Source organism: Syzygium oleosum, unplaced genomic scaffold (assembly GCF_021117445.2).
Source record: "Syzygium oleosum isolate NSW1041296 unplaced genomic scaffold, Sole_v2.1 Sole_v2.02, whole genome shotgun sequence".
Lineage (NCBI taxonomy): Eukaryota > Viridiplantae > Streptophyta > Magnoliopsida > Myrtales > Myrtaceae > Syzygium > Syzygium oleosum.
This window is the reverse complement of record NW_026607486.1, coordinates 10,041,682-10,113,770: the sequence shown is the minus strand read 5'-3', so window position 1 is coordinate 10,113,770 and position 72,089 is coordinate 10,041,682. Positions and strand designations below refer to the sequence as shown.

General features: G+C 39.2%; 4 protein-coding genes and 1 long non-coding RNA gene across 5 annotated transcripts; 3 read left to right on the top strand and 2 right to left on the bottom strand.

Moving 5' to 3' along the window:
• Positions 1-2,478: 2,478 nt before the first annotated feature.
• Positions 2,479-3,055, bottom strand: LOC115688607 (major strawberry allergen Fra a 1.07-like). Its single transcript, XM_030614486.1, has 2 exons — positions 2,872-3,055; positions 2,479-2,768 (listed from the first exon to the last, which is right to left on the bottom strand). The coding sequence occupies exons 1-2, from the start codon at positions 3,053-3,055 to the stop codon at positions 2,479-2,481; spliced, it is 474 nt and encodes a 157-aa protein (XP_030470346.1).
• A 19,389-nt stretch (positions 3,056-22,444) lies between these two features.
• On the top strand, positions 22,445-24,396 carry LOC130135578 (uncharacterized). Its single transcript, XR_008814878.1, has 2 exons — positions 22,445-23,283; positions 24,058-24,396. It is a non-coding gene; the product is annotated as an uncharacterized LOC130135578 (long non-coding RNA).
• Positions 24,397-32,961: 8,565 nt separating this feature from the next.
• LOC115689200 (uncharacterized mitochondrial protein AtMg00310-like) lies at positions 32,962-33,558 on the bottom strand. Its single transcript, XM_030615196.1, has one exon. The coding sequence runs from the start codon at positions 33,556-33,558 to the stop codon at positions 32,962-32,964; it is 597 nt and encodes a 198-aa protein (XP_030471056.1).
• Positions 33,559-49,900: 16,342 nt separating this feature from the next.
• Positions 49,901-50,179, top strand: LOC115689999 (auxin-responsive protein SAUR50-like). The gene has a single exon (XM_030616219.2). The coding sequence runs from the start codon at positions 49,901-49,903 to the stop codon at positions 50,177-50,179; it is 279 nt and encodes a 92-aa protein (XP_030472079.1).
• Positions 50,180-70,195: 20,016 nt separating this feature from the next.
• Positions 70,196-70,839, top strand: LOC115689927 (auxin-responsive protein SAUR50-like). The gene has a single exon (XM_030616119.2). It carries the CDS (start codon positions 70,229-70,231, stop codon positions 70,547-70,549), a length of 321 nt encoding a protein of 106 aa, XP_030471979.1. The 5' UTR covers positions 70,196-70,228; the 3' UTR covers positions 70,550-70,839.
• The last annotated feature ends 1,250 nt before the right edge of the window (positions 70,840-72,089 follow it).

Genomic DNA, 72,089 nt, shown 5'->3' with positions numbered 1-72,089 from the left:
GGTCCTTAATTGAAATTTTCCCTTACAAATATGAGAGAGGAGTACTTGAATTTTAACTAATTTTTACTCAAGCACGTTAATCCATGATCTTTATCTCAATTAAAGTTGTGCATGAAAATTCAACATCATTATTGCTTGTTATGGTTTCCCTTTCTGTAAATCAAGTAACATAAGTTCAAATTTAGTAACGTGTTGTTTGCAATTAACAAGTTGATAACGAGAAATTAATCTTTTAATTGTTATGCACAATTTAGTGTATAACAAGTAACTTAATTACTTAGTTATATGAAACTTAGTAACTATATATCTATTTTGTTACATAGTTATATACTATTCATGATATAACAAATGACATAATTACTAACATTAACGTATTACAGAGTAACAGGTCTTTATATATTGATGCCACATTCCTTTGCCGGGGGAAGAACAGCAAAAGTGCTAAAAGCTGTGTACGGAGCTCACTTTGGTGCCAAAAGTTTCAAACGGACACTTAAGTGCCAAAAGTTTACGCCAGCGATCACTTAAGTGCCAAATCGGAGAAAAAACGATCACTTAAGTGCCAACGGCGAGAAATTCCGACCAAATTTAATACGTAGTTTTTATATTTAAATTTTAATGACATGTGGCATTTCCACGTGTATAATTCAATTTTTTAAAAAAATTTCTGATTTTTTTTCTTTCTTTTCTGATTTTTTTTCTTTTTTCTTTTCTTTCTTCTTCTTCTTCTTCTACCATGGCCGGTGGCCGAAGGCCAGCCACCGGCCAGGGTCGGCCTCGCCGTGCGTCGCCTTCCTCCGGGCGAGGCAGTCGTGACCTCGGCGAGGGCCGGCCTCGCCGGATCTGTCGAGGCGAGCCCTCGCCAAGGCCACGGCGGCCTCGCCGAGGCGTCGCCTTCCTCCGGGCGAGGCCCGGCGAGGCCGCCGTGGCCTTGGCGAGGCCGGCCTCGCCGGATCTGCGAGGGAGCCCTCGCCAAGGCCACGGCGGCCTCGCCGAGGCGTCCCTTCCTCCGGGCGAGGCATGGCGAGGCCGTCGTGGCCTCGGCGAGGGCCGACCTTGCCGGATCGGCGAGGCGAGCCCTCGCCGAGGGCCACCGCGGCCTCGCCGAGGCGTCGCCTTCCTATGGGTGAGGGCCGGCAAGGCCGCCATGGCCTCGGCAGCGGCGAGGGCTCGCCTCGCCCAGATCCGGCGAGGCCGGCCCTCGCTGAGGCCACGGCGGCCTCGCCGGCCCTTGCTCGGAGGAAAGTGACGCCCGGCGAGGCCGGCCATGGCTGGTGGCCAGACGCCGGCCATCGGAAATAAGAAGAAAGAAAAGAAAAAAAGAAAAGAAATGCCACATCAGCCTCCGGAGAGCCACATCAGCCTCCGGCGAGCCACATCAGCTTGAGAAATTAATAAAAAAATGTCACGTCGGATTTCCGGCGATGTGGCACTTAAGTGATCGTTTTTCACAACTTTTGGCACTTAAGTGATCGTTTGAAACTTTTAACACCAAAGTGAGCTCCGTACATAACTTTTGGCACTTCTGCTGTTTTTCCCCCTTCCTTTGCCATATCAAACAAATAAAGTAATAACATAAGTAAAATAGTACGAATCTTTATTGCGTTCCTAGTCTAAGGGCTTTTACAGCCATACAAAAGTAAGGGAACTCGGATACTTCTAACAAAAGAGAAAATATATCATGAGTGATTATTGATAGACTTCTTAAATTTATTTAAGAGGGGTTAATTTCAAAAAAAAAGCACCAACTTTAGGTCGATGGACAATTTTAGTCCGAACTTTTTTCTGTCCCATAAAAAAGCACCAACTTTAGGTCGAGGGACAATTCTGGCCTGAACTTTTTTTTGTCTCGTAAAAAAGCACAAACTTTCATTTAAATCCCAAATTTGGCCTCCCATTGACTTTCTGTCTGAAGTTACCCTTGTTTGAGAAAAAAAGTTATGGTGGTGAGCCTGGCGAATCTCTTCCATGGCGTCTGTCGACGGGTAGTGGTGTACAACTTCAAATTACGACAAAACGACGAAGTTTGGCCAGAAAGATTCAATCTGGAGATATTTTTGACTTGCCAGTGAAGTGAAGGAGACGAACAGTTTCACCGTTATTCTTCAAGCTGTGGTTCAGAGAATAAGACAATGAATAATGCTTTAAATCCAGTCAGCAAGTCACGTGGATTTATTGCTAAGGTGGAATAGTCAAGTTGGAAAATCAATGGTTTTAAGTCAATAAGGGTCAGATTTGGGATTTAAGTGAAAGTTGGTGCTTTTTTACTAGATAAAAAAAAGTTCGGGTCAGAATTGTCCATCGACCTAAAGTTGGTGCTTTTTTACGGGACAAAAAAAAGTTTGGGCCATAATTGTCCCTCGACCTAAAGTTGATGCTTTTTTATGGAACAAAAAAAGTTTAGGCCAAAATTGTCCCTCGACCTAAAATTGGTGCTTTTTTTTGGAATTAACCCTATTTAAGAGTGCCTTTGAAGTTTCAAGCATAAGCGTCGGGGTTTTGGAGGAGGTATGCTTCGGCGACCTTGTACATTCCCAAGGCTCTCTCTTTGCCCGCCTTAACGTCCTCTTCTTTAAGCTCAACTTCGCCCTTTGCATAATACATGCTTGTCATCTTGTTCTTGCTCCCGCCTTCCGGTGTAGGCTCAAATTTGACTTCGTAAACAATAGCTTCAAACTTCTCCTTTAAATCGATCATTGTATACTTGTACGTGAATGTCTTCTCGTTCAACTCATCCACGCGATTCTTCATGCTGCTAACCTTGCCACCTGTAGACAATAGAAGGAGATCATATCATGGATTACTTGTTTTTGCCATAACAATTGGTTAATTTAAAAAAAACACCTTTATATAGCAAAAATGCATAATTACCTTCAATGAAGTTGATTTGCTTAATGGTTCCAGCCCCTCCATCGCCTCGGACGATGTCAATACTCTTGATAGCTTGAGGCATGAGTTTGGGAATTAGGTTATATGAGTCCAGAACTAGGGCCTTGAACAATCTTGCCGGAGGAATTGTGGAAGTGTATTCGTTGGTGAAAGTGAACACACCCATGATAATTTCTAGGTTCCTAGCTAGAGAAATATGAACGATATGATCAACAAGAGTGGAGTTCAGGAGGTTTGTGAGCTTGTGATAGAAGCGATGAGAATGAGATATATTTATAGGTTGGAGTGGAGGAGTCCTCATTTTTCCCAAGTGTATCCCATTGGCTGATAAATTCTAGGATTTTCAAACTGGCAAAGGACCAACCATTCTACTTTTTGTCATGTTTTGCATGAGTGAATTCATGAGTTCACTGGCTAGAATAGGGGTTCATTCTCTAGGAGAGAGAGATTAAGAGATACCGCTAGAAACAAAAAGAAAGTATTTTTCATGTTCACAGCCGTCGTTGTTCAAATAATACAATTGCAACCAAACAAAACCATGAATCTTAATAACTGAAGGAGTTAATCTACTATCATCGAATTTCTCAAAACTCACAGTGACTTTTCAGTCCACACTTGATCCAAGCACATGAACTACACCCCTCTAGTGCTAACTCCCATTTCTCCTATTTACTATATCCTGTATATGCATTTATTCGGCAAAAGGACACTATAAGTGCCATAAGTTGTGTACGGCGCTCACTTTAGTGCCAAAAGTTTTCGCCGGCTCACTTAAGTGTCAAATCGGAGGAAAAATGATCACTTAAAAGCCAAAAGTTTTTTTTGGATCACTTCAGTGCTAAAATTTTTGACAAACGATCATTTAAGTGCTAAAATTTTTGAAAAACGATCACTTAAGTGCCAATCTCCGGCGAGCTACGTCAGCTTCAGAAATTAATAAAACAAATGCCACGTCGGATTTCCGGTGAAAAATTGTGTACGGCATCGGAGTTGGCACTTAAGTGATGGTTTTTCAAAAATTTTAACACTTAAGTGATCATTTTTCAAAAATTTTAGCACTAAAGTGATCCAAAAAAAACTTATAGCACCAAAGTGAGCGCCGTACACAACTTATGGCACTTGTAGTATTTTTTTGCCACATTTATTCACATCCGAAGATAGCTTTGAAACTTTTTCAGGGTTAATTATTTGATGACCTTAGTAAATCATCTCATGTAGCAGAGACTTACATGCCTCGAAATTCATTTCTTGCCAAATTGCCAAATTTGAATAAAGACATACTAATTTGTTGTCTGTATCATACAACTAGAAATTTTTGGATAAGCTCAGTGGTCTCTCTTCGGCCAACCGATAACAAAGAATGAATAGCCTTTAAACTTTGCATTCGTTGTTCAGGGTTGGATAGGACAAACTAAACAGCATTTCCAGGCTTCAGAAATACATCCGCAAAAACAACAATTAGGGATTTTGTCCTATTCTGAAAGATATTCTTTGTAAGCCTTTGTAGTGTTATCTTAACTTAATCCTCAAATGCTAAGTGTCAATATTCTTGTTAAGACTTTTTAGGTTAATGGTTCCTCAAATTCTTAACATAGTCAGTAGGTTACATGAAACTTTTAGTTGCTATATATCTAGTTTGTTATATAGTCATGTACTGTTTGTAATGTAATGAATTGCAGGATCACTAATGGCTAACGTGTTACAGAGTAAGGGCATTTTAGATATTTATTCTATATTCATTTACCATTATAATATCATTCAATGAAAGTAATCACTACGAATCTATGCTAAACCTCAGCATAGTACGGCTGACACTGCTATTACATTACTTCAGTTGCGATCATTACCATCAGTTTCAATATGAAGATGGCAATTATAATAGGTTAATTTCAAAATGTATTAACCATAGTACTATTGGTAAGATATTGAGCAGATCATTTCCATTACTTATTGGAATATAATGAATCAGTATATAAAACTTCATAAAAATTACGTACATCTCGATACATATTATTATCAATTTGTCATATCTATAATATTATAAATGTTAACATGATTTTGACTCCTCCTAATGCACCAAAACGATATACTCCACTCATGCCTACAATTTCGAGTTTGATATTGGAAAAGGGTCATGTCTTGTCTTCCAACTTGAAATAGTAGATCCACTTGAGAGGTACAAATTATGTACTTTAATCAAATTGAACTTTCATGATCATTTATAATCACTGATAAGTTATGCCCTATTTCTTCTCAAGACAATTTGTTTTGCCATACTTCTCAAGACAAGCTTCTTACCCACGACAAGTTCTCGGCGTATAAGTAAATAGGATTCTTTTACCACGAATACTTCACGGCAAGTCCAGAATAGAACTTTTACCACGAAATTTATGCATAGCAAATGATTGTACTTGCTTGAAGAGTAATTAAAAATGTCCTTTTGCCACGAAAGTTTCGTGGCAGCAATTTGAAAAACCTGTTGCCACAAAAAAATTGTTGGGGCTGATAGTTTTAGTTTGTTGGTACAAAAATAATTTTTTGTGGCAATAGAGATACTAACTATTACGAAATTTTTAACGAGTGGCAACAAGTTATCCGTCACCCTAGATAGGGAAAATGACACAAACATTCTATGAACTTTGACTCAATGTGTAATTTGATCCCTGAACTTTTAATTTATTCAATATAGTCCCTGAACTTTAAACCAATGTTCAATATGGTCTCTGAACTTTCAATTTGTTCGATGTGGTCCGTGAACTTTTGGTACATGTTTAATATAGTCCCTGAACTTTATAAAAATGTTAAAGGTAGTCCTACCATTAATTCAAGTTCAGGGACTATATTGTACATTTTTATATAGTTCAGGGACTATATTGAATATATACCAAAAGTTCAGAGACTACATTGAACATTAAGCTAAAGTTCAGGGACTACATTGAATAAATTAAAAGTTCAGGGACCAAATTGCATATTGAGCCAAAGTTCATGGACTATTTGTGCATTATCCACCCTAGATATTACACGGTACATTTTACAACTTTTAGTTTTTCATTTGAATTTGTAAAATTAACTGCGATACTTTATGAAAATAAAAATCAACATGAAATTTAGAACGCCTAAATTGCGGATGCATACCGCTCTGTGGTCAAAAGTTCTTACCGAAAACTATTTTGTGAACTTCATTTTCAAGAAACCTGACTATGGGCCTGGTGATCTCAAGCCCGTCCATGCCTAATAAGCCTGAAGATACTCGAAAATTTTGTATTTGTTCTTTTGCTGGCAATGGATCAGGGCAAAGTTTGATCCTAGGGCTCGAGATCACTAGGCCCATGACATCTGACCTTTCAAATATCTTGTCATTATAATAAGAAGATTCTGTCATAAAAAAATAGGGCTGATTCCAAAAACAAGAGCAACAACTTTACCTTAAGCAATAATTCTGCCCTGAATTTTTTTTGTCTCAATAAAAAACATCAACTTTTACTCTAGTCCCAAATATGGCTCCCGTGATGTGAAATTTTCAAATTGTTCGGTTTAAATTTGGGATTTAAGTGAAAGTTTGTGATTTTCAAATTGTTCGGTTTAAATTTGGGATTTAAGTGAAAGTTTGTGATTTTTTATCGGACAAAAAAAAGATCGGGCCAGAATTGTCATTCAAGGTAAAATTTGTATTTTTTTTTTTTGAATTAGGCCTAAAAAAATAGGTGTCTTGACATCGATCGCAATGCTAACTTTCACAATTCGTGTTAACCCCATCCATATACCAGTGGCCAAATATGTTGGTGTATAAAAATTATATATCAATGAAATATTGTCCACTGTGTTATATAACTTAACATTATTTTTACCTTCATTAATAGAGGACATTGCCCGGCCAAAATAGATTAAAAGAAAAAAAGGAAGTTTATTTTTTGATGTGCTTGTTTGAGTAAAAGAATTGTTTGCGAATTAGCTTTTTGGACTTTCACGTGTTTAGTTTGCTAAATATAATTAGTCAACGGGAACTGTTTACAATTCAAGAAAAATGCATGCTTAAAGTTAGAAAAATGAATTCCTTAAAAAATAGTAGGAAAATGGTTTTTCGAAAAGCATTTTTATTTATCATGAAATTCTCCCTCACACCCATAATTTTACATAAACCACATCTTTTGCCAATGATGAGGGCATGCATATTAATGACATCTTGCAACATTGAATTTTCTGACTTCAAGATATGCCGTCAACTTTATTGTAATATTTGTAGAAAATTAATTTATTCTATGAAAAATAATTAATGTCATACTGTACATCTAGAACATGCCCGCCCTATTCTTTTAAGGCAAGAGTTCTTCCCATGGAAAGTGTGCGACAAATGAAAGAGAAGTGCCATCACACACATGGAATGGTGGAATAACCCATTTATCCATACCTATATCTACGTTTATTTATGCATATCATTTATTGATGTGTTACTTTAGATAGTCATATAATAAACTCTATAAATAAGTTCATGTACTCTTCATTATGACATATGATATCTATAGAAATTACATAAATATTTATTGCATATTATTCTTATCTATACTATTCTGTTATTTTAATAAATCTTCTAAACAATATATAAAAATTAGCAGAAATAATAAAAAGTGGCATAAAGTGTGTTTTGAGTCTTTTGACTAGTAAAGCTAAAAGCGTGAGCACTGCATATAAAATTTCAAAAGTGAAGAGTAGAAATCAAACGCTGAAAATTCATTATGAGGATTTTCTTTTGGCCAGGATTACGAAGATCAAGTGTTTTTATCAAGTATACTGAAAATCAATAATGACTATGCCCTTAAAAGAAGGTTTTTCCTAAAATACCTAACAATCATTTATCGCAAAAAAGGCAAAGACATATTTATTATCAAAAGATGAGGCTTTAGAATTGGGGCAGTACCATCACTTTGTGGAAAGTGACAGTACCCTTCTGACCACAGATCCCCAAATGTGGGATTTTTAAAATTGACAATCTATTTTAAAAAATACTAAAAAATGGCTGCCTTACCACATACACATGGGCATGTGTAGTCAGGAGGGTACCATCACTTTCCACAAAGTGACGGTACCGTCCTCCAAGCATTTTTCTTACAATTATGTATGCAAAGTCAAATAAATTGACTATTATCATCAGGATTGGTGTAGTTGGTTGTGGTATTGAGAGATTCCTAACTCAAACACTTGAGATCACATGTTCATATTCCGCCAATTATATGCAAAATGTTTTAGATAAGGCCACCCACATGTGCCAAGGCTTGCACTTAACCAGCTTGTGGGGCGTTTAGGGTGTTTCACAGGTCTCCACATAGTTGGGCGTCTATGCTCATGCCCTTGGATTATTGATATAAATTACTAAATAAATGATAGTATCTATTAATACTTTTTTTGATGAACTCAAACTACCATTAACATTGAAGGAACCAAAAAGTAGTTTGCCTTTTGATGTTAGATTACTGATATATTAAGCAGCATTGAAAAAGGTGCTTTCCATATTTTAAATAACATTAATGGAAAAATCACTTCGAAGTGGTCCTTCTATAGAGAAGGATGAGCTTAGTCGACAGTGTACATAATAAAGATTGATTGGTTTTCTATTGGAAAATCTGTTGGAAAAAATGAAAACTAAGAACAACTGTCTGAAGTGTGTAAATACTGTCTTTAAGGATAATTTCGCCCCTCAAAGTATGAAACTCCGTGCGACATCCTCTAGCAGCTATCCTTTCAAGATACAATAGACACTTCTCTTTACTCCACATAGAACAATAGAGGGAACAAAGTCAATAAAGTTATATTTATAACCTAGAAAAGAAAGAAATTGAAGGAGGGGAGATAATTTTCTTGTTTTGGTATATATTTTTGGATTATGTTCGGAGTAACAATTTGTAGGTAAATGAAGGAGAATTGTTTTTCCTTTATCAATCCTTGCATCAAATAAAAAACAGTTACAAATTGATGGCAATCATAACTTTTATCAAAGCCATTACAAAACAATGACTTTGAATATTTCAACACCATTGAAATATCCATCCAATATTTTCACCATAACTCTAATAAAAGGATTTTACTTTTCCAAATAAAAGCATTTATACAAGGAAAATGACAACATTCTTCTTTGACCATCAAGAAACCTAAAATACAACCCTTTATCCATACTTGGGCAATCAAAGAGAGGGCAACTCTGTCATACGACGACGACGAAGACAAGGAAGACGCCAACTAGAAACTATTTATTGTTATTGTCGTCCATTTAATCGAAACCATCAATTGAGGACACAAGGTTTATAGTAAGAGAACTTTTGTGAACCGTCATCTTTTCCTCTAGCAGCTGAAGTAGCACACACAAGTCCATATGATGTCGCCGCCTTGACAAGCCCCGTGCAATGCACCCTCCAATTCTCTGCACTGCCGGTTGCAACGGCCGGGATGGCTACAAACCTCGATCTGTGTTTTGCTTGCTCTATCACATACGTTTCCTTGCACCTCTTGCACAAGGCCTAAATGATTGCTCAAGCCAAACAAAGAGTGCAACAACTTTTTGTGAGTTATGATATAGCATAGATTCTACATTCTAGCTAAACAAATGCTAACTGTAATAATAGCTTTAAATGAAATTGTGTTCGAGTTATGCTTGCTTGTATTCGCCTTTTCATCTGTTCTTGCATTTTCATGCAGTCCATAGTTTTTCCTTTATTATTTACCGACACCCAAATGCAATTGAAAATGGACTAACCAGTTAGAAGGAGAAAATAAAGACAAATCAGGACGACGAAAGTGGCACTCTTGAAGAACTTGGCCATGGTGAAGAAGAGAGTGGGAATTGCACGGAGATAATGTTACGAATAAGACGATGGTGTTCCTAGTTATAGTTGGTCTATCGTGGAGCACCAAAGTTATTGGTGAAATGAAAGAAGATGACAAACCCAGCTCATCACATGCGTCCTCCTACATAGTTTGTCTGTGCTCTGTCAAAAAGAGTTTCGACGGTGAAATTCAGGTTTTGCAGGAGCGTATGCCGTCCATTTACCTTTTTCGTTTTTAACTCAACGCCTATGAGAATAATGGGTTTCATGTGAACTTTAAAAATAAAACGAGTATTTCCAATGATGGCAATAGCTATCAATTTTATTATTAGAATATTAAATATTAAAATACGCTTTATTTAACAACTTAAACTTTTAAAACAATCAACTTGTATACACAAAATCTCACATGGTATTTAAGCAGGAGATCCCGAGTCTAAATTTTTTCAGGCCCTTTATTTGTCCCCCTTATTGCATATGTCCATACTTAGTATAAGGCGAAAGTCCAGCCGCTTTAATCTAATCGTTTAAACTTATAGAATAATTGTCGATTGTTTATATACCCAACAAATCCTCAATTTTGTTCATCACTTCGTATCCGCATCAACATGTTCTCTTGTCTTGTAGCCTGCACAGCAGCAACAATAGCCCCGTGCACGACGATAGCCTCCTGCTACATAGCCTACACAACAACCATGACAGCAACTTGTCGCGACGATACCCTCCTAGCGCGTAGCCTGCACTGCAGCCACAACAACACACAACAGCCACATAAGCAGCCATGTTACATCAACCGAGTCCCTCTTCAACACCGAACGGCTTTGGCAATCCACACGTTTTTCGGATGGTTTCTCCAAACTCCATTTGACTACTTCTAAGTCACCTTGAGTTTCACAAGTGTTAGAGATATATGATATCTGCCTTAATTTTCTATATATCTCATTATGATACATATATCTAGGAGATTTCTCATCTTTCCCTTTGATTGTACATATCCTTCATTGATAAGTAATCTAAGATAATTATCAACGAAAGCCTATAAATAAGCATTATCGTGACATATCGTATATGCAGAAGTCACACAAATCTTTCTTGGGCATTGAATCTTATAAACGATATAAAAAATAAACAACAAAAATAAAAAGTGGCACAAGGACGCAGGTGTGTTTTGATAGTAAAATGAAGAGTGTGAGCACTGTATATAAAACCTCAAAATTGAAGAATAGAAATTAAAAGTGCAGGATCTATTTGTTTGAGTGAAAGAATTTTTCACAAATTTATTTTCTGAATTTTCACGCGTTTGGTTTGCTGAATATGATTAGTCAATGGATACGATCAAATAAATATTCATGCTTGAAATAAGGAAAGGAAAACATTTTTCTTGAAAATGATTTCCATAGAAAGCATATTCTTTTCTAATGAAGTTTTCTAAAAAATAAACACACCCTAAAATTTCTTACGAGGATTTTATTTTAGCCAGGATTTTGATAATTAAGTGATCTTTATCAAGTATCCTGAAAATTAATAATGATTACTCCCTTAATGATGGTTTTGCCTAAAATACCAAAAAATCATTTTTTTCACTACAAAAAAACAAGGATTTTGCCACGAAAATTAGCCACGAAAAATTTTTCGTCGCAACTTTGCGACGAATTTTGCCACGAAAACTAAATTCGTCGCAAATTAGCAACGAAAAATTTTTCGTGGCAAATTTGCGACAAAATTTGCCACGAAAAATTACTCGTGGCAAATTTGCAACGAAAAAATTATTCGTGGCAAATTTGCCACGAAAAATTATTCGTGGTAAATTTGCCACGAATTTCAAAAAAAAACATTTATTCTAATATGTTCGAAATTCGTTGCAAAATTCGTGGCAAATTTGCCGCGAATTTCAAAAAAAGGCCCCTATTCTACTATGTTTGATTTTCGTGGCATGGTAAATTTGCCACAAATTTCAAAAAAAGGCATTTATTCTAATATGTTGGAAATTCGTGGCAAAATTCGTGGAAAATTTGCCACGAATTTCAAAAAAAGCATTTATCCTAATATGTTCGAAATTCGTAGCAAATTTGCCACGAATTTTGCCGCGAATTTCCAAAAAAGCATTTATTCTAATATGTTCGAAATTCGTTGCAAAATTCGTGGCAAATTTGCCACGAATTTTGCCACGAAAAATCAAATTAAGCCGGGGATGCCGGAAACTTGATTTTTGTCGCAAAATTCTTGGTAAATTTGCCACAAATTCTGCAACGAATTTCAAAAAAAGCATTTATTCTACTATGTTCGAAATTTGTGGCAAAATTTGTGGCAAATTTGCCACAAATTTCCAAAAAACCATTTATTCTAATATGTTCGAAATTCGTTGCAAAATTCGTGGCAATTTTGCCACGAAAAACCAAATTAAGCCGGGGATGCCGGAAACTTGATTTTTGTCGCAAAATTCTTGGTAAATTTGCCACAAATTCTGCAACGAATTTCAAAAAAAGCATTTATTCTACTATGTTCGAAATTTGTGGCAAAATTTGTGGCAAATTTGCCACAAATTTCCAAAAAACCATTTATTCTAATATGTTCGAAATTCGTTGCAAAATTCGTGGCAATTTTGCCACGAAAAACCAAATTAAGCCGGGGATGCGGGAAACTTGATTTCGTGGCAAAATTCGTGGCAAATTTGCCACGAATTTTACAACGAATTTCAAAAAAAGGCCTTTATTCTACTATGTTTGATTTTCGTGGTAAATTTGCCACGAATTTTGCCACGAATTTCAAAAAAAGACATTTATTATAATATGTTGGAAATTCGTGGCAAAATTCGTGGAAAATTTGCCACGAATTTCAAAAAAAACATTTATTCTAATATGTTCGAAATTCGTTGCAAAATTCGTGGCAAATTTGCCACGAATTTTACCACGAAAAATCAAATTAAGCCGGGGATGCGGGAAACTTGATTTTCGTGGCAAATTTGCCACAAATTTTGCAACGAATTTCAAAAAAACGCATTTATTCTACTATGTTTGATTTTCGTGGCAAATTTGCCATGAATTTTGCAACGAATTTCAAAAAAAGGCATTTATTCTACTATGTTCGAAATTCGTGGCAAAATTCGTGGCAATTTTGCCACGAATTTCCAAAAAAGCATTTATTCTAATATGTTCGAAATTCATTGCAAAATTCGTGGCAAATTTGCCACGAATTTTGCCTCGAAAAATCAAATTAAGCCGGGGATGCCGGAAACTTGATTTTCGTTGCAAAATTCGTGGCAAATTTGCCACGAATTTTGCAACGAATTTCAAAAAAAGGCATTTATTCTACTATGTTCGAAAGTCGTGGCAAAATTCGTGGCAAATTTGCCACGAATTTCCAAAAAAGCATTTATTCTAATATGTTCGAAATTCGTTGCAAAATTCGTGGCAGATTTGCCACGAATTTTGCCTCGAAAAATCAAATTAAGCCGAGGATGTCGGAAACTTGATTTTCGTGGTAAATTTGCCACGAATTTTGCAACGAATTTCAAAAAAACGCATTTATTCTACTATGTTGGATTTTCGTGGCAAAAATCGTGGCAAATTTGCCACGAATTTCAAAAAAGGCATTTTTCTAATATGTTCGAAATTCGTGGCAAATTTGCCATGAATTTTGCCACGAATTTCAAAAAAAGCATTTTTTTCTAATATATTCGAAATTCGTTGCAAAATTCGTGGCAAATTTGCCAACGAATTTTGTGATGAAAAATCAAATTAAGTCGGGTATGCAGGAAACTTGATTTTCGTGCCACGAAAATAAAAAAAAGGCATTTATTCTAATATGTTCGAAATTCGCGGCAAATTTGCCACGAATTTCAAAAAAAACATTTTTCTTAATATGTTCGAAATTCGTTGTAAAATTCGTGGCAAATTTGCCAACGAATTTTGTGATGAAAAATCAAATTAAGCCGGGGATGCACGAAACTTGATTTTCGTGGCAAAATTCGTGGCAAATTTGTCACGAATTTTCTCACGAATAATCAAACTAAGCCGGTAAGCCGGAAACTTGATTTTTCGTGGCAAATTTGCCATCAATTTTGCCACGAATTTCAAAAAAAGGCGTTTATTCTAATATGTTCGAAATTCGTGGCAAATTTGCCACAAATTTTGCCACGAAAAATCAAATTAAGCCGAGTATGCCGGAAACTTGATTTTCGTGAAAAAATTCGTGGCAAATTTGCCACGAATTTTTCCACGAATGTCGAACATATTAGAATAAATGCATTTTTTTGAAATTCGTGGCAAATGTGCCACGAAAATCAAACATAGTAGAATAAATGCCTTTTTTTAAAATTTGTAGCAAATTTGCCAAGAATTTTGCCACAAAAATATAACATATTAGAATAAATGCCACGAGACTTGATTTTCGTGGCAAAATTCGTGGCAAATTTGCCACGAAAATAGTACTAGAATAAATACCTTTTTTTGAAATTCATGGCAAATTTGCCACAAATTTTAAAAAAAAGCCGGCAAACAATTACCAATTTAAAAAATAAAAAAAGTTTGCGACGACTTTAGCCACAAATTCGATATTACCAATTTAAAAAATAAAAAAAAATTTGCGACGAATTATTTTTCGTGGTAATTAGCGACGGATTTATCGATGAATTTGACATTACCAATTTAGAAAATTTGTGATGAAAAAAAATCCGTGGCTAATTAGCGACGGCTTTAGCGACAAGTTTGACATTAACAATTTAGAAAATAAAAAAATTTTGCTACGAATTATTTTCCGTGGCTAATTAGCGACGGATTTAGCGACGAATTTGACATTAACATTTTAGAAAATAAAAAAAAAATTGCGACGAATTATTTTCCGTGGCTAATTAGCGACGAACAAAAAAGTTCGTCGCAAAATTACATATTAATTATAAGATTCCAGAAGCCGAAATAATAAAAGATAATACTTCTTATAAAACTTCATTCCTTTTATGGGACTTATACAACCTTTTAAAATTATCATTTTAGGGACTTATAGGGACTCCTTTTATAGGACTTGTACAACCTTTTAAAATTACTAATGATGGTATCGAGACCAAATTTTTAAAAAAGGAAAATAATTTTTAATATTATAAGCAAACCACAACCAAGAACTTAAGTACACTTCAGGAGCAATCCGTTTCTGAAATAAATTGTATTATCCAAAATAAGAAAACCACCTTCAATATTTACAAGAAGACCTTGAGCATAAAAGAATTGAGCAAAATTTTTCTGATTCTACTATTAAGAAAATAATTGCTAATCTTGAAATTTGCATAAAAAGTTCTATATGTTCGACACTTCCTAATGCTTTTTGGTCTAAAAAATATCATATAGTTGATTTACCTTATGAATCTTAATTTTTTGAAAAAGAAATCCCGACCAAGGTAAGACCTTCCTAAATGAATCAGGAAGTCATGAATTTTTGTCAAAATGAAATCCAAGAACTTCTTGATAAAAATCTCATTAGAAAGGGCCAATCACCTTGGAGTTGCTCTGTTTTCTATGTAAACAAAAATGATAAATTAGAAAGAGGAGTTCCAATATCAGTAATCAACTATAAACCTTTTAATACAGCTCTGAAATGGATAAGATATCCAATTCCTAATAAAAAAGACTTATTGAATAGATTACACAATTCAAAATTATTTTATAAATTTGATATGAAATCAGGATTTTGGCAAATACAAATCAACGAAAAGGACAGATATAAAACTGCCTTCACCGTTTCACTACAAAAAAACAAGTATTTCGCCACGAAAATTAGTGACGAAAAAATATTCGTCGCTAATTTGCGACGGAATTTGCCACGAAAAAAAATTCGTGGCTAATTAGTGACGAATTTTGTTTCGTGGCTAATTTGCGACGAAAAATTATTTGTGGCTAATTTGCCACGAATTCGATATTACCAATTTAAAAAATAAAAAAATTTTGTGACTAATTTTTTTCCGTGGCTAATTTGCCGCGAATTTAGCCACGAAAAAAATCCGTGGCTAATTAGCAACGGATTTAGCCATGAACTCGACATTATCAATTTAAAAAAATGAAAAAAATTTGCGACGAATTATTTTTCGTGGCTAATTTGCGACGGAATTAACCACGAAAAATAATTCGTTGCAAATTTTTTTAATTTTTTAAAATTTGTGAAGTCAAATTCGTCACTAGATTCGTGGCTAATTAGCCACGAATTTTTTTTCGTCGCTAATTAGCCATGAAAGATAATGTTCGTAGCTGATTTTGCTTCCCGCCCTCTCTCAAATCTGCCCGCCTTCACCCTAATTTTTTTTTCTCTGTCTCTCTCTCTCTCCTATTCCCCAGATCCCCCCCTCCGCCAAACACCTCTCCGTCGCTCCCCCCTCCCCTCCGCCAGCCATGATGGCCACCCTCACCGCCATCGCCGTCGCCTCCTCCTCCGTCGCCATACGCCCGTTCTGCCCCCACCAGCCCTCCCTCGCCCCAGATCTGGGCGAGGTCGAGCGGCCTTGCCCATGGCCGCCGCTCGACCTCGCCCATGGCTGCTCGACCTCGCCGTCGCCCGGATCTGGGCGACGACGAGGGCGAGCGGTGGCCATGGGCGAGGCCGGGATCCGGTGCTTCGTTGCCGAGGGCCGCCGGCGGGGGACTGGTTGATTGCGTGGTGGTCGGGGGCGGGATCGGCGGGCTCTGCATCTTCGCGCGGAGCCCGTTCTTCGGGACCGCATTCGCGGAGAGCGAGAGCGGGGCGAGGCTCGAATCGGCGTGAGTTCTTTCTTGGGTGTTCTTCCTTTTTTTTTTCTTGGGGAAAAGGAAGAAAATGGAGAGGAGCACGCCGGTGAGGAAGCCTCACACTTTGACTTCAGATCTGCTCACGTGGTCGGAGACTCCGCCTCCCCACGATTCGGTCGCGCCCGGTTCGGCTTCCTCTCGCTCCAATGCTCGCTCTCACCAAGTGCGGCGTTCGCTATCACCTTCTACCTTTTTTTTTTTTTATCTTCTTGGGCTTTCCTTTTTTAACGGGTTGTTCTCGGGGGATGATGCTGTTAGCCTTCGGATGGGATGTGTTTGGAGGTCAAGTGACTGCAGAGAAATCTGAGAATTTGAACAAAAGGTTAGATCTGCTCTTCTTGGTTTTTTTCCCCTCTCCCTGTTTGTTGATGATGTTTTGTGTTTTTTCCCCTTAAATGCAATGTTTCATTTGGCGGAATGGGTCGCCACCGTTTTACCTATTTGTCCGCATTCTCTCCATGTTCTCCAATGCTTTGGATTTTCTTTCTTTAGAAATTATGGTTGGATTGTGTAATATAGGTTCAATGTGGATGTGTAGTGATCGATCTGCGGGGAATGAGGGCAGAAACTTTGAATCCAACATGATAATCTTTACCACCTTCATTTAAATTACAAAAGAAGGGAAATTTTTTTGGGGGTGGCTGTTGATGGAGTAATCTTGGTCAATTGGGTGGATCTTAGAACTTCAGATGCCTTGGTAGGTCGAGCTTGCTCATCTTCCTTGGCCTTAGAAGTCTGGTTGGCCTCTTGAGCTTGATTCTATTGCAAGCCCTCATGTCTAATTGAGATAGTCCAGTCATTCTTCTTCCATTCAATGGCTCTTCAATTAATAGTAATTAGATGGACAGCGTAAGTTCCTTAGATGTCCAGATTCGAGAAGTAAACTGTCGAGCTGTAAATATCCAGATTATATGGCTGTAAATATGTAGGAAAATTGACTGATTGATAGGAGTAGATTTTTTCCTATTTAGGATTTTTTTATTCTGGTTTAATCCCACAAATCGTGGGATTGTAGCTGTTCTCCTATTTAGGCTTTGTTTCCTATTTTGTTTGCTAGGACTCCTCTGTGTATTAGTCCATAAATATGACAATGTAAAGAGGTAGTAAATATGACTGAGAAGAAGGATTTCTCTCCATCTAAAAATTCCACATGGTATCAGAGCTCTAGGCTAGATTTCTGGATTCCAAATTACAGCCTTCATTGCTGTCTTTTATTCTCCAGGAAATTTTTCCTTCGAATGCAGCCTTCATAGCTGCACTACTACTCTTGTTTTCTTCCTGACCTTTTCTCTCCAAAAATGTCCAATTCCGAAATCACACCGAAAACCACAGATTCGACCCCTTCTACCAAAAAACCATTGGAGGAGGTCGCCTCAACACACATGACTAGTGATCTTCAGAATATCAGACCAGCCTTCATTTTGAATGAGAAAAACTATCTCAAGTGGTCACAATTTGTCAAGACGTATCTGAAGGGCAAAGGAAAACTCAGCCATCTGCTTGGGACAGGACCCAAACTAGGAGATCCTGATTTTGATGCGTGGGATGAGGCTGATTCCATGATCATGTCATGGCTATGGAATTCCATGGAACCAGCCATAAGCAATACTTGTATGTTTCTATCAACAGCAAAAGAGATCTGGGATTCCATGCAACGGACGTACTCAAAGGCTCGTGATGTAGCCCAGGTGTATAAAATTAAGGTGAAAACTAGTGGGACAAAGCAAGGAGGTAAGACTGTTACTGAGTATTCATTCTCTGCAGAACTTATGGCAAGAACTCGATCATTATCGAGTACTCCAGATGCGGTGTCCAGAAGATGCGGCCATTCTGAAGAATCGTATTGAAAAGGATCGAGTCTACGATTTCTTAGCCGGGCTTAATTTTGAATTCGACCAAGTCAGAATTCAAATACTTGGCAAGGAGGAAGTGCCATCATTAGAGGAAACAATTTCCTTGATCCGGGTAGAAGAAAGTCGTCGATCCGTCATGCTCGAACCACAAACAGTAGAAGGGTCAGCCTTGACAATCAAAAAGGTTGACTTGCCAAGGAAAGACAACCGGGACAACTTGTGGTGTGCCTATTGCAAGAAACCGAGACATACAAAGGAGCAATGCTGGAAACTGAATGGCAAACCAACTACTTCAGGCCGAGAATGGGTGAATCGGGCAACACAGTCAAGGCCTCGGGTCCACCTAACTGAGCAAGTTAGTCACGAAGAAGTTCAGGAGAAAACAGCCTTCAATAGTGAAGAAATTGAGAAAATAAGAGGTTTGTTAGGGTCTCTACTCTTAATAAACCCCCTGGTGCATGTTCTCTAGCACTCAGGTAATTCTTGGATTGTTGATTCGGGGGCTACCGATCATATGACTCACGCCTCATCCCATTTCAGCACCTACACACCTTGTCCTAACAATCGGACGATTATTGTGGCAAATGGTTCTCTTGCGACTGTTGCAGGGGTTGGAGATATTTCTATCACACCTAATCTTGTACTTAAAGATGTTCTTCATGTCCCTAAACTATCTGCCAATCTTATATCCATACAAAAACTCACAAAAGATCTTCATTGTCAAGTCATTTTTTACCCATTCTACTGTGTTTTTCAAGATCAGGACTCGGAGAGGAGGATTGGACTTGTTAAGGAACAAAATGGGCTGTATTACCTTGAGACACCTCTCACTGCAAGAAGAATCATGAATACACTATCTTCATCGTTTCTTAGTACTTCAAATAAAGAAGCTATTTGGCTTCATCATTTTCGTCTTGGTCATCCGTCCTTTCAAGTCTTGAGTATTATGTTTCCATCCTTGTTTAAAGGTTTGAATATTAAAGATTTCCATTGTGATGTTTGTGAGTTAGCCAAGCATAATCATGTACCATTTCCTATTAGCAATCGTCGTAGTTCTAATCCTTTTGACTTGATCCATAGTGACATTTGGGGACCTTCCACGATTCCAAACATCTCTGGAGCTCGTTGGTTTGTCACTTTAATTGATGATTGTTCTAGGATCACGTGGACTTTCTTACTCAAACATAAATCCAATGTCAGTAGCATTACTCCTTCCTTTCATTCCATGATTCAAACTCAGTTTGGGGTTAAGATCAAGGTCTTTCGATCTGATAATGCTAGAGATTACTTCAATCAAGTATTGTCCTCGTATTTTCAAAAGGAAGGTATTATCCATGAATCATCTTGTGTGAATACACCCCAACAAAATGGGGTTGCTGAAAGAAAAAATGGTCTTCTCCTTAACACAACTCGTGCCCTATTGTTTCACGGGCAAGTTCCTAAAACATATTGGGGGGAAGCTGTTCTTACAGCCACATACATGACCAATAGACTACCCTCACGTACATTAGACCACAAGACTCCTATGGAAGTTCTTTCTCAGTTCTATCCTCACTTTCGTATATCTAATGGTCTTACACCTCGAGTCTTTGGTTGTACTTCCTTTGTCCACATTCATCATCATCAACGAGGAAAGTTAGATCCTTGCGCAATCAAATGTGTGTTTCTTGGTTACTCACAAACACAAAAGGGCTATAAATGTTACCATCCCCCTTCCAAAAAATTCTATCTCTCTGCAGATGTCACTTTCGTTGAAAATAAACCCTATTTTTCACAATCTTATCTTCAAGGGGAGATTTCAGTCATGGAAGATAAGGGCCATGGTGTCATTGATAACCTGGATTTACTGTCCAATGTCCCTGTCAAACCAAACTCGTCCACTGTAGCTCATGAACCTACCTTGAATCCTATCTCTTGCCCACCACAATCTCCCACACACCAACCTGATTCTGTTCCTATTCCCACTAGTCCAACTCAACCTGGTTATGTTCCTATTCCCACTAGTCCAACTCGTATCCATGATTCTGTGAGATTTTCTCCGGTGTATTCAAGGAGGACATCCGTTCCAACACAAGAGCAGGTCCAAAAGGCCACTCCGGGTGCTGTCAATGAGAACACAGTATGTCCTGAACCTCCTTTGAATAAAGAGCTTAATGATCCACCTGAGGCTGATCTTGATTTACCTATTGCTGTTAGAAAAGGGATTAGAGAGTGCACCAAGAAACCAGTATATCCACTATCAAATTATGTGTCCCTTAATAGATTATCATCACTATACCAAAACTTTATTGTGAGTTTAAACTCTATTGCTGTCCCTAACACTTTGTCTGAAGCATTGTCAAAAGAGGAATGGAGGAATGCCATGGTAGAAGAGATGAAGGCACTGAAAAAAAATAAAACGTGGGAAATTGTTGATAGGCCAAAAGGGAAAAATCTAGTTGGGTGCAAGTGGGTATTCACTGTAAAGTACAAGGCAGATGGCTCTCTAGAGAGGTACAAAGCAAGATTGGTTGCAAAAGGTTACACTCAAACATATGGAGTGGATTACCAAGAGACATTTGCACCCGTGGCTAAAATGAATACCGTAAGAATTTTACTGTCCTTAGCTGCTCATTTTGATTGGGAACTTCAACAGTATGATGTAAAGAATGCATTTTTACATTGAGATTTGGAAGAGGAAATCTACATGAGCATTCCACCTGGTTTTGAAGGACAGGAAACAACAGAAAAGGTTTGTAGACTTAAAAAGGCACTATACGGGCTCAAGCAGTCACCTAGAGCTTGGTTTGGACAGTTTGCTAGAGTCATGAAGGCATCTGGGTATAAACAAAGCCAGGGAGATCATACACTCTTTATAAAACATTCGGACGCAGGGGGAGTTACAGCATTATTGGTGTATGTTGATGACATAATAGTCACGGGCAATAATGAAAAGGAGAAACAGCGGCTGAAACAGTACTTGATTCAGAAGTTTGAAATAAAGGAGTTAGGAAAGTTACTGTATTTTCTGGGAATTGAGGTTTCGTACTCAAGGCAAGGGATCTTTATTTCACAACGAAAGTATGTGACGGATCTTTTGGAAGAAACCGGGAAACTTGGTTGCAAACTAGTAACTACTCCGATTGAGCCAAACCAGAGACTAGCAGAAGCACAAGAGGAAGTAGCAGTGGATCGAGAAATGTATAAGAGATTGGTCGGAAAGTTGATCTACCTTGCTCATACCCGACCAAATATCTCCTATGCAGTAAGCTTAATTAGTCAATTCATGCATAATCCAAAGCAGTCACATCTACAGGTTGCTCATAGAGTCCTACACTACTTGAAAGGGAGCCTAGGGAAGGGAGTACTATTCAAGAAGAGTCCTGATCTTATGCTTGAGGCTTATACAAATGCGGATTATGCTGGATCCGTGGTTGACAGGAGGTCTACAACTGGTTATTGTACCTTCCTTGGAGGTAACCTGGTAACTTGGAGAAGTAAAAAACAGAATGTGGTGGCAAGATCTAGTGCAGAATCTGAGTTTAGGGCAGCAGCTCATGGAATATGTGAGTTATTGTGGCTCAAGATCATTCTTGATGACTTGAAGGTCGAGTGGCAAAGTCCTATGAAGCTTTATTGTGACAATAAATCTGCAATTAATAATGCTCATAATCCTGTGCAGCATGACAGGACAAAGCGCATTGAGATCGATAGGCACTTCATCAAGGAGAAACTTGAAGAAGGACTAATTTGTTTGTCTTATGTTCCTTCAGGATAGCAAGTGGCAGATGTCTTGACCAAAGGGCTTAATGGTGGAAGTTTTCACGAGCTAGTTACCAAGCTGGGAATGGAAGATATCTATTCACCAGCTTGAGGGGGAGTGTCAAGCTGTAAATATCCATATGTAGGAAAATTGACTGATTGATAGGAGTAGATTTTTTCCTATTTAGGGGTTTTTTATTCTGGTTAAATCCCACAAATCGTGGGATTGTAGCTGTTCGCCTATTTAGGCTTTGTTTCCTATTTTGTTTGCTAGGACTCCTCTGTGTATTAGTCTATAAATATGACAATGTAAAGAGGTAGTAAATATGAATGAGAAGAAGGATTTCTCTCCATCTAAAAATTCCACATAAACATTTCTTTGGCGACTATCATATGGGGCTCCTTCAATGTCTGCTGAACTTCTGCGGTCATGAAAATGCCGATTTGATCATCCCATTGACAATCTACCGAACTCTGATCTAGATACAATTGTAATAGGTGCTTAGCTGATGTGAACTTATTTTTTATGTCTTTTCAATTTGCGTATGTGAAATATGTTATTGACATGTGAAAGCTCTAGTCCATGTAAGAGTAGGTTGTTCTTAGTCCATTCATGGAAAGGAGATGGCATTTTGCTGAGGATTGGTAAGTCACAAATAGTGCATCGTCAACATCCTTCTAAAAAGTGCTGCAATAGAAACAATTGTTTGTTGCTAGATTAGGAAAAGGTTCAATCCATGGATAACATGTACATACAGAAAAGTCATTACATATACAATTACAAATACATGCACGCGCAAACATGTCCATCTAAAAAGCCAGTTACTTGGCTATCTATCTATCTTTTTTCGTACACATATAGAATGGGGATGAATATTTGGCACAAATGCACATGCACCCACACAAAGGCGCACAAGCATGCATGTTTGGTTGTGGGCACGCTCTCATACACACGTGACCTTTTTATATCCTCCTTGTCAAGAGAGTTACATAAGCTTTCATAATGCCTTTGCACTTGGACTCCGCTTATTGTGGCTTTTTCCTTGTCTTCTTCTTCATAGAATAGTGCTTTTGTAATCTTCTAGGAAGTCTTGTTCTGCCTACAAGTTGAAAGAAATCACCGGTAGTGGGATTTTTGCTGCCAAAGGGGAAGATTTATTGGAGCCTGGAAGTGCCAACCCTGCTTCAAATAACAAAACAGGATTAAAGATGTACCAGGTATGTTTTACTGTGCCGATTGTATTTGACCTTTTAAATTGGTGCTGAGTCCATGATGAATGTAAGCTCTTTTGGTGGTAAACAGGTTTTCAGTGAGTTTTACACAGAAATAGCAACTCTAGTTTAACACTTTGCTGCTGCATTCTCGATTGTCATTTTGGTGAGAACTTGTGATGACATTGGGTTCACACTGTAAAATCATGTAATAGGTGGCAGAGGCAATAGCAAGTTAGTTTCATTTTGTCAAGTTTAGCTCTTGCTCTTTGAAACAAAATGGTTAGCTTTTGCACTGTTTTTCATCAGAAATTAAACCTGACAACCAACAAATTCTTTACCCTTTTATCTGAAAAGAACATGTCGAGCAAAAGGGTTAGCTTTTGCATTGTTCAAATTTCCAAAAGGGTTAGCTCTTGCACTGTATACTCGATAATGGCACCATATTTGTTTTCTGTATGCCTAAGTTTAGACAGTTTACTTTATTTGATCAGTAAACAAATTCTAGTTTTGGATTCGCATGTTTAGTTATCCATTGGGTCTGTTGTGAGCTTTTCTTCTACATGGTAAGCATGCTGTATCTTCTATTGGTTTGAGGTTTAATTTCTGGGTCTTGATTGAAATTCTGACTTCCTATCCACTTGGGCTGTTCCTAACTGTGCGTGCTTTGCCTTTTCTTTTAGTGCTTATATATGGAATTTCTTGAATAAAGAAGTGGTTCTTTTTGTATAACTCGCCTAAATCACCATGGTTTGAGCTAAAAACATTAGTGCAATGCAGGTCCTCCACAATATTGCGGTCGCTGAATACTTTCGTGATGGCTGTTCAGATCCAAGAAGATTGCTTGAAGTACTTAATAACGTCAATATGTGGCAGTCCTTCAAACACACTCTCTTCAGAATATGCGATCTACTCTAAGCTATTGAGTTTTCAATCAGTCTTGATATGTTGTGTTGAACACAGTGGGAGTAGGCGAGAGGGAAACACTGATAGTTGCTTCTAAATTATCATCTAAACATCGATGAAGGAGATGAATTACTTTGAACTTTGTCATTCGTGTGGCAAATGTTGATGAATGTATTTCATTTATATATCATTATAATATTTTGATGTTATTAACTGCTTAATCAATGTTAAATATAAATTCTAGAAATAAAAATCGAAATCGTCCCTAAACAATATTCGTCGCTAAATTCATTCCGGAACAATATTCGTTGCAAAAGTGAAATTTTTGCATGGCAAATTAGCGACAAATTTTGCTACGAATAAGTTCGTCGCAAAAAACGTGACCAAAAAAACCTTATTCTTTTTATTTTTTTGTGGCAAATTAGTGACGAATTTTTTTATATAATTTTTTTTTCAAAAAAAAATATTTTTTTATTTTTTGTGGCAAATTTGTGACGAATTTTGCCACGAAAATTTTTTTATATAATTTTTTTTTCAAAAAAAAATATTTTTTATTTTTATGTGGCTAATTTGTGATGAATTTTTTTTATATACTTTTTTTTCAAAAAAAATATATTTTTATTTTTCTGTGGTTAAATTCGTTAACGAACGAATTTTGCCACGAATTTGTTTTCGTCGCAAATTACCAACAAAAATTACAATTTTTTGTCGCAAAAATTTCCGACGCCAAATTAGCGACGAATTTTTTTTCGTCACTAATTTCGTCGGAAATTCGTTTTCCCAGGAATTTTACCATGAATAATTACCGACGAATTTTGCCACGATTTTTGCAATGAATAATTAGCGACGAATTTTGCAACGAATTTAGCCACGAAATTAGTCACGAATTTTGCCACGAATTTTTTTTCGTCGCAAATTACCAACAAAAATTGAAATTTTTTGTCGCAAAAATTTGCGATGCCGAATTAGCGACGAATTTTTTTTCATCGCTAATTTCGTTGGAAATTCGTTTTGCCACGAATTTTGCCAAATTTTTCGTGGCAAAATCCTTGTTTTTTTGTAGTGTTTTTTCGATGAATTCAAACTGCCATCAACCTTGAAGTAATGAAACAGTAGTTTGCCTTTTAATGTTAGATTACTGATGTAATCACCTGCATTGAAAAGGTTCTTCCCATGAAACTATTTTAAATAGAGCTAGTGGAAAAATCACCTCGAAGTGTTCCTTCCATAGAGAAGAAAGAGCTTCGTCGACAGTATACATAATAAAGAGGGTTAATACAAAAAAAACCTCAAACTGGTAAACTTATGATAAATTTATGCCCAAACTATTTTTTGCCCACAAAAAATCCTAAACCGGTATAGTTGTAACAAATTTACCCTTCGTTAATTTCCGTTAAATTTTACTATCAGATTACCAAGTTGGATGACACGTGGCAGTTGACGGGTATAGCAGTTTAGGATTTTATCCATTTGTTTGTCACAAATTTATCATTTTGTGATTTTTCACGGTATTGATCCAATTTAACAGAGCAAAAATTTGTCACAAGTGTACCAATTTGGGATTTTTGGTGATCAAAATATTAGTTTATGATAAATTTGTCACAGGCATACCAGTTTAAGGTTTTTGGTGGTCAAAAAATTAATTTAGGGTAAATTTATCACAAATGTACCAATTTAGAATTTTTGTTGGTATTGAACCTAATAAAGATTGATTGATTTTCACCGTAACTTTGATAAATGGACATTGCTTTTCCAAACAGAAGCATTCATGTAAAGAAAGTGACAGCATGTTTCTTTGGCCATCAAGTAACCAACCACATTGACATACTTAAAAGTACAACCACACACTTGATTCGTGTCTAGACAACCAAAGAGAGGGTAACTCTTTCATAAGACGACGACAATGACAAGGAAGACGCCAACAAGACACGATTGATTATTTTAATGTCGTCCATGTAAACGAAACTTTCAATTGAGGACACAAGGTTCATAGTAATAGAACTTTTGGGAATCATCTTCTTTTCCTCTAGCAATTGAAGTAGCACATACAAGTCCATATGATGTCACCGCCTTGACAAGCCCCGCGCAATGCACCTTCCGATTCCCTGCACTGCCGGTCACAATCATTGGTACTACAAGTCGCACTCACTGTTTTGCTTGGTCTGTCACATACGTTTCCTTTCACCATTTCCACATGGCCTAAATATATGCTCAAGCCAAACAAAGAGCACAACAACAACTTTTGTGAGTTATGATACAGCATACATCCTGCTTTCTAGTTACACAAATAACAACAAGAATAGCCTTAAATGGAAATGTGATTGACTTTTGCTTGCTCCCATTCGCTTATTTTTTATATGTTCTGGCATTTTCATGCACTCCGTGGTCTTTCCTAAATTATTTACTGACGCAAATGCAATTGAAGATGGACTAACCTGTGAGGAGGAGAGAATAAAGACAAATCAGGATGATGAAAGTGGTACTCTTGAAGAACTTGGCCATGGTGAAGAAGAGACTCGGTATTGCAAGGAGATATAGTGTTAAGAATTAAGACGATGGTGTGTTCTTAGTTATAGTTCGTCTATCGTGGAGCACCACAGTTATAGGTGAAATGATAGAAGATGACAAATCCAACTCATCCTATGCGTCCTCCTAGATACTTTGTTTATGCCGCGTAAAAATGAGTTTCGACGGTGAAATTTAAGCTATACAAGAGGGTATGCCGTCCATTTGTTTTTTTCTTTTTAACTCAACGCCTCTGAGAATAATGGGTTTCATGTGAACTTTTATAATAAAACGGGTCTTTCCAATTATGGCAATAGCTTCCCATATTATTATCAGAATACTTTAAGTGTTAAAACACCATTTATTTACCAACTTAAACTTTTAAAATAGTATGCAGAGTTCACAAAATCTCATATGATATCTGAGCAAAAGGTTCTAAGATTAAATTTTTTCCAACCTTCTTATTTGTCTCCCTTATTGCATATTTACGCGCTTAGTATTAAGCTAAAGTCCAGTTTAGCTAACAATTTGAACTTTTAAAATAGTTGACAGTTATTTATATACATAGCAAGTCCTCAACATTGTATGTCACTCCGCAACCACGTTAGCATGTTCTTTTGTAATGTAGCATGCACAGTAGCAACGATAGCCTCCTGCGCGATGATAGCCTCGTGCCGCATTGGCGCATAGCCTGCATAGCAACCATGATAGCCTCCTGCCACGGCGATAGACTCTTGCTGCATAGCCTGCACTACAGTCAGCCATATCATGTCAATCAACTCTCTCTTCAGCACACTAAACAGCTTTAGCATTCCCGGTGTTTTTCGGCTGTTTTCTCCAAACTCCAGTGGACTTCTTCTAGGGAGGTGCTTGACATAAGCTTCTTGAAAATGAAGACTCTAGGCTTGGTTACAGAAGGCTACGTCCAACCCATTGGCTCGACCCAGCCAAATATTGTAAATGCTAGGCCTGAGCGAACCAGATCAATGAGATTGGATGCCAAGACAAACTCAACCAATTTTTTGCACCTTTAGTGTTTCATTGGGGCTCCCCCTTCTCATCTTGAGACAACGTCATTCATGTTCCCAGCGTGAAAGCCAGGGAATTTAGCTACTCTCCCTGCCCCATTCCTTAATCCGGATATATTTCCTAAGCTCCCCTCGGGTTGGGAATGGCATAAATAACTGTAAATAACTAGTCCATTATTAGTCAAACGAGTCTTTCCAATGATGGCAATGGTTTTCCATGTGATTGTCAGAATATTTAAATATTAAAACTTTTATTTATCTAATAATTTAAGTTTTTAAAATAGTCAACAGTGGTTTGCAAAATCTCAGGTGGAATCAGAGCTAGAGATTTTGAATTCAAATCTTTCCATACCTCATATTTATCTCTTTTATTACATTTTACCATGCTTAGTATTAGGTCAAAGTTCAGCTGCAGTCGTCTCATAAAATCTCACAGTTATATGAACAACAAAGATTAGAGAAATTGTTGAAATTGAAATTAATTTACTCATGAGAGAAGCATGGTAAAAAAACTAAAATTATTAATTGTTCATATTTATGTATTTTAAACTTTTTTAAGTATTTCCTAACGATAAACAAATCAAATTGTGGACACAAAATGGTAAAAGCCCCAAACCAAAAGTCACAATCATCCAAATACCCACTAAGTGCATCGAAATCGACATGATGGCAATATCCATGAGTTTCATGTGCGGTTAAAAATGTCACCATAGAGCTTATTGGAAAAAGCGAAAAATGAGGACAAGAGAGAATTTCGTGCTTAAATATTTTAATATTTTCATGATAAGACAAAAAATATTTAATAGAATAAAAGACGAGAAGAATGATAGAGCTTCAACATCTGTAATTGTTATCTATTTCCGCGCTCAAAAGTATGCTATTTGGACCTATCCGTTTCTTTTTGAGATAACTGCATTGAAAATTCTAAAACTTATCTCGAAAATATAATTAAATGCTAAAGCTTTCAAAAACTGTAATTAAATCCTAAAACTTGTCATAAAGTGCAATTAAGTCCTAAAACTTATCACGAATTGCAATTAAGTCCTAGAACTTGTCATATTAGTCTAAGCAAGTCCTCCCATTGATTGCACATTTTGAAAATTTTAGGACTCAATTGCATTTTCGTGACAAGTTCTAAAACTTGATTGCACTTTTTGATAATTTTATGACTCAATTGCACTTTCATAATAAGTTTTAGGACTTCTAGTGTACTTATCACTTTTTTCTTCTTTTCTGTGTATGCAATCTAGCTTTTCTCTACAACAAAAAAAAAAACAATCTAGCTTTTCTCTACCACGTCTATGTTATCTTGTACAAGACAGATTTATTTCAGGTCAACATCCGGATACTTATAATTGCAAAGGTCACAGTCTACGCCCAAATTATAACTTACCATACTCGATTAAAAGAAGTGCTTCAAATCCAACCTCGAGTTTGTCATTTCAAATCCAACATGGTAAATGAAACTCTTGGTGTGGATCACATTTCAAAATGAACTGTACGCGCCCATAGAACACTTGTAGTTTCTATTTTTTTTAAAAATGAATTGAGATCCTCTAAATTTAAAAGAGGAAATTCTCCCCTCCTCTTAAAATAATTGACATATAAGCAACGAGTTAAGGGCCAAGAGCACCCTAAATTCTCTCTCTCTCTCTCTCTCTCAAAAGCTCGATCTAGGCAAGCATGGAGGTAATGACCTCAATGTAGATGGAGGTCACCGGCCTCGCCGGAACATGGAATCATTGTTGTGTGAGACTGGCAACCTCCATGGGAGCATAATCATCGATCAGTATCCAATTTAACAAATGCGATCTATGGTCTAGAGAGAGATCATCGTTGTAGTTTGCAACTGTTATGGCTTCGGATTTGTGGTCTAGAAGGTGTTGGGTTTTGTTAGCGAGGGCAATGACGGTGGAGCAGCGTTTGTGAGGGGTTGTGTGGCGGTGACAACGACAGCGCAAGCTATCGTGATGTCACCTAGGTTCAAGTTGGAAGAAGAAAAAGAAAGAGAAAAGGAGGAAAATGAGAAAAAAGGAAAAATAAAGAGAGAAATAAAGGAGGACACATCTCTACTCAGTACTCAATATGTCGATTAACATTGATTGCTGCTCGCTAGATACCACTTGTTAATTGATGCTACATATCCTTAATTTAACATCTCTTTGTTTCTAGACATTTTGAAATTTCCAAACTTACTATAAAACCATGTAATCTAATGGTGGCAATAGCTTTCCATGTTATACACACAACAAACATCAATGAAACAATTAGATTCTAAATAAAATATGAAAGTGATTCATAAGAGGACTGACTTTTAATTTTGAAGTGAGAACACCCTAGACTATGGATGCATACTCTCTGTGGTAGAAGTTCTTCCATAAAACTGATATGTAAACTTTAATTTCTACGAAACTTGATCATGAGCTTGGCGATCTCGTGCTCGTCCATGCCCTATAAGCCCGAGAAAAAAATTGGTGAGTTTGTTTTTGAATAATGGCATTTAGATACAAAGTCAAAGTCAACTGGGCTCAAGCTAGGCCCACCTAGCTCGAAAAAATATTATGTCTTTTTGCCGGGTCCGGGCAAAGTTTGATCCTAGGGCTCGACCCGATTCAAACCCAACCAATGATCACATACCATAATTTTAAAATATGCGCACTTACTGTAAACTTGAATGTCTCTCCTGCCTCCAAAATTAGAAGGCAAGTGAGATCCATGAAGTAGAAAACCGGCCCATGAGTAACTTGAGCCTGACTTTATTGGAGTAAGTTTTAACTAGGGAAAATGATATAAACAGTCCCTGAACTTTAGCTCAATGTGCAGTTTGGTCCTTGAACTTTTAATTTGTTCAATGTAGTCTTTAAACTTTAATCCAATGTGCAATGTAGTCCCTGAATTTTTAATTTGTTCAATGTTATCCTTAAACTTTTGATACATCTTCAATTCAGTCCCTGAACTATATGAAAATGGTCAATGCAGTCATTTCCATTAATTCAAGTTTAGGGACTGTATTGAACATTTTCATATAGTTCAGGGACTGAATTGAACATGTACCAAAAGTTTAGGGATGACATTGAACAAATTAAAAGTTCATGGACCACATTAAACATTAGCCTAAGGTTCAGGTACTACATTGAACAAATTAAAAGTTCAAGGATCAAATTGCACATTTGGTCAAAATTCAGGGACTGTTTGTGTCATTATCCCTTTGAACTAACGCCATATGATCTTGAAAACAGTTAGATTGATTATAGAAGTCCCAAAGTTGTGAGGATGCTTCTTGTTGGGGTCAGCTTTTTATTAGTTATATGGTTATAATTAAGTGGGTCAAATATGTAATAAAAATCCCGAAATTGGTATTGAATTTCAAATAGGCCCATCATGAGCAAGCCCACTCCCTTTGGGAGAGCCGGGGAAAGGAAATGTGGAAGGAAAAGTGCAACAAATTTTCCCAAACAAAGTCCAAGCTAAGACCCAAAAGTTTAGGGTCCGCAATCCAGCTCATATGCTTTGTATATAAATGAGTAATCCACACCAATGGTGCATTTTCACTGCCTCCTAAAGAGCTACTTTGTGTTTTATTAGGTGATAAGATCGGGATAGTAGATTCTCAAGATAAATTTTGTTACCAAAAAAAAAAGAAGAAATACCCTATACTCTATAGTTAACAGCAACACACATGCTCTCTAACTCAGGGTCAGTGAATAGGAGAAATTGTGATTCAAACACGAGATTTGCCACGTCAAAATCAAGCGCTTATCCACTAAATTAATCTGTGAAAAGTTAGACATTACCGTTTGGTTGATGGACCCCTTTCTAGTCTCCTCTGTTGTCTTCCCATTTGTCTCTTGGATCTCCCAAAATCAATCTCATTCACAGAACATGGAGAGCTTCTTACACAGACGCTGACATTCGTGCGACTATTCTCTCTATTTTTTTTTTGGTCGAAAACAAGATCATTTCATTTCATCAAGATAAGCTTCAGCACATACAAGGTTCCAAAAGGTTGCGGGAGGGTTAAAGACCCAATTATGGGGCAAAGATTTGCACCTTTGAGTCTTAACAATCCAGTCTGCCACTTGATTTTCTTCCCTATTACAGTGGGCTAAAAGAACATTAGGTAAATGGACTAGCAGAAGTTTGCATTCGGTAATAAGTGAAGTGGCTTCCCATGGAGAAATATTTAAGCCTAAAAGGCAATTAACCAAAATCAAGTTGTCAGATTCTAGCAGGTATCTCATTTTGTCTTTTTCCCTTCGTGCATGAAGTAGCTTCAGAGTTTCAAGGCAAGCAAGGGTTTCCACATTGAGAGCTGAATTTGCTCTCACCATTTTAGCGAATCCATCCACAATCTTCCCCGAGAAATCACGGCAAATACCAGCTATGGATCCTTCCGTTGAACCTGGAGTGTAGGATCCGTCAATATTCCACTTGAGAGTCCCTTTCTCCGGTGGTCGCCACGATTTAAGTGAGTGGCTATCCTTTGAGTTGGTGTTCTTCTCCGGTTTAGTCCATCGGCAAATATTCTGGTGCATGGCCATGGCAAAACTCACCAGGTGTTGCGGATTTGGGGATTGACTTCGAAAAATGAAGTTGTTCCTCCATTTCCATATATACCAGAGAACCACCGCTAGCAAATCAAAGGAGATTGAGGTACTTTTGAAATTTAGTAGCCACTCTTCAATCCTCGTAAGTCCTTGACTGGAGATTTGAATATGCAGGGCCGGGTTTGACCACACCTGATTTGTCCATGGGCAGAGTAGGAATAAGTGCTCGGTTGTCTCAACCTGTTGGTTACACAGACTGCAGGTGAACAATACTCCTTTTAAATAAATTTTCCTTGGTAGGCAAAGCATTTTGGCATAGTCCCCATAGGAAAAATTTGATTTTTGGAATGGTTCTTGCTTGCCAGATCCTTGTCCATAGTTTTCGAGGGGTCTGATACGAGGTGGACGCTGAAGTTGCGATCTGTTTCTCGGTTTCTCCCCTTAGTTTGTTGTATCCACTCTTAACTGTATAGGACCCTGATCTAGTGTTGTTCCAAACCAACTTATTCTCCGTTAGTTGAGATCGCAGCGGAATTGAGAGGATTTCATTGGAGGTTTGTTCATCAAATAGAGCATGTAGGGTTTGTGTATTCCACGTTGAATCTTGCTTTTGTATCAAATCAGCTACCTTCTCTGGCTCTTCTCTGTTTGGTGGTCCCCCTATAATTCCTCTGGGTAGCCATTTATCCTCTCTAATTCTAATCTTTTCCCCATTTCCAAACTGACCACATAATAGAGGGAAGAATAGCATCTCTGCCCATTAGGAGGCTTTGCCAGCCCCAAGATGGTCGTATCCCCTTACCAGCATGTCTGAAATCACAATGAGGGAAGTAGAGTCCTTTAAGTACCTGACTCCACAAAGATGTTGGGTTCTGAGTCATTCTCCAGGCTTGTTTTCCCAACATAGCCTTATTAAAGGTGATAAGGTCTCTAAAGCCCAATCCTCCATTATCCTTTCTAAGTTTTAGTACATTCCAGTTTCTCCAATGCAATCCTGATTTGCTTGCCCCATTTCTCCACCAAAAAGCAGCAATTTTCTGTTCAATAGCACGACAAATGGAGATAGGAACTTTAAAGATGGACATAGCGTACTGTGGGAGAGCTTGAACCACTGCTTTAATGAGGATTTCTTTCCCTGCTTTAGATATCAACTTTTCTTTCCAGCCTTCTAGCTTCATATTGACTCTCGCCATAATCCACGCAAACATTTGCTTCTTTGACTCACCCCAGTCAGAAGGAATTCCCAAATACTTGCCAGTTTTCTCTATAATTGGCACTCGCATCTCTGCAGCCATATTCTGTCTCAATCTTTGTGGGCAATCTTTACTAGCAAACAATCCAGATTTATTCAAATTAATAGCTTAACCCGAGGCATAGCAGTATTGATTCAAGATTGCAGCTACACTTTGGCACTCATTAATTGTTCCATCCAGGAAGAAGATTGAGTCATCCGCAAAGAGTAAGTGGGTCAAAGTTGGGCATGATCTATTTAATTGTATTCCTTTGATAATCCCATTCTCCAGTGCATTTTTCATCATAAAGGATAATACGTTCACCACAATGATAAATAAATATGGAGAAAGTGGGTCACCTTGGCGAAGACCTCTTGAGGGATGAAAATAGGGCAATGGCTCTCCGTTCAACTTTACACTATAAGACACAGTTGTGATGCATTGCATAACCCATCTAACCCATTGAGCACTAAATCCCATTCTTAGCAAGCAAGCTTCCATAGAATCCCATTCGACTCTGTCAAATGCCTTTTTCATATCAAGTTTAAGGACAGCCTGGAACTTCTTCTTTCTCTTTCGAATTCTGAGTTGATGTAGCACTTCCTGGACAATTAAAATGTTATCTTGAATCTGTCTGCCACTTAGAAATGCGCTCTGCTCTTTCGAGATGAAGTTTGGCATCCATGGTTTCAGTCTATTCGCCAAGACTTTTGAGAAGATTTTATAAGCAAAGTTACATAAGCTAATGGGGCGGTATTGTTCCAGCTTCTCTGGGTTAAGGATCTTTGGGATAAGTGATATGTGCGTTCTATTTAGCTCTGGGTTGAGAATCCCATAGTTTAGAAAGCTTTGTACTTCTTTGAACACCCCATGTTTTAGATCTTCCCAGTGATGATGGTAGAATTTCCCATGTAGTCCATCAGGCCCTGGTGCTCTAATGGCACCTAGTTGATGAGCAGCTTCTGTAACTTCTTTCACTGTCAATTCTGCAGTTAAGACTTGGTTTATCTCCTCTCCCACTAAGTTAGGAACAAACTCCATTATAGGTTCAAAATGTCGAGGGCCCTTAGAGCTGTACAAAGTTATGAAGAAATCCATTGTCTGCTGTTTTAGTTGACCTAAGTCACAGATCCAAACCCCTTCTGAGTTTCTCAACATTGAGATCTTGTTCCGTTGCCTTCTCTGAATTGTAGTGGCATGGAAGTATTTTGTATTTTTATCCCCCCACTTTAGCCAGCTGATTCTCGATCGCAAACCCCAGTACATCTCCTCTTGTATCCATATCTTCTCTATTTCCTTTTTTAGGTACCGTACTCTCTCTCCATCAATGAGGACTGTTTTGCTGTTAGTAAGTTCCTGAATTTCTTTCTTCATGGTCTTGATTCCCTTTTTTGCATTTGAGAATTTCCTCCTACTCCACTCTTGGAGAGCTTTTGAAACTATTTGTAGACGTCTGGATAGTTCCTCATTTGCTAGTTCAGAGGAATGCCAACTATTTCTAACAATCTGCTCACATTCAGCATCTTCTAGCCAAAACATCTCAAATCTGAATTCTCTTTTCCTTCTCACTGGTTTAGGAAATAAAGACAGCAATAAAGGACTATGATCTGAGCCAACTGCTGGGAGTGCAAATGCTTCAGCGTTGGGGAAGCTAACCCTCCAATCCATGGTACATAACACCCTATCAAGTTTCTCCTTAATGAAAGCCTCTCCTTCCCTGTGATTAGACCATGTGAAAGCACAACCTTTACTCTCCATATCCATCAACGAGCAAGCATGTAGGAAGTCTCGAAAAGCATTGAGTCTATAATGCTCGGCCATGCGTATCCCAACCTTCTCCCAATGATAAAGAATCTCATTGAAGTCTCCAATGCAAGCCCAGGGGAGGTGTTTCATGAGACTAATGCCATGTAATTTGTCCCATAAGAGAACTCTCTCATTAAACTGCGATGGTGCATGAACGAAGGTAAGTCGCATCTTCTGTTTACTCTCCTCGATCACACACTCTACATCTATAAAAAATTCTGAGTGTGACTCCACTTTTAAAGAAACTTGGTCGTTCCAAAAAATAGCCATACCTCCTGCAATACCCACTGGATTTACTATGAAGCAATTCTGAAACTGTAGCTGTCTTTTTATTTGATGAAGCATTTGTTACTGATTTTTAGTTTCCATCAGAAACACCAAACTAGGCCTTTCTTGAGCCACGAGGGCTCTAAGTTCTCGAACTGTCAGTGGTGTGCCCAACCCTTGACAGTTCCAACTTATAAGTTTCACTTGTAACCCGGAGGCTTATTAGGGCTAGCCTCCAAAGCCCATTCACTTGCTTCTGCTACAACATGAATAGGAGTTTCCATCAAATTTGTCTCATCCACGGTATGTTGATTTGCCATCTTGGAATCGTAAGGGCTGTAACGCCGCTGTTTTTTATTGGCCTGAAGCTTTGGTCCCTTACTATTCTTCTTCTGGCTACCCACTACAGACTGTTCCACAACAGAGATTATGGACTTTTGTACCTGCACAGGAGCTGGAAGTAGAAGTGGTGCCAATGCAGATACATGGTCTTGCTGGTTTAGAGAACTACCTTCCCCTATAAATACACCTTTTCCCTTGCTCTGTTTTTGGGTATTATCCTGAGTTTCCAACTTGCTAGTACCCTTGTTAGAAGGCACCAGTAGAGTAGAGCAAACTCGAGTTTCAGGGATAAAATCTTCTGTCATTCTCTCTTCCTCCAATTCCCCGTTAAATATCTTCCAATGTGGACTCCATTCTTTCTCTTCAGCTCTTAGCCAGCTCCCAAAGCGACATTCATCCATCTTTCCCTCATCAAAGGCTACTTCTTGACAAAATTTGGCATAGTGTCCTATCCTTCCACAAGCATAACAGAAGTGGGGAAGCCTCTCATACCTGAAATCTAACCAAATTTCCTATCTCCATTATCAGTAAGAATTCCAGACTTTAGAGGCTTAGATAAGTTCAGAGTTACTCTCGTTTTCCCTGTATTTTGGGAACCAGAACCTTTAGAGAATACTCGAACCTCTGAGACTTGGCCGCTAAATTTTGCTGCTTCATTCACTGCTTCTTCAGATAGCCATTCATATGGGAACCCATGGATTTGTACCCAGAATGAGCAGAAGTTAAACTCATATTCATGTGTTAGCATATTCGGTTCCCAGGGTTTGAGAATTAAAAGATGATTCGCAAAGGACCACGGACCATTATCAAGCACTCTTTTCTTCTCTATTTTGGATTTGAACATTACAGCAAACATACCAGCATCCAGCTCTTGGAAAGTGACAGAATCGGACCTCCATGCCCTTCGTATTGTATTTTGGAAGGCTTGAAAGTTGATGCTCGGATTATTAAAGATTTTCCCAAAAATGGTCAGATTACATTCTTTTAATTTTTTTGGGGAAACTACCCCTTTCATAATAGCAATATCCGAATCTGACCATAATGAACCTAGGCTCTTACAAAGGGCAGCCATTCGAGTTTCTTCATCGTTGATTTTCTCCATTGTTGTTTTATAGGAGCGTCGCACCATGGACAAATTACCACCAGGAGAGAAGCAGCATCAACAGCGAACACACAACAGTCAACCAGTCATCAAAGTGTAAGAACCTTTCCCATATTCTTACACTAATTTCACTCGGGCATATGATCAAACATGTGGCAGGCGTCTTAGTCGATTAGAAGCAATGATGAAGCAAAGATTCGGATCATACCACCACGAAATCATCATGCCTTCCTGTGATTCAGCGAACACCAAGAACAGGAGACCTTGTTTGTGTTGTAGGCAAGTTACAGAGCTATTGCGGAGGGGACCGGTGAGTCATTATGCAAGGCTGAGTTGCGAATTTGCCCAACAGACATGGAGAGAGAACAGTCGCTAGAGGGCCCAAATTTGACCTCCAAAGACTCTTCCTCGCTGGTCATCCATCGGTTAGTGGGCATCAGATCCTTTAGAAGGGAATGTGTGTTTCTGGGTTTCTAGATTTCTTTGTGGGTAATGGGAAGAAGTGGGGGTGTGATGTTAGGGTAAAACAGGTTGGGAAGATTTAGGGTTCTGGGGAGGGGAGGGATTTGGGTTAGTTATCACCAATGGGGTAGGGAAGAACTCTTACCGGAGAAGAGAGAGAAGCCCTAACGAGAGGTTCTCTCTATTTAATGAGTACGTAGCTGGCTCTACTGGGATCTCATTCCTATATTACCATAAACAAATTGATGCAGTGGTTCGACAATGCATTTTCCATGTTTCTTCGATTTTAATTATTTAAAAGCTCCAAATTGTTAGATAGTTGAAGGTGAGCTTTCCAAAAAAAATAATTGAAACATTAAATTTTTCTGCCAATGATTATAGCAAATAATCGTGAGAAGGTGGTTAATTATCAATCTCCGATTACCAGATTACGCAAGTCTTTGGGCAAGCTTGGTGATAACTCCACCGAGACCTTATTGTGTTGATTAGATTGATTACTCACTCCTTAGTTCGTTTCACCAAATCAAGATCGTTCATAAGTGGGAAATTAATACAAATGGTCCATAAACTTTAACCCAATGTGCGATGTGATCCCTGAACTTTAACCTAATATGCAATGTGGTTCTTGAACTTTTACATTGTTCAATATAGTCCATAGATTTTTGGTACATATTCAATTTAGTCCTTGAACTATATAAAAATATTTAATGTTGTCTCTGAATTTGAATTAATAGAATGACAGCATTGAATATTTTTCTATAGTTTAGGGAGTAAATTGAACACGTATCAAAAGTTTAGGAACTACGTTGAACAAATAAAAAGTTTAGGGACTACATTGCATAGTAGAGTAAAATTTAGGGACTGCATTTCACATTGGAGTAAAGTTCAACAACCGTATTAAATAAATTAAAAGTTCAGGAATCACATTGCACATTGGGTCAAAGTTCACAAACCATTTATATCATTATCCTTCCATAATTTGTTAACTAGCACGTTTCACCAAATCAAGAAAGTCTGTAGGGCAATACCTGTCAAAAACCATATTACCTGATCAAATCTTCATATTGTTCCTTCTTCTTCTTCAATTTTCCTCGTTTTGCCCTTTTTTCGTGGAGACAGGTACGTGATGTGGAGGAGGTAATCACGCTGGCGATAAAAAACCAGATAAGAGAAGACAGAAATGTTGCCGGGTACATGCCGCGACAGGCATTAAATTGTGCTTTTGCAGATTGCCTCCTGAGCCTCAGAACATGGAGAAGCAGAGGGAAGAAGCGTAAGATGAAGTAATGGGATGGACATGTGTGGTTCAAATCCGACATGATCTTGTTCGAGATCGGATTCTGCTATCTCAGCTGACGGTGGCAAAGCTGCAGGCGTTTTCGGACCACGTATTGAAAAGGCCGATGCGAGTTTTTAGGGTGGGGCATCGTGCCATACAAACCGAATAATGTTTCGTCGTAACTGGATATAGAGAGAGACAACATACGATGATGTGACCCTACATTGGCGTACCCCATAAAAATCCACTATTCGGGAGAATAGAGAGACAATTCGTCCGTTCACTACGCAGCAAGCACTTCTTGAAGTAGCATAAGCCTTAATGTCTTAAAGTTCCATCGTATCAGTATTTTTTCCGGGCAAAAGCCATAAAAAATTCTAAACAATATCGACTGCGATACATCTATCCTAAATTTTTTTATGTGACACGAAATGTCCAAAACTTGTACCCATATAACATATTTACCTTCCATCAAAGTTATATCAATGAAAACCGATAAAAATCTACATACATAGACGCTGGAAAGCAAATAGTGTTGATATAGCGCCCATGTGACTTAAGTGAAATAAAAACGATATTTTATGAAAAATTATTTGACGGAACTTTGACGGAGGGTAAATGTTTTGCCTTAAGTGAGAATAATGTTGGATATGTGAGACCTCACTATGCTTTTCCTAACTATTTCTCTTTCTTTTCCCTCAACATTCTTAATTAGTGAGTATCGCTCTCATGCAAGAATAGGGGTCACTCAGACGTGTCTCTCAATGCCTAATTATAACGTTTCATGTCATCTTATCTCACTACAAAAAAACATGTAATTTGCGACGAAATTTGCGACGGATTATATTTCCCGTCGCAAATTAGCGACGGTTTATTTCCGTCGCAAAATTTGCAACAGAATTTGCGACGGATGAAAAATCCGTCAGAAATTTGCGACGGAAATAAAAAACCGTCGCTAATTCCGTCGCAAATTTGCGACGGAAAAAAGTTCGTCGCAAATTTCTGACGGAAAAAAAAACCGTCGCAAAATCCGTCGCAAATTTGCAACGGAAAATAAATCGGTCGCAAATTTCCGACAGAAAAAAAAACCGTCGCCAAATCCGTCGCAAATTTGCGACGAAAACGAACGTCCGTCGCAAATTTGTAGTTTATCAGCCCGTGATATTCCAACCCTATCTCTCTCTCTTGCTCTCTCTGGCTTTTCTCCCTCTTTCATATGTCTGAAATCAGCAAAATCCGCGTACGCACATATTAATCTCGGTGAAGCTTTTGTACCGGTAAGTATCATAGCTAGCTTCGTGACTATTCATCGTTGAATTGTAAATTCTTTTATTTTATATATGTTTATGTTTTTTTTTTTTCGTATCTGCATCACCGGTTTAACGACCGGCGACACCTCGCCGGCCTTTGGATGAGGCCGAACGGCCACGCCGTTTTGCGACGGAAATAGTTTCCGTCGCAAATTTGCGACGAATAAATGAAAATTCCGTCGCAAATTTGCGACGGAATCAAGGATCGGTCGCAAATTTGCGAGGGATGAATTCCGTTTCCATCGCACATTAAAAATTATTAAAAAATGATTCTTAAGTGATTATTCTTTTTGGGTATGTGTCTAATTGAAGGTCTCGCAATCCAAGTGGACGTTGCAATTCTCATCAAATTGACCACTTTCTCCTATTAATATTTCAGTCAAATATTTGGGTAAGTCTTCTTTACATGGTAATTTTTTTCTATTTTTTCAATTTCATATTAATTGTTGCGTGAATAACAAAAATTATAATTTCCAAAATTTTATGGTTTTAATTAAGAACAATAGATATGATATTTTAAATATTTTGCCAGAATTTTTTTATTTTAATACAGACACAATGCAAAGAGAAAGGGCTTGGATGTATAATAAGAACTTACCTGGACGTCAATAATTGACAGATGAGTTTCGTACTGGGTTGGAACTATTTTTAAACTTTGCTAGTAGTAAATATGAGTTCACGGATGGAAATAAGTTAAGGTGTCCGTGTAAAAAGTGCGGTAATGGTAAATTTCTTGTGTGTGATCAAGTTAGAGAACACCTTACTAGATTTGGGTTTAGTCCGAACTATTATAATTGGACTTTCCATAGTGAACCATTTATATCTGATGAAGGATATGGAAGAAGTGACCAATTTTCGGTTAGGGAAGAATGTGGCTATTATGAGCAATTGAACCCATACGAGAGGATGGTGATTGATGCAGCTAGTTATAATTTTGTCACAGAATCAAATCATGCAAGTACTAGTTTTACTCCTACACGTGAACAAGTGGGTACTAGTCATGCTTCACAATTGAAAGATATAGGAGTAACGGGTTTTGATGACAATGTCTATAATGAAACTTTTCAATCTAATCAGTTTTGGGATGTGTTGAAAGCAGCAGATGAACCTTTATGGGCAGGTTGTGAGGACCACACTAAGTTATCGGTGACAGCCCGACTATTAAATATCAAGGCAGAGCATAATGTGTCTGCGAATTGCTTCAACTCTTTTGTTGAAGTAATGTGGGAATCATTGCCTCGTGATAACATCATGCCAAGTGATTTTTATGATATGAAAAAGCTAGTGGATAACTTAGGTCTTCCGGTTGTAAGGATTGATGTATGTAGTAGAGGTTGTATGATATATTGGAGAGATGATGAAAATGCGAGAATCTTGCAAATTACGTAGCCAACCTAGGTACAAGATTAACGGGAGGCCGGGTCGTAATCGAAGCGTAGACCATGCAAGCAAATGTTTTATCTGCCCTTAATCCCCAGATTGCAAAGGCTTTATGCGTCTAAAGCCACTGCTGAACACATGACTTGGCATGCAAATCATGAAACAGAAGATGGTCTAATGTGTCATCCTTCAGATGCGGAGGCATGGCAACATTTTGATAGAACATACCCTGAGTTTGTGATGGAGCCTCGGAACATCAGGTTAGGTCTCTGTGCCGATGGATTTGCTCTATTTGGGAAAACAGGACAAAATTATTCATGTTGGCCAGTTATCTTAACGCCGTACAATCTTCCACCTGGTATGTGCATGAAGATACCTTATATGTTTTTGACATTGATCGTGACAAGGCCGCAAAATCCGAAAAAGTTGATAGATGTTTATATGCAACCATTGATTGAGGAGTTACAACGGCTATGGGTTAAAGGTGTCCCTACGTATGACGTTTCTACCGATCAAACATTTGTAATGAAGGCTGCCCTTCTTTGGACGATAAATGACTTTCCAAACTTACGGAATGTTATCGGATGGAGTACATGGATCTTAGGATGTCCGATATGTTTGGAGAGGTCAAAGTCATTTAGATTAAAACATGAAAAGAAGCCCAGCTATTTTGACTGTCACAGATAATTTTTACCGCCAAGTCATCCTTTCAGAAGGAATAAGAAAGAGTTCACCAAGAATAGGACTGAAAGAACGCATCCACCATTGAGGTTGACCGGCGATCAAATTTGGGAGCGTGTGTAGGACTTTCTAACTGTTGTTAAGAACCTGCACGGCACGACTTTTGCGTACGGAAGTACACATAAGTGGACAAAACGCAGTATATTTTGGGATCTACCATATTGGAAGGCCCATCTTATTCATCATAATCTTGACGTCATGCACATAGAAAAAGAATGTTTTCGACAATGTCATAAATACTGTGATGGATGTCGCCGGAAAGACAAAAGACAACTTGAACGCAAGAAAAGATATGAGAGATATTTGCAATCGGCTAATACTAGCTGTGGATACAAGCAACAGGGGACCAAAATCGAAAGCAGTTTATACATTGGATAAGGAGCAAAGGCGAGTTGTTTTCCAATGGTTGAAATCTGTGCGGTTTCCTAATGGATATGCTTCGAACCTCGGGAGATGTGTTGATTTGAATGAATGCAAGTTCACAGGTTTGAAGAGTCATGATTGTCACATCCTGATGGAAAGACTAATTCCAATAGCTTTGAAGGAAGTTCTACCGAACTTTGTATGGGGCGCCATTACAGAGTTAAGCAATTTCCTCCATGATATTTGCTCGACAGTGTTAAAAGCATCGCACATGGAAAAACTAGAGAGAGATATTCCAATTATTCTTTGCAACTTAGAAAGGATATTTCCTCCAGCGTTTTTTGATTCGATGGAGCATCTCTTAGTTCACTTGCCTTATGAGGCCAAAGTTGCAGGTCCCGTTCAATTTCGATGGATGTATCCATTTGAGAGGTAATGTTTTTTTTAAAATACAGTTCAAATTAGTTTATCATATAATATGTTCCGATAAGCTTCTTTCTATTTCAACTAGATTCTTATATCATTTGAAGAAAAAAGTGAAGAATAAGGCACGTGTTGAAGCTTCAATTTGTAATGCATATATTGTGGAAGAAGTGACAACATTTGCATCATACTATTTTGAGGCGCACGTTCAGTGCAAGAGGCGGAGAGCAGGCAGAAATGATGAGGGCCCCATTGATCCCAATTGCACAAGATTCTCTATTTTCAATTATCTGGGTCGACCAAGCGGCGCATGTCGGTTTCGTTACTTATCGGGCGAAGAATTTCATGCAGCCCGTACTTATATTTTACTTGAACGCCTAAGTCGAGCCATACTTCAAGTAAGTGTAAATTTGCAAATATATGTTTTGTGTGTCAAATATTTGCTAATATTTATATGGTTTTTAATATTAGGATTTTCCAAACTTCAATGTTTGGACTACAACCAAATGAGTTTGACCGTTTGTGCGATGAACAATTTGCAGCATGGTTCAAGACATATGTAAGTTGCCTATGGACCAAAACCAAGTTATTAAAATTATATACATCATTTAGTATAATATATATTATTGACTTTGCATGTGTAACCTTAGGTTCACAGTAATTATGATGCAATTGGAGGGCAAGGATTGCTATATCATCTGTCATGGGGTCCACAGTTAAGAGTTCGAAGTTGGCCAGCATATTTGATAAATGGATATAATTTTCATACTCAAGAATATGGAATGGGAAAATCCACAATGAATAGTGGTGTGTCTGTTCGGTCATCTAATGGTGGCAGTTCAGAAGATGATTTTTATGGCTTGTTGGATGAAATCATAGAGATAGAGTACCCTGGACCATTAATGATGCGGGTTGTGTTATTTAAGTGCACGTGGTTCGACCCCGTCAAAGGAATGAAGGTGCATACGAAGTTCAATTTGGTTGAAATAAATGACAAGAAAAGGTATATGAAGTATGAACCATTTGTCTTGGCACAACAAGCAATTCAAGTATGTTATGCATCATATCCTAGTTTGAAACATGACAAAGCTGATTGGTGGACTGTATGTAAAATCAAAGCACGGAGGAAAATCGAGGAACATTGGAAGGATAGAGCCTACCAGCAAGAGGAAGTGTGTAACGCGGTTGAAATTGAGGAATATAATATACCAACTTTACGAGATCCGTGTGGAGCAATGATAGATGTGGATCCAACTGAAATTTGCGAATTAAATGTACAAGAATGTTCAGAATCTGATTTTCAGACAGATGACGAAGACGAGGACGAAGACGAAGATGAAGATTAAAATTTTTGTCACAAAACACTACAGATGTGTAATTATTAATGCTACAAGTGCTATTTTGGTTGTTATCATTATTGTTCTTGTTATTATTGTTATTGTGCTTTTTTATTATTGTTATTGTCGATTATTCTTTTTATTTTAATTGATCGTCCGAAATTTTGTCCCTAAATGCCGACAAGTCAAATATTATTAACGTGCCCTAACATTTCCGATATTCTAATTTCCATTGCAAAATTTGAGATGCCAAAATTTTGGATTGAAAAAAAGACGTAGCAAATTTAGGACCCAATAAATGAGATGCTAAATTTTTGATCGAAAAAAAGACGTCACAAATTTACAACGATGATGTAGTATGTCCATATTTGCGACGGACCAGTATAGTCCGTCGCAAATTTGCGACGGATTTTTATTTCCGTCGCAAATTTGCAACGGATTTTTTTTTAAGGCGCAAATTTGCGACGGATTTTTATTTCCGTCGGAAATTTTTTGTCGGTCGAAAATTTCCGACGGACATAGAAAGTCCGTCGCAGATTTGCGACGGAAAGTGGAGTCCGTCGCAAATTTGCGCCGGACCAGTATAGTCCGTCGCAAATTGGCGACGGACTCAACCTGTTCGTCGCAAATTTGCGACGGACTATAGTGGTCCGTCGCAAATTTTGCGAGGCAATTTTTACCGTTCGAAATTTGCGACGGATTTTTATTTCCGTCGCAAATTTGCCACGGATTTTTTTTTACGTCGCAAATTTGCGACGGATTTTTATTTCCGTCAGAAATTTTTTGTCGGACGAAAATTTGCGACGGACATAATTTAATCCGTCGCAAATTTGCAACGGAAAGTGGAGTTCCGTCGCAAATTTGCGACGAACTCAACCTGTCCGTCGCAAACTTGCGACGGACTATACTGGTCCGTCGTAAATTTTGCGAGGGAATTTTTACCGCTCGAAATTTGCGACGGATAATTTAATCCGTCGCAAATTTGCGACGGATTTTTATTTCCGTCGCAAATTTGCAACGGATTTTTTTTTACGTCGCAAATTTGCGACGGATTTTTATTTCCGTCGGAAATTTTTTGTCGGTCGAAAATTTGCGACGGACATAGAAAGTCTGTCGCAAATTTGCGACATTATTACCCCCTCCTCCTCCTCCCCCCCTTCCCCTACGCCGCCCAAGCCCGATCTGCGCAGCTCCACCGCCGCCGTCGCCGTCGCAGCCGTCGCCATCGCCGCCCAGCCTCGCAGCCGGCCCGCAGCTCCCTCGCCCGTCGCGGTCGCCCCGCAGTCCCCCGCCCGTCGGCGATCGCGGGCGCCCGCCCCCGCACCGGCCACCTCCCCGCCCGTCGCCCGCCCCTCGCCGGTCGCGCCCTCGCCGTCGCGGCCTGTCGCCACCCAGCCCTCGCGATCAGCCCCGTAGCTCCCCCGCCCGTCGCCAGGTCGCCCCACGAGCCCCTCGCCGTCGCCGGTCGCGGGCCAGGCCGCCCCATGCCCCCCGTAGCCCGGTCGCCCGCGGTCGCGCCACACAGCCCTCGCCCGCCTCGCCGCCCTGGTCTCGTCCCGAGCGGCGGCCCGAAGCCTCGCCGCCGACCCGGGCCAGCACCGACGCCGTCACCGCCCGGCCTCGCCGCCCGCTAGGAGCCGCCCACGCCGTCGGCCCACGCGCCGCCAATTCTGCCGCCCACCATCAGCCGTTCGAGGCTCTCCCCGGAGCAGCCCCCCGCCCGTTGCCGCCCTCGCCGGAGCACAGCCACCGTCGCCGCCGGCCGGCCCGCCGCCAAACGCCGTCGTCCACTGTCGCCACCGCGGCCCAGCCTGGGCCACCCGTCTCTCAGCCGGGCGCCGGCCGACGCTGTCGCCACCACCCGACGCCGTCGCCGCCGATCCGCCGCCGCCCGGACGCCGCCGCAGCTGCCGCCGCCCGGGCGCCATGCCGCCCTGCCGCTGCGCCGCCACCGCCCGACGCCGCCGCGTCGCCGACGCCATAGCCGCCGACCGACACCGTCGCCGCCGAGCTCCGCCGTCGTTCGCCCGGTTGTGGCCGAGCACCTGGCCGACTAGTCACCATTTGGGCCCACGCCCGCGCCGGGACCGCCACTGTTCGATCGGCCAGTTTTTGTTGTCCTTGAACCAAGTAAGCAACTCCCTAAACCCTAGTTAGTATAATTAGGTAATTAGTCGGACTTGTTTAGGGATTATTTAGGATCACTTTTCGTTAATTAAGTTACGGGTCGATTTCAGGATTGCATGTGGCTTTGATCGATGGTCGATTGTTTAATTTGTCTATTATGTGGATGATTAAGCGTTAAATGACGATAGGGTGATTGATTAAGCGTTTTCACAGAAAATGCTTGAAAATTGAACAATTCTATAAAAAATCATGAAAAATTACGAAAAATTAAAAAAATGGTATATGTTGGCAACAAATATGAAATTTGACCGTAAAAGTTTTTTAAAATTTTTAAAAAACTAAAATTTCATAATATCACAAAATGGCAAAAATTAATAGTGACCACCCATTTTGAGTGAAATTTAGATTTTTTAACGTTCCGGGACAAAAAATATTAAAATATTAAAAATTTTCATAACCATATAAAATGGCTTAAAATAAATGTGGTAACCCATTGTGAGGGAAATTTTTATTTTTTTTGGGTGAAAAAAAAATTAAAAAAATATAAAATTTCAAAACTGCATAGAATTGCCTAGAAAACATGTGGCCATTAACTTGCAGTGAAATTTTAATTTTTTTATGTGGCCAAAAAAAAATTAGAATTTAAAAATTTTCAAAACTTCACGGAATGGCTTATAATACCTGTGGCCACCCACTTTTAGTTATATTTAATTTTTTTAACGTGCCCTAAAAATTATTAAAATAAAGAAGGACAAAAATTTTGGAAACTTTACCTAATAGCTTAGACTACCCGTGGCCACCCAAATTTAGTATGAAAAATTATTTTTATTTCACGGAAAAAAATTTATATTAAAAAATAATAATTCAAAAATTCTAAAAATTTTTAAATTTCAAAAATTTACAGAATGTCTTAGAATATCGGTGGCCACCAACTTTTAGTGAAATTTTTTTTTTAGGTCCCAAAAAAAATTTAACAATAACAACAATTTTTCTCTTACAAAACTTTACAGAATGACTTAGAATAGACGACCTAGTAGCGACGGAAAACAATGTTTTCCGTCGCAAATTCGATTTGCGACGGATTTTTCCAAATTTTCCGTCGCAAATTTCGTGGCTAATCCGGTGTTTTTTTGTAGTGTCTTACCCCTCGGCCTGTACAAGTTTGGCCTTGTGCAAAATTTACTCCATCCAAAAATAAAATATTAGCTAAGCTTTGGCAGATGATCGTCTGAGCCTGTCATTCAAAAGATGGAGTTAAAAAAGGTAGCACTTGTCATTCGAAAGACGTGCAGCAAAAGTCCAATACATTCATCTAGGTGATTATTAAGAGAGAGCTCAAATTTGAGCCCATCAAAATATGCAACTACTATGACCAAAAATATATATAATTAAATTTATCTTTTCTAAAAAACTTAGGTCAATAAGTTATTGGCAAATTATTAATCGTTTCGCATTACACCACAACCCTGATATGCGTCATCTTTCGCCTAATACCCTGATACGTTCTTAAGAAATATTCCCCGCATGAGTCACCCTCGTTAGGCCCGCTCTCCCTCCTAATTAGGATATACTTCCGCCCCGACATATGAACTGAAGAATCTCCACCCTGGTCCGACCAAGTTTGATACCCTTCAAACTCCACCTCAATCGTCTTAGCCTATACCAAGCTTGGCGTCAGGGAGCACCATTTGCCACCTCAATTAGGGAGTCACATTAGACTCTCCTCCCTTTAACATATTCACCATACATTAATACATATTGGGAGTGCGCCACCAATTAACTATCGACTTTGATAACACTTGTTAAGTTGACACAACAGAAGCCCAATATGTCACTCTAGGAAATCATCAAAAGGAAGCCTAAGTACGAACCCATCGATATGTCCAATTGGACTCACTTTTTGACAAAAATTAAAATCAATGAGTTATGACTTAATTAAGATATATTAACTATTCCACATTATATCGCATCACTGTTGTAGGACTCATTTTTCCTAGCACCCTCACATGTGTACCCGATAGATACTAGACTCCATATTAGTTTCAACTAGTTACCGCTGGGTAGGGTAATATAGTAGCAACCCATGCCTAGGGTGATGAGTGGGCAGCTTCGACTTCTGCTGGTTGACCAATATATAGATAAATAAAGTTATGCATGTTAGTATCAAGTTTAAACGGATTTGATCACACAAAAACAAGTACGCGGTGTGTGCATCGTCCCTCTTAACCCATTTATGACACATTATAGAAATATTAATATAGATATGTTAACATGTTATATATCGTGTCAACACGACATGTTTAGATATATTTAAACATGTTTACAATTAGGTTTGCACACATTTAAACATCTTTCTGCACGTTTCTATATGAGAGTTCATCTCTTCAACGTGTTTGTCATGTCGGGCCTTATAACTCGTTCAATAAATATATCATAGATGCATTTCAAAGTTGTGACACTATTAACTAGAGTGTCTTATTCGGATTAGACATCAATTTGACGTGATACAATTATTACGTGAAACGAGTATAACACGAAAGTACTAATTGTCATCACATTCGTCTACTTTAGCCATTCCATTAGCTTTATTAGATTTAGCGAATGAAAAATATTTCATTACATTCTTTTATTAAATGTCACGCAGTATTTAAAAGGTTATAAAAAGGCAACATGGCATTTTCCATCAATTTAAAACTAACGAGTTAAATAAAAAATTCTAGTAAATTGAAATTGCAAGCTTTAGGATTTAAAAGTATGAGACAAAAATTTAAAAATTCAAATGCACTAACATGACAAGTTTTAGAACTTATCCGTAATTGTCCATTTTTTTATTTGATAATCCAAGCGCACGGTTGTGGAGGTGTGGCTACCTAGAGGCTCATGAAATATCCTATAAATCTTATGAACCAAACAAATTGCAAACCTTTAACCTGTGTAGATGATCCTAACACAGAGTAATTTGCACCCAATTTGAGGATTTCATTTTTCTCTTTTTTATCAATTATTCGTGAGAGAATCAGAATCCAACCAATTAAATGAAAACAAAACTGACTTCAGGAGTTTGCACTGTAAAGTACTCTTTGCTGGTCCGTGATGCCATGTTGAGCTTTATTATGTAATGGAATTTTTCTGGTTTATTGGGGTTGTTCAAATACTTCAGAAAGGAAATGCAAATTGAGACAGAACGAATATCTCTGGAGTCGTAAAATAAAGGGAAAGGTAGTATTTAAGATTGAAGTTTGACAGCATCGCGTCAATAAATCACATAAAATAACCATTATGTCGTACTTGCTCATGTCCAATTGAAGGGTCACAATGGTTCCCAACATATCTCTCTTGCGCCCACAAATATAAATACCCCATCACTTCACCCTCCATCACAACACCCAACTTGAAGCAAGTGCTCCAGTCTCTCTCTCTCTCTCTCTCTCTCTCTCTCTCTATCAGCTCTAACACAATCCTAGAAATGGCCCTCAGGAAGCAGAACAAACTACCACAAGCGGCAGTCATCAAGCAAATCCTCAAGAGGTGCTCGAGCTTAGGCAAGAAATTGCACGGCTATGACATCGAGGACAGCCTCCCGTTTGATGTGCCGAAGGGCTATTTCGCCGTTTACGTTGGGGAAAGCAGGAGCAGATACATCGTCCCATTGTCTTTCCTATCTCATCCCGATTTTCAGCGCCTGCTCCAACGAGCCGAAGAGGAGTTTGGGTTTGACCATGACATGGGCATCACGCTTCCGTAGGAAGCCGTTTTTCAGTCTCTCACCTCCATGATTAGATGAGTCGGAGATAGAGGAGATGGTGTGTTAGGATGGTGGGGTTTTGCATAGAGAGAAGATGTTCAAGATGAAGCTTGCAAGAGATTGAAGCTTCTCTTTTTTTTCAATACTTCTCTCTATGGTTAATCCTAATTTTTGGAGCCATTGGGTTCTATTGAGTCTAAGACTCTCTAACTTTAGGTACCAGAGATATATTTTCTGGGCTTCATTTGTATAAAGTTGGTGGTTTTCCCTCATCAAGGTGGGTTTTGCACTTGCAGCCTTTGATTGAGAGGAGAAGATGAGGACCAAATGTAAGCTTTGGGTGATTAAGTTGGATTAATAAAAGATGACTCTCTCTCTCTCTCTCTCTCTGACATCTTGAAATTTTTCATAATTAATTAGTGACATTATGTGAATTGAAATTAGTGATGGACAAGGTTTGATTATACACTTGTCGAAATACTTTGGAATTTCGGTAAATACACACTTGGCATATTTTGACCCGAAAATTTTGGAATTACATTGGACAATTGTGGAGACTAATGTATGGCCATATATGTGTATAATACATAAGATTGGTGATCATTTGAGGTAATTAGGGACAATGGCCACCAATGTATGTCCTATGTGGATATTTTGTGCATTTAAATTAGATATTTTAGGACACAATTTGTGCCCTATTGAGACCCCATGGTGCCGGCCACAAACCCCCAAATATACATGTTGACACCTAAATTTTGGCGACGCAGTTAATTGTTCATTGCATAAAAATTAAGGATCGATCTCGGCCCTTAGACAAAAAATTATTAGTTAAATTACATATAGATTAGGAGCATTTGCATCAGTAATTAGGCTCATATAGTTGCATTTGCATTGGACCGGCGGGATATGGACTTAAGTGAATGGTTTTGAGCTTAATTGATTGGACTCAGCCCAAAAGATTATATGTTTGTCCAAGCCCATTGAATACATATATGGCCAAAATTTGCATTATAGAGCAAGTTGGAATAATTGAATTATCAAATTATTAAATAATATACTTGGAAGATAATTCATATTATTCTGTGAATATTCAGCTAGAAGAAATAATCAGAAAATTGCCTAAGTTGAGTATCAGAATTAAGAAATAATATATCTTGGCTCTTGTAAGATAACCCTAGCTAACTCTTATAAATAGATGTGTTAGGGTTCACAATTGAGGAGGCAAGACAATTCTTATACACGACCAAAAATTGTGAGTGAGAGCATAGAGAGGGAGCCACAGAATTGACATATACGGCCACCATTGAGAGAGAAAAAAATGGTGAGTAGTGAAGGGAGACAATTGAATACATGGCCATGATTCTGGGGAAAGCCGAGAGAAAAGAGAAGGCGTGAAAATGAGAAAAGGAGTCTCTCGGCCAAACCTTGGCCGAGATCCCCACACGGCCAGACCTGTGGCCGTGTCGCTCGACTCAACGCCATACTACCCTCCTCTGTGGCGTCCAGCCTCTCGGCTGCTCCACGCTTGCTGCTTCGCTACCGCGACACCTGCTATTTCCACTGCGAGCCAAAGGCCCCCATGACGAGCTGCTCCAGTATCGAGTCCCCTGCTGCCCTTCTATCGTCCATCCACTATACCAACGAGCTCCAGCCCACGACGATTCTTCCAGCGAGCCAACGCACAAAGGCGAGGCCTCGGTATCGCACCTGCGGTTTTCCCGGATCCATCCACTGCTCGCTAGTGTCTTCGCTCGTTCTCTGCCTTTTATTCACATCATATTGACTCAGCCAATCTTCCATCCGTCGTTTGCGAGGAGTCAAGCAGTGGCCAATAGAGCAATAATTAAATAAAGAAGTGCTTCAGTGGAGAAAGAAGCAAAAGAATTCATCCTTTTCTCTCCTTGTCAGGGACGATTTTTGTTTGCAGGTTCACAAGAGGACAAAACCGAGTGCAATTGGTGGAGAGTGAGTTCGCTGCTGAAGGAGACAACATCATGCTCTCGGGATCCCGCGTTCTCCGCAAACAAATAACATAAAGGAAGGATAAACGTGTGGAGTCAAGCTTCGTCCCCGCGCTCTCGCCACGGGTTCTCCTCACTCTACTGTGCTTGCCGCCTCTTGCTAATCACGCGAGTCACCACGAGCTCCCCACGGCCAGCTTCATCCGCGCCGCCATCTTCCGGTCCAAACTTGGAAAGCAAATATTCGAATTAGGTAAAAAGCTCATCTAATTTAACTTTCGAGTATATTGCTTCCTTATTTGAAATATTGCAATCTTATGCGAATCTTTGAGTAATATTATCATATTCAATAAGTTCCCGAATAGCCTTTAAACTAGGAATTATTTACTAATTTCGTAATGTGCTATGGTCAACAGTCTAATTTCATGCCCGAAATATGACTCGCGATCGCACGAAAAATCGTTAATCCGATCTTCCGCCCGAGATATGATTCGCAATTGTACGAAAGATTGGCCAATCTGATCCTCATGCCCAAGATATGATTCGTCAATCTATTATTTCTAAATTTAAAACGGATATGGATAATATTTCTTGTGATTTGGTGTCGTTGGATTGCTATTTCTTTCTATCTTTGTTTGATTTGAATTGATATTGTTTTTTCTAAAAAAATCCAAAAAGATTAGATACTATTGAAGTAGATGATTTTAAAGATAGATTGCATGTTTAAATTATAGAATTTAATTAATTTCGAATTTCATAGAAAATTACAAAAAAAATACTACGTGCATGTCATATTAGAATAGTTGCATACTAATTAATTCTCGTCATTAGAAACTGTGACATTTCGAAATTTCGCTCATTTGGGATTTATGAAATGAATTATTTTATTAATGTACTTGTAGCTAGTTCTCACCCGGAACTGATCATTCCTGAGATACTAACCATTAGGGAAAGGCTAACTGGGGACTTAAAATTCGTGCGACAAAGTAAGAATTTGATCGTGAATTGACTTTCGACCATAAAATCGCCAAGGTGACATTTTGAGCCATAGTAGGCCGATCCAAGGATAACTAAGGGTCAGTTCGCCACTGTCATAGTAGTGGATCGCGGGTGATTCCGCCGGACCACGAAATGAATTGACGAACGATCCCGAACTTATTCCGAACGATCGTACTCATTGGACCTAGTGATCGATCCTCGCGATTTAAATGACAACCGAAGTCATTACGGTCTGAATAAATTGTACGTGACTCGATTTAGTATCAGTCACGGGTCGTATAGGCGAATTTCCCCAAAAGCCACCCGTTAGTCTGAGAAACGCTCGAGTTACGTTATGAATATATAATTGGAATATTGAGTAGAGACCAAACCGAGCGTCAGAAAATTCGGAAAATCACGGCAGGGCCTTTGGACGACGTTGTAATTGGAACGTACAACTCTGGATTTCTTCGGATTTTTCAGAAAAGTTCGATTTCGGCGAGAAACGGAGAAAGTGACCATTTTACCCTTGGAATTTATTAAAGGGTTAGTTTTAAAGGGCAAGGGCATTTTGGTAATTTTGCCCTAAAAGTTGGAAAAGACAATTTTGCCCTTGGACTTTTTTGAGAAATTACAAGATTGCCCTTGGATATTTTTGGCAAGATTCGATCTGGGCCGTCGGTTTCAAGATTAGATCGAATCTGGACCGTTGGATCAAAAATGTGAAAGAAGGGTATTTTGGTCATTTGCCAAATTTGGTCAAAATTGGCACTATTTAAGTCTAGTCTCTCTCTCTCTTCTCTCTCCCATTCGGTCCCCCTCACCCACCGAAGGTCCCCCCTCAACCGTGAGCCCCCTTCCCCCGCCGAACGCCGCCCCGTGCTCGCCCGTCGCCGCCGTCCGTACGCTCGCCGAACCGCCGCCATGCCGTGCCGTTCTCGCCGCCGCACCACCGCCAGCCCCACGCTGTCCCTCTCCTTCTCTCTCTCTCCCCGTGTAGCCGTGGGTCTCGGCCAAGGCAAGCCGCGCCCCCGCCGTCGCCGTTCCCGATTAAGTGCCGCCGCTTTCCGTTCTAGCCGCGTGAGTCTAGAACTAGGTAAGTCCTTCTAAACCCAATTTAGGACTTCGGGTATCGACAGATGATTTTTGGGGAGAAATCAGGTTTAATATTATGTGGAATTTGCTTGATTTATGAACAAAACCCATGGGCGGGCCTTAGAATGGAATTTGGGAAATTTTGGCGGGTGATTGAAGGTCGACAGTGGGCTGTGGATGACTGTTCATTGGGCTGTGATGGGCCGATCGGGACGAAAGTTGGATTTTTAGAACCGGCAATTAATGGCGAGAAAGTCTCGTGAAGGACCGGAATTTATTTGACGCCATTTGGTTGGAGAAAAATGGCAAATTGTGCGTTTATGGTGTGTTTAAACTGTGACTGAATTTTAGTGATGAAATTGAGTGCATGGTTGTGTAATTGCCTGATTGAAATATGCCTGTTGGATGCACGCGTGGGCCAGACTGATTTAATTATTAAAATTGGCCTTGTCAAATGCTGAGTGAGCATGGGTCATGTGTAATTAATGCGTGCACGGGCCACGTGTGATTGGCCAGTTAAATGTGATAAATGCTTGTGGAGCATGTGCATGAGTAAGAAAGTGGGTGTGGTGTGATATGTGTTCGTGGAAATTGTGCCGTCCTGAGGCGTTGTCGTTTACGCGGGACGATGCCCGGTATTACCGGAAGACTGCTAGCCTGAGGCGTGTACTTCAACGCGGGTTGCGCAGTAGGTGGTAGGTGTTGAGCTTGAGGTGTGTACTTCAACGCGGGCAAGAAACATGGCCTGAGGCGTGTACGTTTACGCGGGCCCGGAAGTGTTGTGAAAAGAGGTCGCAGTGTACCTGAGGCGTGTACTTTTACGCGGGTCACTAGCGAGGAATGTGAAAAAGATATGATGAGAATGAAATGAATGTCTAAAATGAGAATTGTGCCTGCATGTGATTGCGTGTATGTGATTGTGTTTGTGTTTGTTTAATTATCTGGAGGTACGTGATAGCTTAGGTGGGGTTTAGGGGTGAACTTGCTGAGAAGTGTTCTCATGGTTGTTTCAACCAACATTTTCAGAACCCCGACCAGATCCATGAATCCTCCACCACCGCCACTAGGGCGTTTTGGGGTGCCAGTGCACACCGAGAATGAGGTTGCAGAATTTCCGATGGGTGATGGAATGACCTGGATTACGCATACCACAACGGTTTTCGTAGAAGTAGGATTACCTTTATGGGAGACCCATGTTTATACCGCCTGGTTCTTCCGGGATGTAGATGGAGATGAGTTTGGGCCCGTTAGGGGTTTTGATGTTTCATTCGATCTCGTTGGGGATTGGGACCCGGCTGCCATACCCCCGATAGATGGAGAGTTGACCAGTACATAGGTTAGCTTAGCGCAATCTGGAATGCATCCAACGCCCGTAGCACAGGGATCTTCAGAGGCTGAGCATGAACCCGAGCCCGAAGCATCGCAAGCTGAAGATGATCCAATGGACATAGATTTAGAACCGATCCCTGAGGAAGAACCAGAGGAAGCGGAGCCCGAAATAGAACCCGAAGTAGAGCCTAATGATGAGTCTGAGGAGTCAAAAGAGCTTGTAGGAGACCCGGAATATATACTCCCTTTTGAGCAATATATGGATCCCAATTTCGTGCCTGCGTACAATTTCTTTGATTTTCTAGCTGAGGAGAATCAGAATGAAGTTCCAGCTGAGTCGAGCGACATCAATCACCTGATTGAGATTGAGGCGGAGACGGAGTCTTCGGAGGAGCAAGCCGATCAGGGAAGTTCAGATTCAGATGGGGATGAGTCAGACTCGGAATGGACGCCGAGTAAAGGGCGTAGGGGCTAGCATTAGGGGTTCAGAATGATAGATTTTGGAGAGTACCGTTTTTTAGGTAGAATGCCAGGTCATCGGTCCATTTTGATTTCGATGGTTTTAGTACGGTGTGCACATGTATATTAAGGTTTGTAAGATTGTGAATATTATGGTATAAGTTCGAATGAGAAAGGAATATGTATATTTTCCCTGAATGTTTCCCCAGTTTTAAATTGTCCGGGATTAATTGTAGTATCCGCTGTGGATTTAAATCTCTGATGATTGTAATTGAGGTCGGCGATAACCCTGGGATGTCGCATAAATCGACCAGTGGCGGATGTCGCGAGCTCGATAGGGTTTGGGGCGTGACAGAAATCTCACGTCTAGGTTCATTTGCGTGCCACATTAGAGATAGTGCATTTAATTGTTGTTAGAATTAGGACATTTAAATAAATCGTATGTCGCATATCATACTAAATGTAGAATACATTGCATAAAGTTTAGTTTTCATTAAATCCGAGAAAACCCTAAAAAAGATTTGAGTGAATTTGTGTGTTAATTAGAAATCATATTAGGGTTGTCAATGTGATTTTCTAACTACATTACATATGCTTTCATTGCTTTGAGGTAGGTTCCTATCTTGCAATTTATTTATTGTTTTGCATTATTGAGTATTATATGATTGGTTGCACATCCGCATGATCACCTCGCATGTTAGTAGATAGGTTTAAAATCAATCCAAGCTGCCTGTAAATATTTTTTTGAAATAAAAGAGAAAAGGTACCGAAAGGGCATTAGAGTAATCTAGTGTAACCAAGTCCCCGAATCCATAATCTCTCGTTCGTAGGAGTAAAGTAATTCTCTCGATACTTTACTTGGGTTTCTAATCGACCCACCAAAAAATATATTAGTGCCGACTCCTGATTGAAATGATTTATATGTTAAGAACTTAGACCTTAAGTCGCGAATTGGTAAGGGCTTGGGAGAGCCCGAGTTAGGCCTAGACATAATAATCCATTAGCCGAACCCCTAGGTGGTGCACCGCGGGAGGTTAGGTCGCGACAATACACTTTTAATTTGAATTTCTCAAAATTAAGACATCATTTCCCTAATAGCCATGATGATCCTATACATAGTTAACCAATAGAATTTCATGCAAACTGTTGACATCTGATTTTTTGGTCAAATTTTCAATTTCACATAAAAATCATAAAATTAGGATGAGGAACCTTTTCCATGCTTAGGAACCTATTTCTAAATAAAAAATATTTTTCTAGATTTTTCTTTAATTTTTCCTTAATTTTGTTTGGTTAAAATAGGGGAAAAATCAAGAAAAGTACCAAATGAAGTCCAGAAATTTCCCAAAAATAGTCATTAGTCTTATTTTAATTCCAATTTCAGCCCTGCAGTTTCAATTTTACAAAATTTCAATTAAAGATATGTTTTCCCAAATTTGGGTAATTTCATATCCTAATTGAACTAAAAATCCAATTAAGTCATTTCTAGACATTTTTAGGCTGTAGTGTCTTCACAACAATTGATTTTGGGACCTTAAATTTCATATTGGTCGGTCCAATTTCATAATTTGACAAAATAATTGAAAACCCCCAAAATTAATTGAAAATTAGGGACTTTAAGACCCAAATTGGGGATTTCTTTTAATTTGAAATTTTTTTATCAAAGTTTATACCTTTCCTAAGTGTAATCGACCATGGGGAATCCAATTTTGGCCTTAGATCAGAAAAATTAGGTCATTTGAGCCTCCAATTGAATAAAAAACCATTTCATTCGAATTCAAATTTGAGGTTTTCGGGCTTAATTGAGATAAAAAATCAAAGTAATCCCATATTTCCAAGTAAAATGTGTCAAGGAATTGAAATTTGGGGTCAAAATTGGGTTCAATTTACAATTTTAGATCAACTCGGGTCTGCCGGGTCGGTCAGATCCAACCTGACCCGACCGGGTCAGCTTCTTCCTTATCCGACTCAGTCTTGCATGGGAAAGGGGAGGATAAACCGAGTCGGCCTCGCTTGTTCACCAACCTAGATCCCCTATTTTAGCACGTGAAAAATAAAATTGGACAGTTGGAGATCTCCAGCTGTTAACGGTAGGAGTGATCGGTCCCCGGTCCGGTCTGGTTCTTGATGGAACCGGGAACCGGACCGAGAGGACCGGTTCTCAATTTCTAGGACCGGGAACCAGACCGGCCGATCTTGGAACCGAAAATCGGACCGGACCGTCGGTCCGGTCTAGTCCAATGGAACCGGTCAATGTAGAAATTCTGCAACCAAACATGGTGAGATTCCCGAACTAGGAACATCTGAACCCCGAAGGACAGTAACTCTTCAAAACAAAGCACAAACATTATCTTTTAGGCACACAACATTGCAACACCTCATATATGGATAGCAAAGGTAGCAAAAACACACGCATATTGTAGGATTTGTTTGTTATAGTATCACATGGATGACAGACAAAGGTGATCATCCGATCGAGAATAGCAGCTTCAAATTTAAATTTTATTGTCAAGGCTCAACTGGTTCAAGAAAACAAGATGCAAACACAAGCAAACTCTAGATAAGATTTGGACCCATGAAAGTATAACTAGTTTCGCAACCTAAGATAGCCTTCTGGTGCAAAATGAGAGCTTCTCTCATGGCCTCTACTAGCACGCAGCCATGCAGCATTTGAAACACCCAGCCACTGTTGCTATTTCTGTTTCCAAACAAAATATTCATACATTAGTTTTAAACCAGAATTACTACAAATCGAACTCAAATTATTAATGAAAATTCTCACCACATGTATTTCTTCTACTTCAACTTGTAAACTCTATTTACCAGTAAGCTCCGAGTTAACATCATCAATATCTAACAAAAACAAAACATTAAATAAAGCATTCACTTATTAGATATAGGAAAAAATTACAAGATAAAAAGATATATCAATGACTTACCCCACTCAAACTTTTCCACATTTTCGATGCACTCTTCAACATTAATCGGCGTGGTAACCACTCTCAACCAAGAGTACAAATCAAAGCTTCCACTACTCTAGGAGTCAAAGAACTTCGAAAGCCATCAAGCAGACGGCCAGATGTATTGAAAGTCGACTCCGAAGCAACGGTTGTTATAGGAATAGCCAAAATATCTCGAGCCATCAAAGAGAAGATTTTAAACTTTTGGCCAGCAGTTTTCCACCACATCAAAAGGTCAAGATCACGACCTTTTTCACGTTCGGCTTTAAGATACTTATCGAGCTCAGACAAGTTGCCCGCGGACACTTTTTTCTCCTCATGAAGAAAGAATTTATATCCAAATCAAGGTCGTTCTGGATATCCTCCTCATGGCTATCAGGATTCCAACTACTACCGGTATCAAATAAAAGTTGACCACCCAAATTTTTATCACAAGAACCAAGATAAGATTTCTCATAAAAATGAAACAAACTTTCCAAGGCAATCCCCACCTTATCAGACATCTCCTCAACTTTCGTACTGTCACCATAGATTAGTCTATAACAATACCTCACATAATTCATCTTTTTTCTTGGATCCAATATTACCGCAATCAACACCATCATATTTACCTTTTCGAAACTCCCATAATATTTTTCAAACTTTTCCTTCATCTTCGCACCCATAGCTTTCATCCTAGGATCTGAAGCCTTCTCCACTTGTTTCAGAGTTTTATATAAAATAGCTATCTCATTAAAATAATCATTCGAAGTGATATACCTAGTCCCAGACATCTTGTTGGTGGCATCATAAAACTTCTTCAAAAATATGGAAAGAATTTTGGCATTTTCCCAAACTTCATGTTTAGGAGTTTCATAGTCAAGCTCAGTTATGAAAGCAGGATCATCTTCTTCCATCCTTTCAAAAGCTTTTCTAAACTTTAAGGCGGTGTCTAACATGAGGTAAGTGGAGTTCCACCTAGTTGTGACATCAAGACAAACTGAACCCTTACAAGTGATCCTTGCACTCTCAATGCAACCTTGGAATGTTTTAGCTCTCATGGGAGAACCTCTCACATTCCTAATCACGTCTCGAATACGTGCAATAGAATCACGAACCTCGATCAATCCATCCCTCACAATCAAATTTAATATATGAGCGGTGCACCTGATGTGTAAAACATCACCATCTAAGATCAATAACTTATCTCTTGATAATTTTTCTTTCAAAAAACCAATGGCAACATCATTTGAACTAGCATTATCCACAGTGATTGTGAATACTTTTTTCTCTATTCCCCACTCGAAGATGCATTTCTCAACCATTTTCCCAATATCCTTTCCCTTGTGACTAGGCATCACCATAAAATTGATGATTCTTTTGTGCAATTTCCAATCATCATCAATAAAATGTGCAGTGAGACATAAATAGTTCAAGTTTTGAATGGAACTCCATGTATCGGTAGTGAGTGCGACCCTAGACTTAAGCTTGCTAAAGTAAGTCTTCAAACTTGCTTTTTCACAAAGATACAACTTCAAGCAATCTTTAGCCACTGTAAATCGTGACATGTGATTGAAGAGAGGTTGTAACTGACTAATAAAATCACGGAATCCAACACGCTCAACTATCGAAAAAGGTTGTTCATCCATTATCATCTTCCGAACAAACATTTGCCTACAACGATCCTGATCAAATGTCCATGTTGATAAGACATTACCACTACCAGAACCAGTACTGGTATGACCTAATGTCATTTGAGTCCCATCTACTCTACGTGCGGCAAACAATTTTTGCCTTTTATCTATATTTCGAGGATACTTGTTGCATCTTCTCAAGTGCTTCAACATAGCAGAGGTACCATTATCAACACTGTAAGTATACTTGGCCCCACAATAAAGGCAAAACACATCACTTTTCCCATCCTTAGTTTTTCCTTTACAAAAATGAAGCCAAGCTGATGATTTTCGTTTACCAAAAGCACAAGCATTAAATACCTTGTTTGTGTCGGATGCCTCCTCAAGGTCTTCTTCACCTTCATTTTCTAGTGAGTCCATTACCAGATTCATAGCATCGTTGGATTTGTCCACTTCCATTGACATTTATATAGATCACCTTAATCAAGCAAAACAGAGATTGGAACCATCAAACCACAACGTATATACAATTCCTAATGTCTACAAGTAGGAGCACACAAGCTAGACCCTATGTTTATCAAAGACCACAAGCTGTGTTTCTAGATCTATAGTAAGTGACGCATCAAAATTCCCCTTTTTTTTTCTCTATCTCCTCTTGGAATTCATATGTGACACAAAATAGTCATTGCTTGAGAATATTTTGTTAACTGAATAAACGCGAGTGTCCTGAAAAATTGATGCAAACGACCAAAATTAGTAGCAACTCAATTTCTGAAAGCTCATACATAATTCAAGGATATAAAACTTGGTGGATACCCTAAATTCATACTAACATCATTACCGTTGAACAATTTCCTTCTTCACCCACCCAAAGGATCTAATCCTCCATTTCCCCTCTTATCAACACCATCCAACTCATCCGCAAATATGAATTTCCATAATCATATCACCATCACAATCATTTGCTCTTAAATCATTGTAATAGAAGCAGTGGAGGAGATTAACAAGGAAAGCGCATGAAATCTCAGCAATGCAAAGACGAGAAAAACTTACTCAAGAGTAAAAACTGAGTTGATGCGAGAGCCGAGAGAAACTTTTGAGAATCGAGTCGAGGAAAAAGTGAAGAGCGAAGCATGAGGCGAGAGGCCACAAGGGCGAGAGGCCAGACGGATGAGAGGCTAGACGGCAGAGGCGAGAGGCCAAAAGGGCGAGAGGCCAGATGGGCTAGAGACGTGAGGCCAGCAAGGCGAGAGGCCAGACGGGCGAGAGGTGTGAGGGCAGAGGCGAGAGGCGTGACTGCGTGAGGCAAAAACCAGGATGGAAGGGCAAGGCAAGAGCGAGGGAGGGAAATGCGAGTGCGAGGGAAGAGAAACGGCAGACGGGCAAGCCGCGAGCGTGAGGGAAGGGGAAAAGTAATTCCTTTTAGGGTTTTCTAAGAAATGTCTCTCTTCAACAAAAGATAAAAAGCAATGAAAGCAGGGGAAGCTGCTAGCGAGATCTTCATTCTGCTGGGACAGGTCTTGGTGGTTTGGGGCCTTTGGGCCATGGTTTTGTTGAGCATGCGCTCACATAATTCACATTGGCAAGTCCAAGCTAGAGAACAAGTCCCCAAGTAGAAAATTCGACTTTGATTGATTATATATATATATATATATATATATATATATTTTGGTCGGTCCGGTCCGAGCGGTCCAGTTCCCACCTTGAAATCGAGAACCGGATTACCCGGACACCGGTTCCACTTTTTGGAACCGGGAACCGAACCGACACTCCCGGGAACCGGACCGAACCCACCGGTCCGATCCGAGCGGTTCCCGGTTCGGGCGATCCAAGTTGCACACCCCTAGTCAATGGTGAGTTGTTACAATAACTCAGGTAGGCAGTTAGAGGCTGGGGAACGGCCCGGGGAAGAGATAACAAGAAGGTTCCAGGTAGAGAAGGTGTTCGAGAAAATTCCCGAGAGAGAGAGAGAGAGAGAGAGAGAGGAGAGAGAGAGAGAGAGAGAGAGAGAGAATTAGAGAGAGAAAGAGAGAAACTGAGAAAGAGAAGGAGTAGAGGTCCCCCTGACCGAGTGATCGGCATCGTCCTGACGGGAAAGGCGCCGAATCGACCTTTCAGGTGACCTCCTCCCCATTCACCCGGCGGAGAAGCTGATCGAGAAGGCCTGAAACTCAGCTCTGATCTTCAAATCCAAGACTTTCCTGGCAAAGCCAAGCCTTGAGGTGGACAGAGCAAGTGCAGGAGGACCAATCCGTAGCCTTCAGCCGGTTCGGAATTTCTGTTTTGGTCGCCGACATCGAAGGTAAACTTCTTTCTCACTTGCATACCAACTGTTTGTTAAAATGCTCGAGTGATTAACCAAGCCAATATATGTTTAATTTGATGATTTCTTTTCTGTTTTTGTAATTATTGATTACATATTCATGTTTCTGATCGATTAATTGCTTGTTCTATGCATTTTGGATCGTGTTTTTGCATAATCTCTGAGTCGACCTCCATAAACACCTTCGCCGGAGCATCTGAACCTCGCCGGAGCACATTGCCACAGCCAATGGCCGTCCAAGTTAGTCCCCTATGATCCTTTTGATGTATAAACACATGTTTTGATGATTAGAATGGATAGTTAGCCTAGGATTTGTTGCAAATGGTAGGATGTTCTGATTATGACAGTTTCGGGCATAGGTTTTCTAGCCTAGAAAACGCCGGCCGGTGGTAGTCCGGCGGTGGTCTGGTGGTGGTAGGTTAATAGAGGGTGCTGGGGTAGTGCTTTACGACCGATGGTAGTGGCCAGAGCACCGGCGAAAGGTTGTCAGAGATAGGGCTGAAGTCACGATGATGAAAACATATATCAAGCTAGGTGCACACCAAATGTTTGACAAAATGCCCAAAGAAAACATAAAGAAACGGTGCCGTTTTGGCACCGTCCTCGCCGAGGAACAACCGGAGACCGTTCAGGCCTGTCCAACGCAGTTCAACCGGTCTAAACCGGTCCGGTTTAGACCGGGAGGAAAAAAAATAAAAAAAATCAGAAAAATTAGGAAAAATTCAGAGAAAAAATAGAAAATATAAAAAATTCAGAAAATCATTTTAAAAAATAGAAATTTTGCAAAATTTGTAGATTTTAGGAAAATTCATAAAAATATATAAAAAAACATAAAAAATTTCAGAAAATCTTAGAAAATTCATAAAAAGAGAAAAATTCAGAAAAATTAAAAACTGGAAAAATTTAGAAAATTAAACAAATGAAAAAATTCAGAAAAAAAATGGAAAAATTCAGAAGATTAAAAAGATGGAAAATTTAGATTTCTAGAAGTACGAAAATCTAATAAACAAATTTTCAAAAAAAAAATTCAAAAATTTTAAAAAAATTGCATAATGGCTCAGAACATTTGTGGCCACCCGTTTTGAGTGATATTAGAAGTTTTGGGGATGCACAAGTTGTTCTTTGAAAATTTCCTAGTTTAGAGGTTAAAAAAGGCTTAACCCCTAAAAAAACCTAAAAGGGGGGTTAACTCCCAAAAGGAGTCTAACCCCTAAAAAAACCTTAAAACCCTTAAAAAAGCACAACCCCTAAAAATGAACAAGCCTTTAGGGCTTCGCTAGACATCGATTGTTTTGATTGATTTTCCTTTTTAGGGATGATATTAGGATTATTGTTTGTGATTTGAATTGATTGTGCTTTTCATGATTGATTGATTCCTCCTCATTTAAAATGATTAGGATTAACGGATAAGTCTCGAGAAATTGAATGCTACGCTAGACACGTCAAATCAAGTTAGGTACCGAAAGGGCGTTAGAGATTTCGACATCGAAGTCATTAGCGTAACCAAGTCCCCCTATCCATGATATCTCTGGTTCGTAGAAATCAGGATGGTTCTCCTCTATCTCGATTGATTTCTAATCTACCATTAAGGACTAGTGGCGACTCCAAAATGAAATGTAGGCTAAATAGATTATATTAGAAAATAAATACCCACTATCTCGTGAGGTATGATCAGGGAGAGACCATCGTTCATTTAGGCTCCGTTCGTTTGGCGAAAAATATTCTCCTTTTGGAAAATATTTTCCCGGAAGTCATTTTCTTGGAAAATGTTTTCCCGGAACATAATTTTCCGGTATTCGGCGACCAATATGAAAAAGTTTCGGAAAATATTTTTCACCGGCGGCGGCCGGCGAGCGGTGGCGGCGGCGGGCGGCATGCGGCCGGCCGGGCGGCCGGCGGCGGCGGAGCGGGCGGGCAGCCGGCGACCGGCGGCGGGCGGCCGACGGTGGTGACCGGCGATCAACTTCCTCTCCCACGAAAAATATTTTCCTTCCCATGGGCAATTTTGCCTTCAATTTGGGGGAAAATGACTTCCTCTTTGTGAAAAGATGAAATCATTTTCCTCAAAACAATGAAGGATTTGGGGTGGGGAAGGAAAATGTTTTCCCACGGAAAACATTTTCCGCCCCCGAACACCGGAAAACGGGAAAAATATTTTCCGGAAAAATATTTTTCCGCAAACGAACACAGCCTTAGTAATGAGATGCCTTACTATTACGGCTAGTGCTATCACCTAGAGGAGGTGAATAGGTGATTTTACCAAATTGAATGATTTAAATGTGCGGAATAAATATAGTCGAGGTTAACAACTCATATGTTCAATATCAGATGGATGCGAATTACAAACTTATATGTAAGTTGTCGTCAGATGGTTGCGTCTGATGACTAATATGATGTTCTGAAGAACTTGTTTGATAGATATGTATGCAGTATAATGTCAGCAATAATAAATGAAAGTTTAGGGATAGAGAATACTGCACACAGATCTTTATAGTGGTTCGGCTTTATCAAGCCTACGTCTACTCTCCACACTGGCAGCCTGTTGGCTGTGTTTCACTATTGAATCACCAGAAGATTACAAGAGCAGTGCTTCTCCGATGATAGACTGCACTATCATGTATACTCTTCTCTCAAGTAATTTTCTTTCTAAAGTCACAACGTGGAATACAGTAATCACAAGTATGTAAGATCGAAGCTCTATTCAAACTTTGGAATTCTCGATTCTAGTTTTTTTTCTTGTACGACGTTTGCACTCTTTTTATACTCATCTCTATCCAATCTATCCGTTGGACAGTCTTCAGAAGATTGATCCCCAAATCAACCCATTAGAGAAACTTTCCAAAGGAAAATGTATAGCCGTTAGAAGAAGAACCGTTATCTCTAGGTGATTTGATCATTCATACAATCAAATCAAGGTTTCCATAAGTGTAGTTTTTCGTGTTTAAGGAACGATCTTGTGATTGCTAATTAGGATATTCTGAGATATCAATTTGATTATCCTGCATAAACTTGCCAAAAATAACACTTATTGAATCTGACGAGTAATTTTGAGTCTGTTGACAAAGTCCTTTTGTTGACTACGTCTGATGACTCAGCATATACCTGCATCAAATAACTTAAGTATAATTCTGGTCAGTAAAAGATTGTTTTGTCATTCTTCAAAACTAATTAGGGATTTTTTCTCAACACTTACCATTATTGATGAACGAAAGTACCTCTAAGCGCGCTCGGGTGCGGCGTGACACAAACCTTATGAGGAGTGCTCAAGAAGCCACTCTCTCTGCTTCCCTCTTAAATCATTCGGCCGACCCCTCACTCTCTCTCAATTTCACTCACTCTCTCTACCTTGGCCAAAACCCACTCTCTCTCTCTCTCTCTCTCTCTCTCTCTCTCTCTCTCTCTCTCTCTCTCTCTCTCTCTCTCTCTCTCTCTCACGCCATCTCCATCTTCATCTTCATCCTAATTTCACCTATTATCAAGACCAAGGAACCCACCAGCAGCTAGTTAAGGAAAGATTCTAGCTTTTAGATCATCAAGGCAGGGAGATGAGACTCATTTCTAAGCCTTCCAATCTTCCTGCATCCTTGATTTTGCTATAATGGAGTTGTAGATAGAATTTAGTGGCTTGCATGTGTGGTTCTTGATGTTTATTGTGCATGAATGGGTATGACCAGACTTGGAAATGAAGTGCATGTGTGTTCTTGAGTTCCAAATGGAGTTACATGTAGGTGTTTTAGCTTCTAAATGGCTTTGCATGTGAGTTCTAGGTCAAGAAATTGTGTTGCATGTTAAGTAAATGGGTAAAGGTGGTTGAATAGAGATGGAATTGGTTGTCGCATGTCCAATTTAAGCTTCTGGGATTGAGTTTTGGGGAAAGGAAGTTCGTGGGTTTTATTTGGAGCAATGGATTCTTGAAGTATGGTTTGATACCCAAATCCGGAACTACTATACCTCTTCGAATTTCTATTTTTGTAGAGACTCTTGTGGGTTGAATATGAAGTTATGCTCTTCACAAAAGTTGTTCTTCACATCTTAAAGTTTAACATACTTTAAATCTGGAATTTTTGGAGTTGATTTGGGTCACATGAAAATACTTCTTCAAACCGGGTTACTTTGCCCAGAACGGTAGTTTTTCCGATTCTCACGTCTTCTCGAATTTTTATAAATTTTTCCAGTATGAATATTTATAAACTCCCTTCATGAGAGTTTTAAAGGATTTCTTTGGCTACATCATATAAAAATTTCAAAGAATTTGGGGGTGATTTGGGTTCAAATTTGGTGGTTTTCCATTCGGACTCAATTCTTGAAACCCAGAAACGTAGCTACTGGACCTCTTCTTCTTTCCATTTTTATGGAGATTTTTGTGAAGCGAATTTTAAGAAAATTTCCTCATCAAAATTTCTTCCAACATCTTAAAGTATAACATACTTTAAATTTAGATTTTTCTAAGCTGATTTAGTTTGTACGAAAGACCATTTTCTAAATGGGTTTGAACGGTCCAGTTTTGCTGTTTCTGTGACCTTTACACCTTATTAATTTTTCATAAGTTTTTATAGAACGATTATTAACAAATTTCCATCATAAAATTTGCTTAGAACTTCTTTCTCTATAACATATAAAAATTTTGGAATTTTTGGAGATGATTTGGGTTTTGAAAAGAGCTTATTTTGAGAAGCAAGGATTCTGTTCTAGCGAACTGTTTTTAGTCTATCTTTGAGCTACTAAAAGTTCTGTTTACAGAATGATCCAGATTTTGTATTATCATGGGAAATGTTTGTTAAGGTATTTTTTATGACATATTCAAATTTTAGAATTTTCGGAGTCCATTTACTATGTTTTTAAGTATGATTTCTTGAACAGTGCAAAACTGCCCAGTTTTGCCAGATTGCAAATATTCATCATTTTCTATATGAGAACATTGGAATTTCGATTTGATGTCTTCTGGAGACAAAATCTATACAATTTGAGATTTCAAATGAGATATGATTGACCTTGATGTAGCATCAAATGATCGGACAAATGAGGTCATTTATGTGTTGACAGAATCTGGAATATGGTGTGAAAGCTACCATGAGTAAAAGAGTGTTATGATAGTGGCATGGTCTTATGTACACACGAGTTATCATATTTGCGTGTTGTGTCATGTATTGGCTATGTACGAAATATCTGGGCAATGTGAATGTGATGCCTACGGTCGATGAACCGTGGATGCCCCGAGGAGCCTATAGGGAATAACGGGATGCCTAGGGATCGTGTGAACTGGATGCCTAGGATGAGTATACCCTAGATGCCCCGGGAGTGTGATCGGGATGCCATGGTCAGTGGACTACGAAGCCTGCGCGGGCCGATGAGAATACCGGCGTACACCGCGGCAAACCAGAGAGCGCACCGGACTCCGCTAGACGGGAAATATTCCTCCTTGCGTGACCTACGAGCGCGCCGAGCATGTGTTGGGGTTAAGATTTAAACTACAAGTGAAAAGATAAACTGCTTGTATTCGTATGCTTCATATGATTGCCTGTTAACATTGATTTTTGGTCTTTATACTCCAGAATCAGTGATAGAAAGAGGGAGTCATGTACATTGCAATAGGTTTACATGCTGGATTAGATACCGTCCTAAAGGATCCTATTCAAATTGCTTGATACTTATGGTCTTCAAATGTGTTATTAATCATACTTGTTTACCTAAAATGCATATCATGTATGTGTGTCCTAGGAATCGAGAGTTAATAAGATCGGTCGGTTTATAAACTAGTCTTATCTCTTGTTAAGCGTTAGCTCACTCCTGTTGATATTCATTTTTACAGATCTTTGTACATGCCACCGACCCCGTATCCTGATAGTGACAGTAGTGACGATGGTGGTGACGGCAAGTAGTGGGGTGGAGTTGTGGATGTTGTTGCATATAACAGGACTATTTTGATGATGTGGTTTGGCTATGACCGTGAGGATGGGTGATTGGGAATAGTGGAAACCGTGGTTTCACTTGGATGGCATTAGGGGAGAAGGACACCATTTTGACCTCCCTGATGTAGGTTTTGCTATCGTGTTTGAAGATGAAGTCATCCAAATCACCCTTATATACAAATAAAAAGTTGGAAATGAAGATGTGGTATTTTGTTGTGGATGCGTCCACTGAACGAGAAATGTTTAATTTGATTGTGCATTGTTTTCCACTTGTGCTATAAGTGAAAAGATTAAAGAACTCCTTAGTATGTGACGCTCTGGGACGTCTCTCTCTCTCTCTCTCTCTCTCTCTCTCTTACTAAATACACACTCAATATTCATTATACTTATGGATCTATGTACGTATAACAAGAGAGATTTTATGATGATATGGAGAGGGAACAGAAACCTCTATTTTCTAGGATCAACACCACACAAAAAAAAATTGGTTTAGGCGACAAGTTTTTTAAACCAAATTTTTTTACCTTAGGTCCAAATTTTTTCGCCTTAGGCAAAGACAACAAATTTTTTTTGGTCGTGAACCCTTTGTTTCATTTGCTCCGTCTCCTTTGTCTAAGGCGATAATGTTTTTTTTTTATCTTGTCACCTAGATACCAAAGGCAACGAACAATAAAATTAGTCATCTTTGAAACCAAATGCAATAAAATAAAGTTACCTTGCTGATTCAAACCTCCCGAGAGCCATGTTAACAAAAAATAAAATAAAATATTACTACATCAAATTTTCGGCATTCGAGACTAGAGTTGGCTCTCTTAAGTGATCGATTTTCTTTAAAAGTGACACTTAAGTGATCCGAAAAAAACTTTTAATATGAAAGTGAGCGCCGTACACAACCTTTGATGCTTCTAGTGTCTTTCTACTAATGAAAAGCGATTACTTTGTTTGTTAAATCTTGATGAAAATGCAAAGGTGATTATCACCCTTTTCAACATTTTAAGTGAGGACATATCCGGTAAAATAGATTCATTCAAAATAGGCATTTTAAGTAATTACTTGAATATCTTATCATCAATTTCCCAATTAAAATCTATGGTTTGTTCTCTATTAAGTCATCAGCAGCGTAGGAGGATGAAGAGGGACGGGGGCCCATGTTGCCTACAGGTGCCGACACAGGGATAATAACATCCGTTCAGGCATATAGCTCCCACCATGTTTCTTGACCTATTTACCTCCCAAACCATTAGATGTCATGTTTTCTTACGTCGAATTGATGGATCACAATGGTTGCCAACATATCTCTCTTGCGCCCACAAACAAAAATACCCCATCACTTCACCCTCCATCACAACACCCAACTTCAAGCAACTGGCCTCTCTCTCTCTCTCTCTCTCTCTCTCTCTCAGCTCTAACACAATCCTAGAAATGGCCTTTAGGAAACAGAACAAACTACCACAAGCTGCAGTCATCAAGCAAATCCTCAAGAGATGCTCGACCCTAGGCAAGAAATTGCACAGCTACGACCTCCAGGACGGCCTCCCGTTCGATGTGCCGAAGGGCCATTTTGTCGTTTATGTTGGGGAAAGCAGGAGCAGATACATCGTCCCGTTGTCTTTCCTATCTCATCCCGATTTTCAGCGCCTGCTCCAACGAGCCGAAGAAGAGTTCGGGTTCGACCATGACATGGGCATCACGCTTCCATGCGAGGAAGTCGTTTTTCAGTCTCTCACCTCCATGATTAGATGAGTCGGAGATCAAGGAGATGGTGGCGTTAGGATGGTGGGGGTTTTGCATGGAGAGAAGATGTTCAAGATGAAGCTTGCAAAAGATTGACGCACCTCGTTTTTTTAAAAACTTCGCTCTATGGTTAATCCTAATTTTTGGAGCCATTAGGTTCTATTGTGTCTAACGACTCTCTAACTTGAAGTCCCAGATATTTTCTGGGCTTCATTTGTATAAAGTTGGTGGTTTTACCTCATCAGGGTGGGTTTTGCACTTGCAGCCTTTGACTAAGAGGAGAAGATGAGGACTAAATGCAAGCTGTGTGTGATTAAGATGGATTAATAAAATATCACTCTCTCTCTCTCTCTCTCTCTCTCTCTCTCTCTCTCTCTGTTACTAAATACATAGATACTATTTATTATACTTATGGATCTATGTAGACACATAAGAAAGTTTTTATGATGATTTGGAGAGGGAAAAGAAACCTTTCGGCAAATCAAAGACCGTTGAAGAACAAGTACTCTCTATTCTCTATGATCAACACCACACACAAAAAATTTGGTTAAGGTGACAAATTTCGTTTGTCCCCTTTGGTCCAATTTTTTTTTGCCTTAGCCAAAGACAAAAAAAAAATGTCACAACCAATGGGGTGATTGGTCGAGTGGTTGAGAGTTCCTGGCCTCAGACAGTAAAACTGATGAGGTCCCAGGTTCAACTCCCACCGATCACATCTCGGGGGCTTACCCGGTGGCATTGATCTTGTACCCCACCACCCCGAGGAATAGTCCATTGCACGTGGGATACCTCGGTTATCAAACAAAAAAATGTCGCAAACCCTTTGTTTCGTTTGCTCCGTCTCGTTTGTCTTAGGCTGTAATTTTTCTTTTACCTAGTCACCTAAATACCAAAGGCGACCAACAATAAAATAAGTCAGTCTTTGAAACCAAATGCAATAAAATAAGGTTATCTTGCTCAAATGCGAGAAAGCTCATTCTTTTCGGGGGAAAATTCCAAATAAAGGCATGAAGTGACCATGTCAGTCTCAAGTAAAGGCCTAAAGTAGCCATAACCGTTTCAAATAAAGGTCTGACCTCTCCGGTCGCAAGCCCGCTAAATATTCTTTCCGGTCAAGGGCATTTACGTCTAAAGACAATTTTAGTTTTAATTTATCTTTTCATTTTTTCATTTTTTCTTTCTTTTTTTTCTTTTTTTGGTTTGTTCTTTCTTCTTCACCGGTGGCCGAACGCCAGCCATCGGTGATGCTTGAAAAGGGCTGGGCTAGGGTCACCCTCGCCCAATCTTGGCAAGGGCTACCCTTGTCAGCTATAGGCGAGGCGAGGCGGGCGACCCTGGCTCTAGGCGAGGTAGCCCTCGAAAGCCCAAGCGAGGTCGGCAAGGGTCTCGCCAGCCTTGCTAGAGAAAAAGGAAAAAAATTCAAAAAAAGGTAAACGATGAAAATGCCCTTAACCATCCAGAAAGTCAGGTCATTCTTTGAAATTGACATAGCCACTTTATGGCCTTATTTGAAACAAGACAACTTCAAACTCTTTTTAGAAAAAATGAG

What these genes read in the sequence shown, in the direction of transcription:
- LOC115688607 (XM_030614486.1), bottom strand. Translation starts at nt 3,055, where the DNA reads ATGGGTGTGTTCACTTTCACCAACGAATACACTTCCACAATTCCTCCG. An exon ending in GCAAATCAACTTCATTGAAG is followed by an intron (nt 2,769 to 2,871) that starts GTAATTATGCAT and finishes TATTGTCTACAG; the next exon opens with GTGGCAAGGTTAGCAGCATG.
- LOC115689999 (XM_030616219.2), top strand. Translation starts at nt 49,901, where the DNA reads ATGGCCCTCAGGAAGCAGAACAAACTACCACAAGCGGCAGTCATCAAG.
- LOC115689200 (XM_030615196.1), bottom strand. Translation starts at nt 33,558, where the DNA reads ATGGCTGCAGAGATGCGAGTGCCAATTATAGAGAAAACTGGCAAGTAT.
- LOC115689927 (XM_030616119.2), top strand. Translation starts at nt 70,229, where the DNA reads ATGGCCTTTAGGAAACAGAACAAACTACCACAAGCTGCAGTCATCAAG.